At 41.3% G+C, this 62,160-nt stretch overlaps 3 protein-coding genes across 5 annotated transcripts in view; 1 reads left to right on the forward strand and 2 right to left on the reverse strand.

Annotated features, from left to right (window-relative positions):
- LOC109866779 (elastase-1-like) overlaps positions 1-3,881 on the forward strand; it is an 11,715-nt gene extending 7,834 nt beyond the window's left edge. The window contains exons 5-8 of the mRNA XM_020455644.2: positions 1,367-1,503; positions 2,750-2,892; positions 3,393-3,542; positions 3,765-3,881. Coding sequence (XP_020311233.2) covers positions 1,367-1,503; positions 2,750-2,892; positions 3,393-3,542; positions 3,765-3,776 — 442 coding nt within the window. The 3' untranslated portion in view covers positions 3,777-3,881. The remainder of the gene's footprint in view (positions 1-1,366; positions 1,504-2,749; positions 2,893-3,392; positions 3,543-3,764) is intronic.
- Positions 3,882-18,573: 14,692 nt separating this feature from the next.
- On the reverse strand, positions 18,574-59,258 carry LOC109899758 (glutaminase kidney isoform, mitochondrial-like). Of its 2 annotated transcripts, none has more exons than XM_031818674.1 (18): positions 58,762-59,258; positions 58,474-58,567; positions 49,325-49,446; positions 43,601-43,730; positions 37,653-37,732; positions 36,170-36,333; positions 35,876-35,934; positions 29,643-29,675; positions 29,392-29,450; positions 29,202-29,268; positions 28,759-28,809; positions 27,956-28,132; positions 24,600-24,731; positions 24,325-24,417; positions 23,906-23,967; positions 23,626-23,702; positions 23,389-23,452; positions 18,574-22,252 (listed from the first exon to the last, which is right to left on the reverse strand). In XM_031818674.1, exons 1-18 carry the CDS (start codon positions 58,971-58,973, stop codon positions 22,090-22,092), a joined length of 1,839 nt encoding a protein of 612 aa, XP_031674534.1. In that variant the 5' UTR covers positions 58,974-59,258; the 3' UTR covers positions 18,574-22,089. The 2 variants fall into 2 exon arrangements, with proteins under 2 accessions (XP_031674534.1, XP_031674171.1); XM_031818311.1 differs by having other exon boundaries at positions 58,474-58,573; positions 58,762-59,249.
- A 2,612-nt stretch (positions 59,259-61,870) lies between these two features.
- The window catches only part of LOC109879791 (retinol dehydrogenase 7-like), a 9,563-nt gene continuing 9,273 nt past the window's right edge, over positions 61,871-62,160 (reverse strand). For both annotated transcript variants that reach the window (XM_031819210.1, XM_031818988.1), the window contains exon 6: positions 61,871-62,160. This exon is cut by the window's right edge and continues 318 nt beyond it. The gene's annotated coding sequence lies outside the window, so the exon portion shown is untranslated.

Below are 62,160 nucleotides of genomic sequence, written 5' to 3' on the forward strand. Positions count from 1 at the left end.
TACCTGCCGCCTCTACACTCTAACCACTAGGCTACCTGCCTCTCTAACCACTAGACTACCTACCGGCTCTAACCACTAGACTACCTGCCTCTCTAACCACTAGGCTACCTGCCGCTCTAACTACTAGACTACCTGCCTCCTCTAACCACTAGGTTACCTGCCTCTCTGACCAATAGACTACCTGCCTCCTCTAACCACTAGGTTACCTGCCTCTCTGACCAATAGACTACCTGCCTCCTCTAACCACTAGGTTACCTGCCTCTCTGACCAATAGACTACCTGCCTCCTCTAACCACTAGGTTACCTGCCTCTCTGACCAATAGACTACCTGCCTCCTCTAACCACTAGGTTACCTGCCTCTCTTACCAATAGACTACCTGCCTCCTCTAACCACTAGGTTACCTGCCTCTCTGACCAATAAACTACCTGCCTCCTCTAACCACTAGATTACCTGCCGCTCTGACCACTAGACTACCTGCCTCCTCTAACCACTAGGTTACCTGCCGCTCTGACCACTAGACTACCTGCCTCCTCTAACCACTAGGTTACCTGCCGCTCTAACCACTAGGCTACCTGCCTCCTCTACACTCTAACCACTAGGTTACCTGCCGCTCTAACCACTAGGCTACCTGCCTCCTCTACACTCTAACTACTAGACTACCTGCCTCTCTAACCACTAGACTACCTGCCTCTCTAACCACTAGACTACCTGCCTCTCTAACCACTAGGCTACCTGCCTCTCTAACCACTAGACTACCTGCCTCCTCTAACCACTAGGCTACCTGCCTCCTCTAACCACTAGGCTACCTGCCGCCTCTACACTGTAACCACTAGACTACCTGCCTCTCTAACCACTAGGCTACCTGCCGCCTCTACACTCTAACCACTAGACTACCTACCAGCTCTAACCACTAGATTACCAGCCTCTCTAACCACTAGACTACCTACTGGCTCTAACCACTAGTATACCTGCCTCTCTAACCACTAGACTACCTGTCGCTCTAACCACTAGACTACCTGCCTCTCTAACCACTAGGCTACCTGCCGCCTCTACACTCTAACCACTAGGCTACCTGCCTCTCTAACCACTAGGCTACCTGCCGCCTCTACACTCTAACCACTAGGCTACCTGCCTCTCTAACCACTAGACTACCTACCGGCTCTAACCACTAGACTACCTGCCTCTCTAACCACTAGACTACCTACTGGCTCTAACCACTAGACTATCTTCCTAGTGGTTAACCCATGTTAGGGTTAAGGTGCATAAGTACAGAATAGAAAGTTTAGGAGGAAGTGCAGAAATCTGTGAGAAAGATTTATAACCTTCTGTTCCTCAGGTATGATACAGTGCTCTTCTATTCCTTAGAAATGACATCGCCCTGCTGCGTCTGTCCACTGAGGCTTCCCTGAACTCTGTTGTCCAGCTGGCTGCTCTTCCTCCATCTGGCCAGATCTTGCCCAACAACAACCCTTGCTACATCACCGGATGGGGACGCACCCAGAGTCAGTAGTAACCTACTATCGCAATGTAACAGCAAACACATTCAACATTCCATTGTCTTTACATACAGGTCTTTACATACAGGGGGGGGGGGGGGGGGGGTTATACTTGGTCTTAAGCATGTAAGTGACTAACTAAGCAGGTTAGTTTTTTTCGTCATGAATCTTGCTCTGGAGAGTGGTCACTAGCTGGAACAGAGTAATAAAATCTGATTTTAAAACTAATCCTAACCCCACTGATAACCCTAGTACCTAACCCTCGTTATATCTTGTGTGTTTTTGTTCTACCTTGTATTTTTTAGTATTTTATTGTTATTGATTATTGGATTATTGGGTTTTGAGATTGCAAGAAAGGCATTTATTTCACTGTACTTGTGAATGTGACATTAAAACTAGAAACTAACCCTAACTTTAAATTACGACCAAAAATACAATTTTTGTTTTTATGGATCTTTACAATAGCCAACTATTACTTTGCAGCTGGCCTATCTAATGGAAAAATCGCTCAGTTTGTCCTCCAGGACAAGACTCGTGACACTAAAAGTCAACTTGCTATATCTAATATGTCAACTGAGACGACAGATGGTTGGTTATATGTCATTATTTGGAAATGTTCTAATGAAACCATATTGAATTCCTGTTCCTCTTAAATGCATCCCCTGTTCCTCACTATCAGCTGAAGAGATATATAACAAAAATGGATAAATGTCACAATTTTTCACATATTCTAATAAAGCAGCCCTTTGTCTTCCCTGTAGCCGGCGGTTCTGTTATCTCCTCTAACGTGTCCCCCTTGTCTTCCCTGTAGCCGGTGGTTCTGTTATCTCCTCTAACGTGTCCCCTTGTCTTCCCTGTAGCCGGTGGTTCTGTTATCTCCTCTAACGTGTCCCCTTGTCTTCCCTGTAGCCGGTGGTTCTGTTATCTCCTCTAACGTGTCCCCTTGTCTTCCCTGTAGCCGGTGGTTCTGTTATCTCCTCAAACGTGTCCCCTTGTCTTCCCTGTAGCCGGTGGTTCTGTTATCTCCTCTAACGTGTCCCCTTGTCTTCCCTGTAGCCGGCGGTTCTGTTATCTCCTCTAACGTGTCCCCTTGTCTTCCCTGTAGCCGGTGGTTCTGTTATCTCCTCTAACGTGTCCCCTTGTCTTCCCTGTAGCCGGTGGTTCTGTTATCTCCTCTAACGTGTCCCCTTGTCTTCCCTGTAGCCGGTGGTTCTGTTATCTCCTCTAACGTGTCCCCTTGTCTTCCCTGTAGCCGGTGGTTCTCTGTCCAACAGCCTGAAGCAGGCTTGGCTGCCCAGCGTTGACCACCAGACCTGCTCCAGCTCTAGCTGGTGGGGATCTTCCGTCAAGACCACCATGGTCTGTGCCGGGGGCGGAGCCAACTCTGGTTGCCAGGTAAGACCAGTGTAATGGAGGGGGAGGCGGGGAAGACCGATCGGTTTGGGATTTGAACCCATGACTCTGCGTATGTCCTTCTAAAACTGTCAAAATTTACACAAAGAGGAATGAATATGATTTGTCTTGGTTTTACTGGATACTTTTGATTTACTTTATATTTGTTTATCATTGGAATTATATCATAATTTAGCTACATGTTTAGAAAATAAAAATAACCAGTGACTCTTTATGTTATACAATAATATGAGTAAGAATAACAAATTGGTAACTCAGTCCTGAGGAAGCTCTCTCTCTCTCTCTCTCTCTCTCTCTCTCTCTCTCTCTCTCTCTCTCTCTCTCAATTCAATTCAATTCAATTCAAGGGGCTTTATTGGCATGGGAAACATGTGTTAACATTGCCAAAGCAAGTGAGGTAGATAATATATAAAGTGAAATAAACAATAAAAATTAACAGTAAACATTACACATACTCTCTCTCTCTCTCTCCATCATTGTAGGGAGACTCTGGCGGCCCCCTGAACTGCCAGGTCAACGGTCAGTACTATGTCCACGGTGTGACCAGCTTCGTTTCCTCTTCTGGATGCAACGCCACCCGCAAGCCCACCGTCTTCACCCGTGTGTCTGCCTACATCAGCTGGATGAACGGGGTACGTCCTGTAGAGCTAGAGACAGGAGAAGAACATGACTTTACTTCTCTCCAAGCGTGTCTATGGCATTAATGTTATATTAGATGACAAGATGGATCACACATTGTTTTGTATATTTTATATTGTTCAATTTGTGTCGCAGTCTCTGTCACAATATTGAGGATTTTGGGGGGGGGGGGCAAATGTCTGAGTCTATTGTAATTGGTCTCCTTTCCTGTACAGATCATAGGTTGAAAGGGAACATGGTCTTCGAGCAGATAGAACCCAGATTCATCCCTGACCCTGCTCAACTACACCAACGTTCTGCTCTAAAAGTTCAATAAACTTCATTGACTTTGACCTTCTGTCATGTTTACTTTTTACTGTTCATGTCAAATCCACCCTGTCGTTATTTATTTCACAGAATTGTGTGCGTTATGAGTGTAATTTTAACGGGGTATTTTGTGACTACGCCAACTTTGTTTGAGAATGAGATGTATTTGGTATTGTTTATTTTATTAGGATCCTCATTAGCTGTTGCAAAAGCAGCAGCTACTCTTCCTGGGGTCCACATGAAACAACAACAACAACAACAACAACAACAACATAATACAGAACATCATTAGACAAGAACAGCTCAAGGACGGAACTACATACATTTTTTAAAGGCACACGTAGCCTACATATCAATGCATACACACAAACTATCTAGGTCAAATAGGGGAGAGGCGTTGTGCCACGAGGGGTTGCTTTATCTGTTTTTTGAAACCAGGTTTGCTGTTTATTTAAGCAATATGAGATGGAAGGGAGTTTAATGCAATAAGGGCTCTATATAATACTGTACGTTTTCTTGAATTCGTTCTGGATTTGGGGACTGTGAAAAGACCCCTGGTGGCATGTCTGATGTGGTAAGTGTGTGTGTCAGAGATGTGTGTAAGTTGACTATGCAAACAATTTGGGATTTAACACATTAATGTTTCTTATAAAAAGAAGACGTGATGCAGTCAGTCTCTCCTCAACCCTTAGCCAAGAGAGACTGGCATGAATAGTATTTATATCAGTCCTCTAATTACAATTAAGAGCAAAATGTGTCGCTCTGTTCTGGGCCAGCTGCAGCTTAACTAGGTCTTTCCTTGCAGCACTGGACCACACGACTGGACAATAATCAGGATAAGACAAAACTAGGGCCTGCAAAAGTGGAGTGCTGGAGTGCTGTGTCAAAAAAGCAGAGCATCTCTTTATTACAGACAGACCTCTCCCCATTTTTACAACCATTGAATCTATATGTTTTGACCATGACAGTTTACAATCTAAGGTAACGCCAAGTAATTTAGTCTCCTCAACTTGTTCATCAGCTACACCATTCATTACCAGATTCAGCTGAGGTCTAGAACTTAAGGAATGATTTGTACCAAATACAATGCTCTTAGTTTTAGAGATGTTCAGGACCAGTTTATTACTGGCCACCCATTCTAAATCAGACTGCAACTCTTTGTTAAGGGTTTCAGTGACTTCATTAGCTGTGGTTGCTGATGCGTATATGGTTGAATCATCAGCATACATGGAAATACATGCTTTGTTTAATGCCAGTGGAAGGTCATTGGTAAAAATAGAAAAGAGTAGAGGGCCTGGAGAGCTTCCCTGTGGTACACCACACTTTACATGTTTGACATTAGAGATGCTTCCATTAAAGAAAACCCTTTGAGTTCTATTAGATAGATAGCTCTGAATCCGCAATATGGCAGAGGTTGAAAAGCCATAGCACTTAAGTTTTTTCAACAACAGGTTATGGTCAATAATATCAAAGGCTGCACTGAAATCTAACAGGTACAGCTCCCACAATCTTCTTATTATCAATTTCTTTCAACCAATCATCTGTCATTTGTGTCAGTGCAGTACATGTTGAGTGCCCTTCTATATAAGCATGCTGAAAGTCTGCTGTCAATTTGTTTACAGAGAAATAACATTGTACATGTACATGGTCAAACAATTTTTTTCCCAACAGTTTGCTAAGAGCTGGCAGCAAGCTTGGGTCTGCTGTTAGAACCAGTAAAGTCCGCTTTACAACTCTCCCTCCACCACTCTTGGGTAGCGGAATTTGGCTTCCCTCCAGGCCTGAGGACAAAGACTTTCCACTAGGCTCAGATTAAAATGATGACAGATAGGAGTGGCTATAGAGTCAGCTACCATCCTCAGTAGCTTTCCATCTAAGTTGTCAATGCCAGGAGGTTTGTCATTATTGATCGTTAATCATTTTTCACCGCTCCCACACCTCGTTCATCACTCCCACATTGTGATGAATAAGCCATCTGATTCGATGAAAGATTTTTAATTAGTCTTTCTGCTCATAATTTCACTTAAAGTACTCTAAAGTTTTTTATATCATTCTTTATATTATTGATCTTGGCTTCATAATACAGTTTCTTCTTCTTTTCGTTCAGTTTAGTCACAGAATTTCTCAATTTGCAGTAAGTCAGACAGTCAGATGTGCAGCCAGACTTATTAGCCACTTCCTGTTGCCCCCCCATCTCTTTCAATCATACAGTTCTTCAATTCCTCATCAATCCATGGAGCCTCAACAGTTCTAACTGTCCGTTTCTTAACAGGTGCATGTTTATCTATAATTGGAAGAATCAGTTTCATAAATTTATCAAGTGCAGCGTCTGGATGCTCCTCATTAACACATCAGACAAACACATATTTTTAACATCATCCACATAAGAGTCACAGCAGAGTCTTTTGTATGATCTCTTATACACTATTTTAGGTCCAGCTGTTGGATCTTTGGCTTTCCTGGATATAGCCACTATATATTGTGATCACTGCATCCAATGGGTACGGATACAGCTTTAGAACCAAGTTCTACAGTATTAGTAAACATGTGATCAATACATGTGGATGATCTTGTCCCTGTAGTTTGAACAGGGTATGGTAGTAGGTACCAGGCACACTGGTTTGTGTCAAGAACTGCAACACTTTTGAGATTTTTCACACTCAACAGTTTCCTGTGTGTATCAAGAATGGTCCACCACCCAAACGGACATCCAGCAAACATGACACAACTGTTGGAAGCATTGAAGTCAACATGGGCCAGCATCTCTGTGGAGCGCAGTCGACACCTTGTAGAGTCCATGCCCCGACGAATGGAGGCTGTTCTGAAGAGGGGAGGTGCAAACTCCGTATTAGGAAAGTGTTCTTAATATTTTGCACACTCAGTGTACACTTGTGCTGACCATCCAGAAATGCCTTCTAGATCCTCTAAGTCCATTAGACAGACATCCCCATGTTTGGCCCAAGGCTGTCTGGTTCTGTCAATTCCCTCACACAATATTAATATACAGATCAAACAATATAAACGGAACATGTAAAGTGTTTGTCCCATGGTTCATGAGCTGAAATAAAAGATCCCAGAAATGTTCCATATGCACAAAAAGATTATTCTCAAAATGTTTGAGCACAAATTTGTTTACATCCCTGTTAGTGAGCATTTCTTCTTTGCCAAGATAATCCATCTAACTGACAGGTGTGGCATATCAAGAAGCTGATTAAACAGCATGATCATTACACAGGTGCACCTTGTGCTGGGGACAATAAAAGGCCATACTAAAATGTGCAGTTTTGTCACACAACACAATGCCACAGATGTCTCAAGTTTTGAGGGAGTGTGCAATTTGGCATACTGACTGCAGGAATTTTCACCAGAGCTATGGTGAATCTCTCTACCATAAGCCACCTCCAATGTCGTTTTAGAGAATTTGGCAGTACATCAAACTGGTCTAACCTGGGATGCTGTCTGAAAATGAGTTACTGACTGAACCGGTTGAACCCGTTGTACCTACTGTATGAGACAAGTTCAGAAAACAGTATTCTTGCACTCATGCACAATCGCTAAGCACTGTACTCATGCACAATCGCTAAGCACTGCACTCGTGCACAATCGCTAAGCACTGCACTCATGCACAGTCGCTAAGCACTGCACTCATGCACAATCGCTAAGCACTGCACTCATGCACAGTCGCTAAGCACTGCACTCATGCACAGTCGCTAAGCACTGCACTCATGCACAGTCGCTAAGCACTGCACTCATGCACAGTCGCTAAGCACTGCACTCATGCACAGTCGCTAAGCACTGCACTCATGCACAGTCGCTAAGCACTGCACTCATGCACAGTCGCTAAGCACTGCACTCATGCACAATCACTAAGCACTGCACTCATGCACAGTTGCTAAGCACTGCACTCATGCACAGTCGCTAAGCACTGCACTCATGCACAATCGCTAAGCACTGCACTCATGCACAATCGCTAAGCACTGCACTCATGCACAGTCGCTAAGCACTGCACTCATGCACAGTCGCTAAGCACTGCACTCATGCACAGTCGCTAAGCACGGCACTCATGCACAGTCGCTAAGCACTGCACTCATGCACAGTCGCTAAGCACTGCACTCATGCACAATCGCTAAGCACTGCACTCATGCACAATCGCTAAGCACTGCACTCATGCACAATCGCTAAGCACTGCACTCATGCACAGTCGCTAAGCACTGCACTCATGCACAGTCGCTAAGCACTGCACTCATGCACAGTCGCTAAGCACTGCACTCATGCACAGTCGCTAAGCACTGCACTCATGCACAGTCGCTAAGCACTTGAACATCAATGCGCTCCCATATAGATCATAATTCCATGAGTAGGCCGACTGTTCAGCCTAAGAAAGCATCAATAAACTTACATCAACAAAACACACCTCAATATTGTATCTTGCCTACGAAGAAGTAGCTTATAACCGCAATAATACCAAAATGGCTGACAATTACTCACTCATAACACATAACACATATATATATATATATATATATACATATATATTACTCACTCATAACACATATACTCACATATACTCAAGGCATATTTAGTTGAAATGGGAACTTAGCCCACACCATTGATGGTACGTAACTCAGCTATCTAGACGACTGAAGGAGGACTTCACTCAATACACACGATTGACATCAGGTAAAAACAGAGCTTAACCAATAATAATGAATGACGGAGGACATGGTATATTGTGACTAAACAGAGCTTAACCAATAATAATGTATGACGGAGGACATGGTATATTGTGAATAAACACACAGCTAAGGGCTGTTTTTTACACCATCTGTATCCATAGTAATGAATCACATGGCAATTACAATCTCCATTGTATAACTGCTTGTAATTAACGCATTTTGACAGAAAGTGGCTCTTTATCCACTGTCTTGCTTATACAGTTGAAGTTTACAAACACTTAGGTTGGAGTCATTAAAACTTGTTTTTCAAAGACTCCACAAACGTCTTGTTAACAAACTATAGTTTTGGCAAGTCGGTTAGGACATCTTCTGTGTGCATGACACAAGTAATTTTTCCAACAATTGTTTACAGATGGATTAATTCACTGTATCACAATTCCAGTGGATCAGAAGTTTACATACACTAAGTGGACTGTGCCTTTAAACAGCTTCGTAAATTCCAGAAAATGATGGATATGGCTTTAGAAGCTTCTGAAGGCTAACTGCCATCATTTGAGTCAATTGTGGTGTACCTGTGGATGTATTTCAAGGCCTACCTTCAAACTCAGCGCCTCTTTGCTTGACATCATGGGAAAATCAAAAGAAATCAGCCAAGACCTCAGAAAATAAATTGTAGACCACCACAAGTCTGGTTCATCCTTGGGAGCAATTTCAAAATGCCTGAAGGTACCATGTTCATCTGTACAAACAATGGTACGCAAGTATAAACACCATGGGACCACGCAGCCGTCATACCGCTCAGGAAGAAGACAGGTTCTGTCTCCTAGAGATGAACGTACTTTGGTGCAAAAAGTGCAAATCAATCCCAGTACAACAGCAAAGGAAGGTGAAGATGCTGGAGCAAACAGGTACAAAGTATCTATATCCACAGTAAAACGAGTCCTATATCAACATAACCTGAAAGGCCGCTCAGCAAGGAAGAAGCCACTGCTCCAAAACCGCCATAAAAAAGCCTATGGTTTGCAACTGCACATGGGGACAAAGATCGTACTTTTTGGAGAAATGTCCTCTGGTCTGACGAAACAAAAATAGAACTGTTTGGCCATAATGACCATCGTTATGTTTGGAGGAAAAGGGGGAGGCTTGCAAGCCGAAGAACAACATCCAAACCGTGAAGCACAAGGGTGGCAGTATCATGTTGTGGTGGTGCTTTGCTGCAGGAGCGACTGGTGCCCCTCACAAAATAGATGGCATCATGAGGTAGGAAAATGATGAGGATATATTAAAGCAAAATCTCAAGACATCAAGTTAAAGATTGATTGCAAATGTGTCTTCCAAATGGACAATGACCTGAAGCAGACTTCCAAAGTTGTGGCAAAATGGCTTAAGGACAACAAAGTCAAGGTATTGGAGTGGCCATCACAAAGCCCTGACCTCAATCCTATAGAATATTTGTCGGCAGAACTGAAAAAATTTGTGCGAGCAAGGAGGCCTACAAACCTGACTCAGTTACACCAGCTCTGTCAGGAGGAATGGGCCACAATTCACCCAACTTATTGTGGGAAGCTTGTGGACAGCTACCTGAAACGTTTGACCCAAGTTAAACAATTTAAAGGCAATGCTACCAAATACAGTATACCATAGCAGCTGTTCTGAGTGTACAGACTGTATACCCTAGCTGTACAGACAGTATACCATAGCTGTAGTAACTGTACAGACAGTATACCATAGCTGTAGTAACTGTACAGACAGTATACCATAGCTGTTCTACAAGACAGTATACCATAGCTGTTCTGACTGTACACACAGTATACCATAGCTGTTCTGACTGTACAGACAGTATACCATAGCTGTTGTAACTGTACAGACAGTTTACCATAGCTGTACAGACAGTATACCATAGCTGTAGTAACTGTACAGACAGTATACCATAGCTGTTCTACAAGACAGTATACCATAGCTGTTCTACAAGACAGTATACCATAGCTGTAGTAACTGTACAGACAGTATTCCATAGCTGTAGTAACTGTACAGACAGTATTCCATAGCTGTACAGACAGAATTCCATAGCTGTAGTAACTGTACAGACAGTATACCATAGCTGTTCTACAAGACAGTATACCATAGCTGTACAGACAGTATTCCATAGCTGTAGTAACTGTACAGACAGTATTCCATAGCTGTTCTACAAGACAGTATTCCATAGCTGTAGTAACTGTACAGACAGTATTCCATAGCTGTTCTACAAGACAGTATTCCATAGCTGTAGTAACTGTACAGACAGTATTCCATAGCTGTTCTACAAGACAGTATTCCATAGCTGTAGTAACTGTACAGACAGTATACCATAGCTGTTCTACAAGACAGTATTCCATAGCTGTAGTAACTGTACAGACAGTATACCATAGCTATTCTACAAGACAGTATACCATAGCTGTAGTAACTGTACAGACAGTATTCCATAGCTGTAGTAACTGTACAGACAGTATTCCATAGCTGTAGTAACTGTACAGACAGTATTCCATAGCTGTTCTACAAGACAGTATTCCATAGCTGTTCTACAAGACAGTATTCCATAGCTGTAGTAACTGTGCAGACAGTATTCCATAGCTGTTGTAACTGTACAGACAGTATTCCATAGCTGTTGTAACTGTACAGACAGTATACCAAAGGTGTTGTAATTATGGTGTGCACAGAACACAGTACTGGGTGTGTCCCGAATTACACCCTTTTCCCTATGTGGTGCAATATTATTGACCAGGGCGCCAAAGATGTGCACTCTATGAAGTAAGGTAACATTGTGGACAGAGAACGCCTATTCCCATACTCCTACAGTATAAATGTGAGAGCTATCTTCCTGCCCCCGTCACAGAAGGCCCTGTCACTCTACAGACAAGATACCCTTATTGATGGTTCTCACAGAGCTCCGTAAATTCTGTTCTCTGTATGTTATTTACTCTGAGACAAACAAAGGTATTCGTTAAGATTTCTTTCTTCCAGGTCAGAAATAGTCAATCATTTCAAGTGATCAAATTCTCAAGGAGGGTAGGACATTTAAAGGGAACTGTATAGTGTATCACTCATTCACTCACTCACATTAGTGATGTCGTAAAGGCCTTACCTCTTGTCTGTTGTGTGTGTCTCGTGCTTGCAGAGGAGCCCCAGACCAGATACCTAGAAGATGGAGCTGAGGAGAGAGAGAGAGAGAGTTGTGGGTGGTGAGGTGGCCAGACCCAACTCCTGGTAGGTAATAACATGGAGATTGGATCATTTCACTGAGGTCTATTAATATTCTAGTTTACATGAAGGTACTGGTACATATCGACAAGACACGTCTCCCAAAAGGAACTGAAATAAAGAAATAAAGAAATGTACAATTCAATTAAAGAAGTGTGAATATAACCCCAGTCATGCAAAATTAGATTGAAAATAAGTCATTTAGACATATTTTCCAGACGTAGACGTCAGGTGAATTCTAGGTGATAAATGAAAAAGTGAAAATACGTATTTTCTTTGTCATTAATTTTTTTTATAAATAAATAATTACATTTAATTATTTCAAATATTTTACATGTGATAAGGCCACACAGAAGAGGGCCAGAGATAATTACAGACACCTGTGATAATCTGAAGTACCCAAAAAAGAACTACCAGATGTCTTGTGACAGATTACATAAAATCCTTGAACGATATCAAATGTGAAGATATTTACATACACAGCACTGATTGGCTGATAGGATGGTCTAGCGTCCATCCCTTTACCCAGATCAAAAGTCATTGGTCTATTAAAATCAGATCCCATGTGTATGTCATAATTGGGGCCAATAGTTATATCCCACCTGAACAGGATGAAATTTCATGATTTTTTTCCAAACAGCTCTTACACAAAAAGGGCATTATCATACGTTTCACAATTTCAGAATGTTATTTTGATCACATAGTGTGAAAATATCCTCATAAAAACAGGATTAGCACTGATCATCATGCTTATTATTGCCAGATACAAATGTCAGAATCTCCTGAAAGAGCCACAAGATGGCGCTTTTAATGTTCTGGACTAAAAAGTCCTACCTTCTGTGAACAATTTGAAACGGAATCGAATTGATTCATAATGATTAATAAAAATTAATTCCGGATTTTAAAGGAAGCCATTTGAAGGTTTTATTAAAACTATCTGTCACGCCCTGGTCTTAGTATTTAGTGTTCTCTTTATTATTTTGGTTAGGCCAGGGTGTGACATGGGTGATTTATGTGGTTTGTTTTGTCGAGGGGTTTTGTAGTTTATGGGATTGTGTTTAGTTCAGCGCTGCCAGAGCCTTCCTCCTCTCCTGCGCTGCCGGAGTCTCCCGTCTGTCATGAGCCGCCAGAGTCTCCCGTCTGTCACCGCGCTGCATTTTGGTCCTCCTCTCTTTCACCAGAAAAAAACCGTAACAGCATCTGGGCTAAATCAATACATCTGGGCTAAATCAATACATCTGGGCTAAATCAATACATCTGGGCTAAATAAATCACAAGTAAAGAAGATGACTGACAAGCTTCGCAGTAATGATCAATTAGTGGATATAGCAACTATTGAATCTGAATCGGGTGAATTACTATAAGAACCAAAATTAATCAAACAAAGATTTTCCCATTTCTAATATTTTTTTTGTAAACCTCTGATTGTAAATCCATGCAAATTGAGGCATTTTTTAAAAAGATATCACTGCTCTCGATTGAGGAAGCCGGCTTGCTGGGAGCCAACATCTCTCTCTATGAACTCAAAAGGCCATTGATAACATGAATAAAGGCAAATCACCTGGTTGGGACGGTATTCCTCCTGAGGTCTACTGAACATTCTGAAACCAATTAGGTCCACTGTTAGTGTAAATGATTAACACAGCCGTTCACAAATGTTCATTTAGAAGGGATGTAAATACCCCACTAATTTAGCTTTTATTTTTAAAAATAAAAAGAGGTAAGGATGCCACCCAGTACTCTTACTTTCGCTCTCTATCTTTAATATTTAAACTATTTTCAAAAATTTTGTCGTCCCGTCTCGAAACGTACTTATCCAAACTGGTACATCTGGACCAAAGAGGGTTTGTTAAACAACTATTCTTCTCAGATAACCTCCATCGTCAATTACATATCTTACATGCTTCATCAGAAACCCAAGCTCCTTGGGCAGTTTTCTCTTGACGCAGAAAAGGCTTTTGATAGACAAGAATCTTCATATCTTTGGTCAGGTTTGGAACATATGGGACTGTATAAATATTAAACACACAAATGTTTTAAGTGAGAAGTATGCATTGGTCTGAAGCCCAAAAAGAAAGGAAATTCTCATGAGCACCCCAATTCCTACTGCACCCATGCTCTACCAAGATTTTCCAGCACCCCCAATTCCTACTGCACCCATGCTCTACCAAGGTTTTACAGCACCCCCAATTCCTACTGCACCCATGCTCTACCAAGGTTTTCCAGCAGCACAATGCCTATTCCACCCATGCTCTACCAAGGTTTTCCAGCACCACAATGCCTATTCCACCCATGCTCTACCAAGGTTTTCCAGCAGCACAATGCCTATTCCACCCATGCTCTACCAAGGTTTTCCAGCAGCACAATGCCTATTCCACCCATGCTCTACCAAGGTTTTCCAGCAGCACAATGCCTATTCCACCCATGCTCTACCAAGGTTTTCCAGCAGCACAATGCCTATTCCACCCATGCTCTACCAAGGTTTTCCAGCACACAGCTGTGACCTACTACAGTAGCTATATTGGTCTATTGTACTTCAAACTATGTGTTGGCAGGTTGCTTGGGATTCAAACCTTCTCAAACAGCCTCATTCATGCTCCTAGAGGAGGTGATTCCACAATAATGTGATTTGTACGCCGACGATATCTTAGTTTATCTAGACAATGTATTTGAATCCCTCCCAAAAGCTCTGAAGATCACAGACAAGATCATCTCCACACTGAGTGTACAAAACATTAAGAACACCTTCCTAATATTGAGTTGCACTGGTCAGTCTATGTCATGGAACGAGCAGGTGTTCTTAATGTTTTGTAAACGCAGTGTATATCTCAAGTGATAAAATAAATCTAACCAAATCTACCCTACTGCCGCTTAAGACCCCCCGAAGGAGGACTCCATCTCTACTTCTCATCTCTACCTTTCTTTCACATTTTAATATATTATATATTATATTTATATTATATTTCCTTCCTTAGATAAAACCATTGACAGAAACTTCAACAGATTAAATTCGACCTGAGTAGATGGACTAAAACCACAGTTACTTTAACCGTCCAAATATTTATTGTCAAAATGAATATATTGACACGGCTGAATTTCTGTAGTTCAATGCTTCCCTTGTCTCCCCTTTCTGGCTTTTGGGCTAAAATCCATAGTGTTTGGGCTAAAATCCATAGTGTTTGGGCTAAAATCCATAGTGTTTGGGCTAAAATCCATAGTGTTTGGGCTAAAATCCATAGTGTTTGGGCTAAAATCCATAGTGTTTGGGCTAAAATCCATAGTGTTTGGGCTAAAATCCTTAGTGTTTGGGCTAAAATCCATAGTGTTTGGGCTAAAATCCATAGTGTTTGGGCTAAAATCCATAGTGTTTGGGCTAAAATCCATAGTGTTTGGGCTAAAATCCTTAGTGTTTGGGCTAAAATCCTTAGTGTTTGGGCTAAAATCCTTAGTGTTTGGGCTAAAATCCATAGTGTTTGGGCTAAAATCCATAGTGTTTGGGCTAAAATCCATAGTGTTTGGGCTAAAATCCATAGTGTTTGGGCTAAAATCCATAGTGTTTGGGCTAAAATCCATAGTGTTTGGGCTAAAATCCATAGTGTTTGGGCTAAAATCCATAGTGTTTGGGCTAAAATCCATAGTGTTTGGGCTAAAATCCATAGTGTTTGGGCTAAAATCCATAGTGTTTGGGCTAAAATCCATAGTGTTTGGGCTAAAATCCATAGTGTTTGGGCTAAAATCCTTAGTGTTTGGGCTAAAATCCTTGTTTTGTTTTCCTGTTTATACTGAATATATGATTTATTATTAAACTCTGTAATTCTTACAGTTGTCTTCTCCTTCTGAGTGGCAACCTATGGGTACCGGTTTATCAACATATCATTGGAAATGGATAATGTACCTGTAATGGATAATGTGCCTGTAATGGATAATGTACCTGTAATGGATAATGGATAATGTACCTGTAATGGATAATGTACCTATAATGGATAATGTACCTGTAATGGATAATGTACCTGTAATGGATAATGGATAATGTACCTGTAATGGATAATGTACCTGTAATGGATAATGGATAATGTACCTGTAACCCCCGCCGCTGATAGTGTATACAGCGCTGAATACGTTGTTTTAAAGGTATGAAGTGTGGTTTCAAAATGTATATGGCATTGTAAGTGAGCCCGGATCAAATGAACAACCTTGCAAAGAGGGAAAGATGTAGGAGTGCCCGTAACAAACGTGAAATTGTATTTCCAGACAGTAGCATTTTGTCCCATGTTAAATAGATTTAGACATGATTCTTCTGCCCTCTGGCTGAGTATAGAGAAAATGATGGTGTCTCCTATTGACCTGGAATAAGTCGTCTTCACCGATACACCACGAAAACTACACTTTGATCCTATTATTGCGAACACAATTTCTATTTGGCGCAAAATTGAAAAACAATGTAACTGGGAATCAAAATGGTATGCCCATAATCCAATATTTCACAATAATTCCTTGCGATCCGGAGGGCGGCCTTTTGCATTAACCCTAAACCCTAATGGTCCAAATGCGGAATCCTTATCGATAACATGGACAGCAATGGTTTGCGAACATACCAAGATTTGAAAGACACATATACATTACCAGGCAAATATTTTGTTCAATACTTACAACTTAGTTCAGCTATGCTGGGAAACCCAAGTACAGAACCATCCAACTACAATGTTGTTGATCCATCCTTAGTTTTCTATCACAGCCAGTAAACTCTGTAACTGTTTTAAAGTCACAATTGGCCTCATGATGAAATCATGTTCCTCTCTGACAACTGAACGTATGTATCTTTGTAGTGACTGGGTGTATTGACACACCTTCCAAATTGTAATTAATAACTTCAACATATTCAAAGAGATATTCTATGTCTGCTTTTTATTTTTTATTTTTTTACCAATCTAGCAATAGGTGCCCTTTGCGAAGCACTGGAATACCTTCCTGGTCTTTGTGGTTGAATCTGTGTTTTAAATTAACTGCTCAACTGACGAGCAACCCTAGTTGTTAGAAGGATGGGAAGGGGTGGAAAACATGGTTTCCAGGAGTAGGGGGGTTGGGGGTAGAGACATGTTGGCTGGGTGGGGGTGGAGACATGTTGGCTGGGTGGGGGTGGAGACATGTTGGCTGGGTGGGGGTGGAGACATGTTGGCTGGGTGGGGGTGGAGACATGTTGGCTGGGTGGGGGTGGAGACATGTTGGCTGGGTGGGGGTGGAGACATGTTGGCTGGGCCCAGCCAAACTGAGAAATCGAGGGACAAGGGCCTTGGTCAGGGAGGTGACCAAGAAGCCGATTGTCACTCTGATTAGAGCTCCAGAATTCCTCTGTGGAGATGGGAGAACTTTCCAGAAGGACGACCATCTATGCAGCACTCTACCAATCAGACCTTTATGGTAGGGTGGCCAGACTACAGCCACTCCTCAGTTAAAGGCACATGACATCCCACTTGGAGTTTGCCAAAAGCCACCTAAAGACTCTCAGACCATGAGAAACAAGATTCTCTGGTCTGATGAAACTAAGATTGAACTCTTTGGCCTGAATGACAAGCGTCACGTCTGGAGGAAACCTGGCACCATCCCTACGGTGAAGCGTGGTGGTGGCAGCATCATGCTGTGGGGATGTTTTTCAGCGACAGGGACTGGGAGACTAGTCAGGATCGAGGGAAAGATGAACGGAGCAAAGTACAGAGAGGTCCTTGATGAAAACCTGCTCCAGAGCGCTCAGGACTTCAGACTGGGGCAAAGATTTACCTTCCATCAGGACAACGACCCTAAGCACACAGCAGAGACAACGCAGGAGTGGCTTCGGGACAAGTCTGTGAATGTCCTTGAGTGGCCCAGCCAGAGCACGGACTTGAACCCGATCGAACATCTCTGGAGAGACCTGAAAAAAAGCTGTGCAGCGACGCTCAACCTGACAGAGCTTGAGAGGATCTGCAGAGAGGAATGGGAGAAACTCCCCAAATACAGGTGTGCCATGCTTGTAGCGTCATACCCAAGAAGACTTAAGGCCGTAATCGCTGACAAAGGTGCTTCAACAAAGTACTGAGTAAAGGGTCTAAATACTTGTATACATTTTATATTTATATTTGATAAAATAAAAAAATATGGTTTAACTTCATCACAATACCCCATAATGACATCACAATACCCCATAATGACGTTGAAGTCATTATGGGGTATTGTGATGTCATTATGGGGTATTGGGTGTAGATTGCTGAGGGGAAAAAAACTATTTGATCCATTTCAGAATAAGGTTTGCAACAAAACAAAATGTGGAAAAAGTCAAGGGGTCTGAATACTTTCTGAGACACACTGTATATGATATGTACGGTAGATCAGGTAGGAACCATAGCTCCCATGGACACTGCTTTCCTTAGCAGATAAGTGCCAATATTATGTAAATAAGTACTCGTAGAATTAAAAAATATGCAGTATGATTCGTAAGCTTAAAACACAATGCTCAATACGTCACAATCCACCGACTGGCGCCTATAAACGCTTATACAGCGAACTGTAGTTCTTTTCCTTCTAGAGATCATGGATTGAGGTTGAGAACCGTCATACACAGCAGGGACTTCGATTTTCAGCTTTCTCATGTTTGTTCCAACACAATAAGACAAGACTTGGAAATGTGGCAATGAGACAAAAGACAATGGTGAACCGAGCTGGCCACTGGCCTGGTCACGTGGCCTCAGACTTCAACATCTCCATCTGCTAAATGTCCTACTGTATACGGAATGAAAATAGACGTCTGTATCAAAACACAAAGTCTGAGAGCATCTATTGAAAACAAATTTTATTGTCAACAACTATATTTTTCCCTACATAGGAAATCCCCTTATATATATAATTCCATAACATTACCCATGGGGGTGAAAACATGAAAATGTTTAATAGATAATCTCTTTCATATTGCATACATTTTAAATAACCAAGACATAAAAAAATGGTGATGAATTCAGGTGAAGAACAAGTTAAAACACACACAGTGCTAGAGAATACCCCCAATAAAATAATCAGGTATTAGGAAATACACTTTCTTATTTACGTTTGAGCAATACAGTATTTAGACAAAGTCCAATTCAATGTTTGCAGACGTGCTCGGTTTCACGTCAGAGACGTGCCTGTACGTCACCGTTTCTCTCATATCTTGGTTTCAACATTCCACATTTGTTGGTCCATGTATAACATCCATGGACAAACAGTTGATCTCTAATAAACTACAAATGGTATAAAGGTAAATAAAGTAAGTGACATACTTGTAGAATTAAGTAACTGAATATAATAAAACCCAGCTTACGCACCAATGTCCATTCTAGCACACCACTTAGAATGCATGCCCAAATAACATTGCTTCCCTCTAAGTTATATGTTAATAATTTATAAGTAACTTTGGAACTGAGCCCCAGGTACTCAATGAGGCCAAAGACATCAAATCAAATCGATTTATAAAGCCCTTCTTACATCAGCTGATATCTCAAAGTGCTGTACAGAAACCCAGCCTTAAAATCCCAAACAGCAAGCAATGCAGGTGTAGAAGCACGATGATGACTGAAACAACAGACACCATGATATCTGAACCCCTTCATTATTACTGAAACAACAGACACCATGATATCTGAACCCCTTCATCATTACTGAAACAGTCACCATGATATCTGAACCCCTTCATCATTACTGAAACAACAGACACCATGATATCTGAACCCCTCTTATCAATACTGAAACAACAGTCACCATGATATCTGAACCCCTTCATCATTACTGAAACAACAGACACCATGATATCTGAACCCCTCTTATCATTACTGAAACAACAGTCACCATGATATCTGAACCCCTTCATCATTACTGAAACAACAGACACCATGATATCTGAACCCCTCTTATCATTACTGAAACAACAGTCACCATGATATCTGAACCCCTTCATCATTACTGAAACAACAGACACCATGATATCTGAACCCCTTCATCATTACTGAAACAGACACCATGATATCTGAACCCCTTCATCATTACTGAAACAGACACCATGATATCTGAACCCCGTCATCATTACTGGGTCTTAGAAGTGTCTGTCTGTTGCGCCCTTGTAGCACAACCTCAGCTCATGTATCAACAACGTGCTAATCTTCACCGGTAAACCGCAAAGCCAAAAGGCGCTCTCTGATGCAGCATACACGTAAACACCAAGTGCACAGACGAGAACGACGAAGCTGTTTCTTGACAGGTCAGCTGTGTGTTGTTAATTGGCAAAAAGGCCCCCTCGCTAAAAAAAAACACTACCAAGGCAACTCGCCTCTTTATATGTAGCCTGGTCCCAGATGTGTGTGTGCTATCATGTCCACTCCTGGTCGTGCCAAACGTGTTATGTCTTGATGGCACACAGACTGGTAACCAGCAGTTTTCATTTTTTTTGGGGGGGGGACTAAAATAGCTTTTAGTCTTTGTCAAATTTGAGCCATTTCAATCCTTTTAGAAACTATCAGTCGAATAAAACTGGATAATTTTTGTGTAGTTTTAGTCATATTTTAATCAATGCATTTTCCACTAAATAACTCATATTTAGTCTTCTCCCTAACTTTGATCGTGTGCATATTCAGCCTTGTCCAACTAGGCTTACTAGTATAGTGTGTATACCCTGCTATAACGTAGCTGGCAAAATTGCTATTGTGGAAGTAACAATAGCCGTGATTGGATACAGGTTAACCAATTAACAGCTGTGGTTTTCTACCATCATAACCGCCTGACGGGGTTAAAATAACAGTGACTCGATTGAAAAAGGGGGAGAATCAGAGCTTTCCAACGAATACAGAATTATTGCTGTATTCCTGATATTCAGTAAATAGCAGTAGTATTTCCAATCGGGAAAAAAAGTAACTGCGACTTATTTGCGTACCGCGAGAGCGGCAACACTAATGAATCAGCAAATGGCAACGTATAGATTCGGATGTGATCAAAGTAAAAAATATCGAACATGATTGTTTCTTAACAGAATAGAGGTTAGTTACAATTTAGAAGTTCTCTGAGCATCAGTTCAAAAAAGAGACGATTGAAGCGACCGCCTGGGAGCTGTGTGTGTTGGAAAGACTGGTAGGGCTATAAACTCAAGTAGCCCAGGCGCATGACAGATGTTATCAGCCAATAAGAGAATTTAATTAAATATGCTGCAAAGGTATGCATGCTTCTGATTGGACAAAACAGATTAAAAGGGGCGTCACGTCAAATCTCGTTACATTTTCATCAACTCAAACAGAAAAACATTTGTCATAGTTATATTTTCGAGGGCACCTCGTCTCGTTATAGGCATAGTTTTAGTCAGGAAAAATAGAATGTCGACACATTTTTCGTGATAGAACACTGAACGTCCCGCTCATGATGTTGAACTTCTCCAACACTCAACTCACAGGTCTCCTGTACATGTCCAGCCTCACTCTCAGGTGTCCTCCTGTATATAAATCCAGCCTAGGAGAGGAGTAAATATTGCATACAAGATAGGGAGTCTGTCCCAAAGATATCTCCTTCCTCCCAAAGGGTGCATTTCACTGATTTGAAGAACAATGACTGGTATAAGAAATAAGGTGGAAACACCCACTAGCCCACGCCTCCACCAATCCAATGCTTTTAGATTTGTGGGAAGTAGTGAACAAGTGTACACTTCAGGAGAAAGTACAATTTATTGGGACACACCCAGGGACGTCAGAGAGACAAGTCCTGGTGGAAGGAGTAGCACTACACTCTTAGGGGAAAAAAAGGTTCCAAAAGGGTTCTTTTTGGTTCCAGGTTTAAAAATGTTTGGTTCCAAGTAGAACCCTTTTGGGTGCCATGTAGAACACTTGGTTTGAAAGGGTTCTACATGGAACCCCAAAAGAGTTCTACCTGGAACCAAAAAGGGTTCTTCAAAGGGTTCTCCAATAGGGATATCCGAAGAACCCTTTTAGGTTCTAGATATCTTTTTCTAAGCGTGTAGAGGGTTGCGTCCCTAATGGCATCCCTATTCCTCATACACACTACTAACCAAAACGAATGCACTAAAGGCCTATATAAAATAGAGTGCCACTTCGGACACTACCATTTGCAACTGAAAACTAAAATGAGTGTTTGTTATTGGACTTGGAGTCCCTCCATGTTTCAGTACGTTTTCTTCCGTTTGGGGCCTAATGATTTATCAAGTAGGAGTGCTGATCTAGGATCAGGTCCTCAATGTCTATAATTATCTGTTTCATTACACCAAAATTGATGGTAGATCAGCACTGCTAATGGTAGAGCCTGATCCCAACGGCCCCCCTGGTCACACCATGCCTTCAACAGTCTCTAGTTTAGGGGGGATGGGTATGATATCAGCCACTGGTAGTCTGTCCTGTTCCTGGCAAGCCACCTGGTACTCCTGTAAGACCTTCACCACGGCACCGTGGCCAAACTGCAGGGCATCGTCCAGGGGTATGCTGCTCCACCTGGAGGGAGGTGGAAGAGATGAGTCAGAACAATGTCAGATGTTACTCCACGCACTAACCTTCTGAGTAAAGATAACAGCCACAGAGGACAGAATGAGATAGAGAAATAAGGCATGAGGCTGGGGATATACAGTGAGTCTAGATATCACAGCAGCTAAGGGGTGTTGTTACTGTAGGTTGGAGGCTAAGTCAACAGAGACTGATATAGGTGGATGAATGAATGGAGGGGTGGAAGAAAAGAAGGGTGGATGAATGAACGGAGGGGTGGATGAATGAACAGAGGAGTGGATGAATGAACAGAGGGGTAGATGAATGAACAGAGGGGTGGAAGAATAGAGGGGTGGATGAATGACTGGAGGAGTGGATGAATGAACAGAGGGGTGGAAGAATAGAGGGGTGGATGAATGAATGGAGGAGTGGATGAATGAACAGAGGGGTGGATGAATGAACAGTGGGGTAGATGAATGAACAGAGGAGTGGATGAATGAACAGAGGGGCGGATGAATGAACAGAGGGGTGGATGAATGAACAGAGGGGTGGATGAATGAACAGAGGGGTGGATGAATGAACGGAGGGGTGGATGAATGAATAGAGGGGTGGATGAATGAACAGAGGGGTGGATGAATGAACAGAGGGGTGGATGAATGAACAGAGGGGTGGATGAATGAACAGAGGGGTGGATGAATGAATAGAGGGGTGGATGAATGAACAGAGGGGTGGATGAATGAACAGAGGGGTGGATGAATGAACAGAGGGGTGGATGAATGAACAGAGGGGTGGATGAATGAACAGAGGGGTGGATGAATGAACAGAGGGGTGGATGAATGAACAGAGGGGTGGATGAATGACTGGAGGAGTGGATGAATGAACAGAGGGGTGGAAGAATAGAGGGGTGGATGAATGAATGGAGGGGTGGATGAATGAATGGAGGAGTGGATGAATGAACAGAGGGGTGGATGAATGAACAGAGGGGTGGATGAATGAACAGAGGGGTGGATGAATGAACAGAGGGGTGGATGAATGAACAGAGGAGTGGATGAATGAACAGAGGAGTGGATGAATGAACAGAGGGGTGGATGAATGAACAGAGGGGTGGATGAATGAACAGAGGGGTGGAGGAATGAATGCTACAGTACCTATCTTTCACAAAGGGGTTCACTTTGCAGGTGTCTGTTAGGAACCGTACCACTTCTACATGACCTGAGGACAAAACACTATGTATCTTAGGCGTAACACACACGCAATGCCTTATGATACACTTCTAGTGCATTATAACACCTGCTAGAAGCTGACATAACAACTAGCTGTAACATCACTATGATGCATTATAAGACATAACACCAACTAGGAGCCACCAATGGATTGTAGCTCACCCTCTGCTGCAGCCACGTGTAGAGCTGTCCTAGAGTCATAGTCTTTCAGCTCCATGTCCATCGAGGACAGAGCAAACCTGAGAGGACAGGAAAGGAGACGAGTGATATTCTACATAACATTCCTCATTACCAGGACGTTTACTGTGAAGGACTGCTCGCGAGGAGAGAGTGCCATCTACAGCAGGTGACGAGTAGTAAAACAAACGATACAATGACTTTGCATTAATTTAATAACCAGGTTGGTCTCTACATATAGCCTCCTAGATGATGGTTATTTTACCTTCTGAGGGCTGACACATCTCCACTGTAGGCTGCAAACATCAAGTTCACCACAGACTTGTTCTACAGATATAGCAGGGATAAACACAACTTAGACTGGATGGGACACTGGCACACAGCTACATAACCATTCATAGGACACAGCTACATAACCATGCATAGGACACAGCTACATAACCATTCATAGGACACAGCTACATAACCATGCATAGGACACAGATACATAACCATGCATAGGACACAGCTACATAACCATGCATAGGACACAGCTACATAACCATGCATAGGACACAGCTACATAACCATGCATAGGACACATCATAACAAAAGTAAACTTAAACCTCACTTTATGTTTTAGCAAATATGATAAATTGTTGTTATGTTTACCTAATAACTCTCTTAAGTCACAAAATCCCTTACCCTATCATCCCCGTCCTGCCTTCGAGGGTCCTGTTTCTTGACAAAGTGTCTCAGGTTGTCATAGTTGTGGAAGTTAAACGAAGACACCAGCTCCTGAAAAACCAAAGCATGTCAAAAAGACAGTTCAGTCTCCGGTACAACATCGAGAGGCAGAAACATTATGTATGTGGTAACACTATTGAAGGGTACCTACATACAGACTTTATAACACATTCATAACCTGTACATAGGGAAATATTATTTATAACACCTGGAAATAAAGCTAGTAACGTTACCTGGCAGAAATGTATTCCTCGGACACTGTTTCCAACCTTGTCTAAAGGAGGTGACCAACACATCACCCCCATGACGTTAGGGACAACCAACAGAACCGCTCCAGACACCCCAGACTTTGCAGGCAAGCCCACCTGAGAAAAAAACATACAGGCACCATACATAGTTATGATAAAACATGTCAGTTTAAGCCTCCAACAAAAAAATGTTTTTAAAATTGTTTTAAGTGGCCTTAATTTGACCAATACATGTTTACAAGACTATACGTTACCAAGACTATACGTTACCAGGACTATACGTTACCAAGACTATACGTTACCAAGACTATACGTTACCAGGACTATACGTTACCAAGACTATACGTTACCAGGACTATACGTTACCAAGACTATACGTTACCAAGACTATACGTTACCAGGACTATATGTTACCAAGACTATACGTTACCAAGACTATACGTTACCAAGACTATACGTTACCAAGACTATACGTTACCAGGACTATACGTTACCAAGACTATACGTTAACAAGACCATACGTTACCAGGACTATACGTTACCAAGACTATACGTTACCAAGACTATACGTTACCAGGACTATACGTTACCAAGACTATACGTTACCAAGACTATACGTTACCAGGAATATACGTTACCAAGAATATACGTTACCAGGACTATACGTTACCAAGACTATACGTTACCAAGACTATACGTTACCAGGACTATACGTTACCAAGACGATACGTTACCAAGACTATACGTTACCAAGACTATACGTTACCAAGACTATACGTTACCAGGACTATACGTTACCAAGACTATACGTTACCAAGACTATACGTTACCAAGACTATACGTTACCAGGACTATACGTTACCAGGACTATACGTTACCAAAACTATACGTTACCAAAACTATAGTAGTAGTATACCTTTCCCTACTGTATCATAGGACTACTGTATAACTACTGTATGACTAATATATAACTACTATATAACTACTGTATAACTACTATATGACTACTGTGTAACTACTATATGACTACTGTATAACTACTGTATAACTACTATATAACTACTGTATAACTACTATATAACTACTATATGACTACTGTATAACTACTATATGACTACTGTATGACTACTGTATAACTACTATATAACTACTATATAACTACTGTATAACTACTATATAACTAGTGTATAACTAGTATATGACTACTATATAACTACGATATAACTACTATATAACTACTGTATAACTACTATATAACTACTGTATAACTACGATATAACTACTATATAACTACTGTATAACTACTATATAACTACTGTATAACTACTATATGACTACTATATAACTACTTTATAACTACTATATGACTACTGTATAACTACTATATGACTACTGTATAACTACTATATGACTACTGTATGACTACTGTATAACTACTATATAACTACTATATAACTACTGTATAACTACTATATAACTAGTGTATAACTACTATATGACTACTATATAACTACGATATAACTACTATATAACTACTGTATAACTACTATATAACTACTGTATAACTACTATATGACTACTATATAACTACTTTATAACTACTATATAACTACTGTATAACTACTATATGACTACTATATAACTACTTTATACGTTACCAAGACTATACGTTACCAGGATTATACGTTACCAAGACTATACGTTACCAAGACTATACGTTACCAGGACTATACGTTACCAAGACTATACGTTACCAAGACTATACGTTACCAAGACTATACGTTACCAAAACTATACGTTACCAAAACTATACGTTACCAGGACTATACGTTACCAAGACTATACGTTACCAAGACTATACGTTACCAAGACTATACGTTACCAGGACTATACGTTACCAAAACTATACGTTACCAAAACTATAGTAGTAGTATACCTTTCCCTACTGTATCATAGGACTACTGTATAACTACTGTATGACTAATATATAACTACTATATAACTACTGTATAACTACTATATGACTACTGTGTAACTACTATATGACTACTGTATAACTACTGTATAACTACTATATAACTAATGTATAACTACTATATAACTACTATATGACTACTGTATAACTACTATATGACTACTGTATAACTACTATATGACTACTGTATGACTACTATATGACTACTATATAACTACGATATAACTACTATATAACTACTGTATAACTACTATATAACTACTGTATAACTACTATATGACTACTATATAACTACTTTATAACTACTATATAACTACTGTATAACTACTATATGACTACTATATAACTACTTTATACGTTACCAGGACTATACGTTACCAAGACTATACGTTACCAGGACTATACGTTACCAGGACTATACGTTACCAAAACTATAGTAGTAGTATACCTTTCCCTACTGTATCATAGGACTACTGTATAACTACTGTATGACTAATATATAACTACTATATAACTACTGTATAACTACTATATGACTACTGTGTAACTACTATATGACTACTGTATAACTACTGTATAACTACTATATAACTACTGTATAACTACTATATAACTACTATATGACTACTGTATAACTACTATATGACTACTGTATAACTACTATATGACTACTGTATGACTACTGTATAACTACTATATAACTACTATATAACTACTGTATAACTACTATATAACTAGTGTATAACTACTATATGACTACTATATAACTACGATATAACTACTATATAACTACTGTATAACTACTATATAACTACTGTATAACTACTATATGACTACTATATAACTACTTTATAACTACTATATGACTACTATATGACTAATATATAACTACTATATAACTACTGTATAACTACTATATTACTACTATATGACTACTGTATAACTACTATATAACTACTGTGTAACTACTATATAACTACTGTATAACTACTATATGACTACTGTGTAACTACTATATGACTACTGTTTAACTACTGTATAACTACTATATAACTACTGTATAACTACTATATAACTACTGTATAACTACTATATGACTACTGTATAACTACTATATAACTACTATATGACTACTATATGACTACTATATGACTACTATATGACTACTGTATAACTAATATATAACTACTGTATAACTACTATATAACTACTGTATAACTACTATATAACTACTGTATAACTACTATATGACTACTGTATAACTACTATATAACTACTATATGACTACTATATGACTACTATATGACTACTGTGTAACTACTATATAACTAATATATAACTACTATACGACTACAGTTTGACTTACATGGAAGGCCATCTGTCCAGAGAAGTCGTACATGCCGCAGGAGTGCATGAGACTCAGGGTATTCCGTACGGCCTCGGCACTCAGCACCCGCTCGCCTGTGATTGGGCAGATGCCCCCATGGGCCAGCGTGGCAGCCATGACACTCCCAGACTCACAGGTCACCTCTATGGAACACAGCTGAAAGGAAATAATGTATTTACTCAAACATAGAGAGAGTGTCTACAGTGTCTGTGACTCCGGTGTCTGTGACTCGGTGTCTGTGTCTACAGTGTCTGTGACTCGGTGTCCGTGACTCAGTGCCCGTGACTCAGTGTCTGTGACTCCTCATACATACTGTATAGAGGTGATGCTCTATGACATTTTCCAGTAATATATCATCATGATGCATTAGTAGAAATATTCAACATATACACAGCATCACAGTATCACAGCATCACAGTATCACAGTATCACATTATCACAGTATCACAGCATCACAGTATCACAGCATCACAGTATCACAGCATCACAGCATCACAGCATCACAGTATCACAGCATCACAGTATCACAGCATCACATTATCACAGCATCACAGTATCACATTATCACAGCATCACAGCATCACAGTATCACATTACCACAGTATCACATTATCACAGCATCACAGTATCACATTATCACAGTATCACAGCATCACAGTATCACATTATCACAGCATCACATTATCACATTATCACAGCATCACAGTATCACATTATCACAGCATCACAGTATCACAGCATCACAGTGTGGTAAAGTGCTATCTTGAGGATGTATCATTTACCTGGAAGTAGAAGTCCAGTGCATCAATCATTTCTGCCCCACGAGGAAAACACTGCAGATGGAAACCAGTTTATAATATAATTTCTGCCCCACGAGGAAAACACTGCAGATGGAAACCAATTTATAATAGCAATAAGGCCCGATGGGCCAATAAGGCCCGATGGGGTGTGGTATATGGCGGCAAAAAGCTGTTCTTAGGCGTGCCTAAGTATATGTGCCAAAGCCAGGTTAATAAACCACTGACCAAGCTCCAAGCTAATTAGATTCAGATGTGTGTAATTAGGCTGATGTATTCACCAAACAGGATGATACTGGCCTTCAAACACCCACCCTCTCACTACAGTAACTACATGTGGAAAAAGTCAAGGGGTCTGAATACTTTCCAAATTTGTATTTTCATTCAAAGCTATTAAAACAAGTTCCACACTCTCTACCTTTACTGACCTTCTTCTCTTTGAGGTAATATCCAATTGCAAAATTTCTGTCGCCTGTTTCTTTTTCAGACTGGAACCTGAGAGACACAAGAGACCAAAAGAGTCCATGACAACATTACATCAATAATGCAACAAAGAGAAACTGTTTTAGACATGTTTTTCTTCTGGCAAATTTAAGACATTAGCAAAAAAAAACTAACGTGGCATTGCTGAACCCCACGTACTCTTGACCAGCCATCTTCTTGATGAAATCCATCACCTGAGGACAAAAGATGACTGATATTTAGTTATTCTCCCATGGCAAAGACAAGAGAAATGCTGGCGTGGGGTGGGGTGGCGTGGTATTGTGTCAAGATTGTATTGTGTGTTCTACTAAACGCTATTGTATATGTGTCAAGGTCAGGTGAGATGTACGGAATGACATGAATGATATGTACAGTATAGTACTTACATAGTCAAACTTCTCTGCCTTGTTTGAGCCAGGCTAGTGACACAGAGAAGGGGGGAGAACAGACATAAACAACATTCATGTACCGTAAAAGCAATGTAAAAGACACTCACATTAAAAGGCCTTTAGCTAAGTCAACCACAGGGTAGCAGTCTTCTTAAGAACTTTAGAATTACAGGAGGCTGAACAATTTACTATAGTATTAGGCTCTGTATCTGTCCTCGTGCTCCTAGACCTTAGTGCTGCTTTTGATACCATCGATCACCACGTTCTTTTTGAGAGATTGGAAACCCAAATTGGTCTACACGGACACGTTCTGGCCTGGTTTAGATCTTATCTGTCGGAAAGATATCAATTTGTCTCTGTGAATGGTTTGTCCTCTGACAAATCAACTGTAAATTTCGGTGTTCCTCAAGGTTCCGTTTTAGGACCACAATTGTTTTCACTATATATTCTACCTCTTGGGGATGTCATTCGAAAACATAATGTTAACTCTCACTGCTATGCGGATGACACACAGCTGTACATTTCAATGAAACATGGTGAAGCCCCAAAATTGCCCTCGCTAGAAGCATGTGTTTCAGACATAAGGAAGTGGATGGCTGCAAACGTTCTACTTTTAAACTCGGACAAAACAGAGATGCTTGTTCTAGGTCCCAAGAAACAAAGAGATCTTCTGTTGAATCTGACAATTAATCTTGATGGTCGTACAGTCGTCTCAAATAAAACTGTGAAGGACCTCGGCGTTACTCTGGAACCTGATCTCTCTTTTGACGAACATATCAAGACTGTTTCAAGGACAGCTTTTTTCCATCTACGCAAAAATCTGAAACTTTCTGTCAGAAAAATTAATCCATGCTTTTGTTACTTCTAGCTTAGACTACTGCAATGCTCTACTTTCCGGCTACCCGGATAAAGCACTAAATAAACTTCAGTTAATGCTAAATACGGCTGCTAGAATCCTGACTAGAACCAAAAAATGTTATCATATTACTCCAGTGCTAGCCTCCCTACACTGGCTTCCTGTTAAGGCAAGGGCTGATGTCAAGGTTTTACTGCTAACCTACAAAGCATTACATGGGCTTGCTCCTACTTATCTTTCTGATTTGGTCCTGTCCTACATACCTACACGTACGCTCCGGACACAAGAAGCAGGCCTCCTAATTGTCCCTAGAATTTCTAAGCAAACAGCTGGAGGCAGGGCTTTCTCCTATAGAGCTCCATTTTAATGGAATGGTCTGCCTACCCATGTGAGAGACGCAGACTCGGTCTCAACCTTTAAGTCTTTACTGAAGACTCATCTCTTCAGTAGGTAATATGATTGATTGAGTCTAGTCTGGCCCAGGAGTGAGAAGGTGAATAAAAAGGCTCTGGAGCAACGAACCGCCCTTGCTGTCTCTGCCTGGCCGGTTCCCCTCTCTCCACTGAGATTCTCTGCCTCTAACCCTATTACAGGGACTGAGTCACTGGCTTACTGGTGCTCTTTCATGCCGTCCCTAGGAGGGGTGCTGACGTGATCTGCCTGTCTGGGTTGGCGCCCCCCTTGGGTTGTGCCGTGGCGGAGATCTTTGTGGGCTATACTCGGCCTTGTCTCAGGATGGTAAGTTGGTGGTTGAAGATATCCCTCTAGTGGTCTGGGGGCTGTGCTTTGGCAAAGTGGGTGGGGTTATATCCTGCCTGTTTGGCCCTGTCCGGGTGTGTCCTCGGATGGGGCCACAGTGTCTCCTGACCCCTCCTATCTCAGCCTCCATTATTTATGCTGCAGTAGTTTATGTGTCGGGGGGCTAGGGTCAGTCTGTTATATCTGGAGTACTTCTCCTGTCTTATCCGGTGTCCTGTGTGAATTTAAGTATGCTCTCTCTAATTCTATCTATCTTTCTTTCTTTCTCTCTCTCGGAGGACCTGAGCCCTAGGACCATGCCCTAGGACTACATGGCATGATGACTACTTGCTGTCCCCAGTCCACCTGGCCGTGCTGCTGCTCCAGTTTCAACTGTTCTGCCTGCGGCTATGGAACCCTGACCTGTTCACCGGACGTGCTACCTGTCGCAGACCTGTTGTTTTCAACTCTCTAGAGACAGCAGGAGCGGTAGAGATACTCTCAATGATCGGATATGAAAAGCCAACTGACATTTACTCCTGAGGTGCTGACCTGTTGCACCCTCGACAACTACTGTGATTATTATTTATTATTATTATTTATGAACATTTGAATATCTTGGCCATGTTCTGTTAAAATCTCCACCCAGCACAACCAGAAGAGGACTGGCCACCCCACATAGCCTGGTTCCTCTCTAGGTTTCATCCTAGGTTTTGGCCTTTCTAGGGAGTTTTTCCTAGCCACTGTGCTTCTACACCTGCATTGCTTGCTGTTTGGGGTTTTAGGCTGGGTTTCTGTACAGCACTTTGATATATCAGCTGATGTAAGGGCTATATAAATAAATTTGATTTGATATTATTAATGATGTCCCAATAACCAGGACTTTAGGACACAGGAGGCTGTAAACTTTACTATAGTATTATTAATGATGTCCCGATAACCTACTAATATTGTACAAGGTGACAAAAGAAAGCAGTCAGTGTGTAGGGTATATAGCAGCTTGTAAAGTGGTAACGATTTTCAGGAAGTCTCAGCAGTTTACAGACACTTTCAACAGTACACCTGTTCCAAATCAACAGCACCTGGTCTGAAACAAGTACAAGTACATTATGAGTACAAGTACAAGTACATTATATATCACTGATCAAGCACTGATAGGGTGGATTTGCTTGTGAAATAACATTGTTTTACTGTATACAAATTCAATATGATTGCAGTGATGGCCCAAGTGACCCCAAATCTCATATGTCAATGCATTTCCTGTATTTGGGGCATAAATAAGATAGTTTACTTCACAAAGATGTATTACTCAGTAACATTTCCATTTCAGTATTTCGATTCAATTGAAGATGAACTCTGAACAGGTAAGCAGAAATCCAGACTTAAACCCTGCTGTTATTCCTTCAGGTTATCTCCGTCGTCAGGTTATCTCCGTCGTCAGGTAATCTCCGTCTTCAGGTTATCCCCGTCGTCAGGGTATCTCCGTCGACAGGTTATCTCCGTCGTCAGGTTATCTCCGTCTTCAGGTTATCTCCGCCGTCAGGTTATCTCCGTCGTCAGGTTATCTCCGTCGTCAGGTTATCTCCGTCTTCAGGTTATCTCCGTCTTCAGGGTATCGCCGTCTTCAGGTTATCTCCGTCTTCAGGGTATCGCCGTCTTCAGGTTATCTCTGTCATCAGGTTATCTCCGTCTTCAGGTAATCTCTGTCTTCAGGTTATCTCCGTCGTCAGGTTATCTCCGGTGTCAGGTTATCTCCGCCGTCAGGTTATCTCCGCCGTCAGGTTATCTCTGTTGTCAGGTTATCTCCGCCGTCAGGTTATCGCCGCCGTCAGGTTATCTCCGCCGTCAGGATATCTCCGTCGTCAGGTTATCTCCGTCGTCAGGCTATCTCCGTCTTCGGGTTATCTCCGTCGTCAGGTTATCTCTATCTTCAGGTTATCTCTGTCTTCAGGTAATCTCTGTCTTCAGGTTATCTCCGTCTTCAGGTTATCTCCGTCTTCAGGTTATCTAACTTCCACGTGGAGTCCCGTCCGTCTTTATATATAATACATCCTATCAGTTAACCTTGTCTGCTGTCTATCTGCCTTTCTCTCTGTCTGCCGGAGATAGCAACACACACATACACACACGCACGCACGCACGCACGCACGCACGCACGCACACACACACACACACACACACACACACACACACACACACACACACACACACACACACACACACACACACACACACACACACACACACACACACACACACACACACACACACACACACACACACACACACACACACATACACACACACACACACACACACACACACACACACACACACTTCTCCAAAGACCCACATTAATTGTCTAAACTGATGCTCCCACCCATCTCAGGCTCCCTCCCCCAGCATGGTGTGTGGATGAGAGGAGAGTCCCCCAGCATGGTGTGAGGATGAGAGGAGAGTACCACAGCATGGTGTGAGGATGAGAGGAGAGTACCCCAGCATGGTGTGAGGATGAGAGGAGAGTACCCCAGCATGGTGTGAGGATGAGAGGAGAGTACACCAGCATGGTGTGAGGATGAGAGGAGAGTACCCCAGCATGGTGTGAGGATGAGAGGAGAGTACCCCAGCATGGTGTGAGGATGAGAGGAGAGTACCCCAGCACGACTGACGACACGACAGACGACACTACTGACTACCCTGCTGACTACACTACTGACTACACTACAGACTACACTACTGACTACCCTGCTGACGACACTACTGATGACACTACTGACTACCCTGCTGACGACACTACTGACTACCCTGCTGACTACACTACTGACGACACTACTGATGACACTACTGACTACCCTGCTGATTACACTACTGACTACACTACTGACTACCCTGCTGACTACACTACTGACGACACTACTGACTACACTATTAACTACACTACTGACGACACTACAGACTACACTATTGACTACACTACTGACTACACTACTGACGACACTACTGATGACACTGCTGACTACACTACTGACTACACTACTGATGACACTACTGACGACACTACTGACGACACTATTGACTACACTACTGACGACACTACTGACGACACTATTGACTACACTACTGACGACACTACTGACGACACTATTGACTACACTACTGACGACACTATTGACTACACTACTGACAACACTACTGACGACACTACAGACTACACTACTGACAACACTACTGACGACACTACAGACTACACTACTGACGACACTACAGACTACACTACAGACTACACTACTGACTACCCTGCTGACGACACTACTGACTACACTACTGACTACCCTGCTGACGACACTACTGACGACACTACAGACTACACTACTGACGACACTACAGACTACATTACAGACTACACTACTGACTACCCTGCTGACGACACTACTGACTACACTACTGACTACCCTGCTGACGACACTACTGACAACACTACTGACGACACTACAGACTACACTACTGACGACACTACAGACTACACTACTGACGACACTACTGACGACACTATTGACTACACTACAGACTACACTACTGACAACACTACAGACTACACTATTGACTACACTACTGACAACACTATTGACGACACTACTGACTACACTATTGACTACACTACTGACGACACTATTGACTACACTACTGACAACACTACTGACGACACTACAGACAACACTACTGACGACACTACAGACTACACTATTGTACTATGTGACTACTATCTACAGCCATGCCAGATATACCCGGGTTCAAATACTATTTGACTGAGCTTGAACGTTACACAATGGGACCAATAGAAAAGACGACGAGCAGACTAGCATGTGTCAGGGGACAAAGCCAAATTAGGTCAGTGTTGGGTCCAAGGCTGGCAGGCAACCTGGATCTTAGTTCTGTGTTTGTATTTGTTTTACATGTCAAACATTGAACTGGTTTCAACCACGTGGATTCAGAAACCACTGAACCGTCAGTGGGGTTTCAGCCACGTGGATTCAGAAACCACTGAACCGTCAGTGGGGTTACAGCCACGTGGATTCAGAAACCACTGAACCGTCAGTGGGGTTACAGCCACGTGGATTCAGAAACCACTGAACCGTAAGTGGGGTTTCAGCCACGTGGATTCAGAAACCACTGAACCGTCAGTGGGGTTACAGCCACGTGGATTCAGAAACCACTGAACCGTCAGTGGGGTTACAGCCACGTGGATTCAGAAACCACTGAACCGTTAGTGGGGTTTCAGCAACGTGGATTCAGAAACCACTGAACCGTCAGTGGGGTTACAGCCACGTGGATTCAGAAACCACTGAACCGTCAGTGGGGTTTCAGCCACGTGGATTCAGAAACCACTGAACCGTCAGTGGGGTTTCAGCCACGTGGATTCAGAAACCACTGAACCGTCAGTGGGGTTTCAGCCACGTGGATTCAGAAACCACTGAACCGTCAGTGGGGTTACAGCCACGTGGATTCAGAAACCACTGACAGTGACGTATATCGTTGACATATCATTGAGGGTGGGATGTTTTAGGGGAAGATTCAGTCAGGCAGGATATACTCATAGCATGTATACGTGTGGTCTGTAGGCCGTCTGCCTAGTTACCTTGATAAGAGAGCTGATGACAATGGCTCCAGCATTCACCATGGGGTTGTGGGGTTTGTCTAGGCACACAAGTATCAGGGTTAAAACAGAATTAACACAGTATATTCATAGAAGTGGAATTTTGAGCGACAAGTCTTAAGACAAACGATATCACGTCCACTTGGTAGAAAGTAGAAGAACTATCTTGTCACTTTGAACTCACGTGGCCTTAACTTCTACTGAAATCAAATTGTATTCTTCCACCAAACTAACTAACACCCCTACAATATAGCAAGGGTTCCCCTTTATACCCACCTTCCTCATCCAGGTAGAGCTTGTTGAACTTGAGTCCGCTGGGCTCCATCCCCACATAGCGGTGTACCTTCTCTGTCCCAGCCTCGTGAATGGCCACAGCATACTCCAGAGGCTTCACACACGACTGGAGGCAGAAGGGCTGCTTGCTTTCTCCTACTGAGTGTCTGGAGGCAGGAGACAGGGAGGAGACAGGGAGGAGACAGGCAGGAGACAGGGAGGAGACAGGGAGGAGACAGGGAGGAGACAGGCAGGAGACAAGGAGGAGACAGGGAGGAGACAGGGAGGAGACAGGCAGGAGACAGGGAGGAGACAGGCAGGAGACAGGGAGGAGACAAGCAGGAGACAGGGAGGAGACAGGGAGGAGACAGGGAGGAGACAGGGGGGAGACAGGGGGGAGACAGGGAGGAGACAGGCAGGAGATAGGGAGGAGACAGGCAGGAGACAGGGAGGAGACAGGCAGGAGACAGGGAGGAGCCAGGGAGGAGACAGGGAGGAGACAGGGAGGAGACAGGCAGGAGACAAGGAGGAGACAGGGATGAGACAGGGAGGAGACAGGCAGGAGACAGGGAGGAGACAGGCAGGAGACAGGGAGGAGACAGGGAGGAGACATGCAGGAGACAGGGAGGAGATAGGGAGGAGACAGGCATGAGACAGGGAGGAGACAGGGAGGAGACAGGCAGGAGACAGGGAGGAGACAGGGAGGAGACAGGGAGGAGACAGGGAGGAGACAGGCAGGAGACAGGGAGGAGACAGGGAGGAGACAGGGAAGAGACAGGGAGGAGACAGGGAGGAGACAGGGAGGAGACAGGGGGGAGACAGGGAGGAGACAGGCAGGAGATAGGGAGGAGACAGGGAGGAGACAGGCAGGAGACAGGGAGGAGACAGGGAGGAGACAGGCAGAAGACAGGGAGGAGACAGGGAGGAGACAGGCAGGAGATGGGAGGAGAAAGGGAGGAGACAGGCAGGAGACAGGGAGGAGACAGGGAGGAGACAGGCAGGAGACAGGGAGGAGACAGGGAGGAGACAGGGAGGAGACAGGGAGGAGACAGGCAGGAGACAGGCAGGAGACAGGGAGGAGACAGGGAGGAGACAGGCAGGAGACAGGGAGGAGACAGGGAGGAGACAGGGAGGACACAGGGAGGAGACAGGGAGGAGACAGGGAGGAGACAGGGAGGAGACAGGGGAAGAAAGGGAAAGGAGAAGATGGGGGGGAGACAGGAAAAAAGAGAGGACAGGAGGAGAGAGGAAAACAGAGGAAGAGAAACCAGGGAAGAAAGAAGAAAGGGAGAGAAGGCCTAGTTGTCAGCATAAGTAACTATTTCACATTCAGTTATGTTTTTAAATCACTTTTAACCTGCCAGACATCCTCTGTCCATCTACAGTACACAGAGACACACCCCTAGAGATCAGGACTATTGTACATACCTCTGTCCATCTACAGTACACAGAGACACACCCCAGAGATCAGGACTATTGTACATACCTCTGTCCATCTACAGTACACAGAGACACACCCCAGAGATCAGGACTGAACTTGGCCAGGTGGGGAATGTAGACTGCTACCTGTAACCAGGAAGTACAGACAGACCATTAGAACAGGTGCATGTTTCCAGCTCCAACACAGTGCAGTAATATCTAGGAATGCAGTTAGCCCCGACCCCCCCATTTTTTTTTTTGAAAGAAATATCAGAACTAACTATGTCAGAGTCTGGAATAAAAACAGTGCCTTCGGAAAAGTATCAGACCGCTTGAATTTTTCCACATTTTGTTACGTTACATCCTTATTCTACATCCTTATTCGATTAAATATTTTATTTTCCTCAGCAATCTAAACACGATACCCCATAATGGCAAATGTATTACAAATAAATAACAGAAATACCTTATTTACATAAGTATTCAGATCCTTTGCTATGAGACTCAAAATTTCCATTGATCATCGTTGAGTTGTTTCTACAACTTGATTGTAGAACCCAATGGTCACTCAATGAACTCTAGAGTTCCTATGTGGAGATGAGAGAACCTTCCAGAAGGACAACCATCTATGCAGCACTCCACCAATCAGGCATTTATGGTACGGTGGCCAGACAGAAGCGACTCTTCAGTAAAAGGCACATGATAGCCCGCTTGGAGTTTGCCAAAAGGCACCTAAAGACTCTCAGATCATGAGAAACAAGATTATTTGGTCTGATGAAACTAAGATTGACCTGTTTGGCCTGAATGCCAAGTGTCACGACTGGAGGAAACCTGGCACCACCTCTATGGTGAAGCATGGTGGTGGCAGCATCTTGCTGTTGGGATGTTTCTCAGCGGAAGGGACTGGGAGACTAGTCAGGACCGAGTCAAAGATTAACGGAGCAAAGTACGGATAGATCCTTGATGAAAACCTGCTCCAGAGTGCTCGGGATCTCAGACCGGGGTGAAGGTTCACCTTCCATCAGGACAATGACCCTAAGCACACAGCCTAGACAACACAGGAGTGGCTTTGGGACAGGTCTGTGAATGTCCTTGAGTGGCCCCGCCAGAGCCCGGACTTGAATCCGATCGAACATCTCTGTAGAGACCTGAAAAAAACTGTGCAGCAACGCTCCCCATCCAACCTGACAGAGCTTGAGAGGATCTGCAGAGAGGAATGGGAGAAACTCCTCAAATTCAGGTGTGCCAAGCTTGTAGTGTCATACACAAGAAGACTTGAGGCTGTAATCACTGCCAAAGGTGCTTCAACAAAGTACTGAATTCTTATGTACTGAATACTTGTGTAAATGTGATTTCAGTTTATTTTTATAAATGTTAAAAAAAATCTTAAACCTGTTTTTGCTTTGTTATTATGGGGCATTGTGTGGAGATTGATGACGGGGAAAAAATGATTTAATCAATTTTAGAATAAGGCTGTATCGTAAATTTTTTGGGGGAAAATGTCAAGGGTTCTGAATACTTTCCGAATGCACTGTATATACATATACAGTATATATATATATACATATATATATATATATATATATGTGTGTGTGTATAGACAGTATGGACAGTATATGAATGGAAATGGTGTGTACAGCAGTGGTTATACAGTACCAGTCAAAAGTTTGGACACACCTACTCATTCAAGGGTTTTTACTATTTTCTACATTGTAGAATAATAGTGAAGACATCAAAACTATGAAATAACACATATTGAATCATGTCGTAACCAAAAAAAGTGTTAAACAAATCTAAATATATTTTAGACTTGAGATTCTTCAAAGTAGACACCCTTTGCCTTGATGACAGCTTTGCACCCTCTGTGCATTCTCTCAAACAGCTTCATGGGGTAGTCACATGGAATGCATTTCACTCTTGGCTCCACTCTGCTGGAGATAGAAGCTGTTTTTCAGTCTCTCTGTCTCCGCCTTCTAGATGATAGTGGGGTGAACTGGCCGTGGCTTGGGTGGCTGAGATCTTTGATGATCTTCTTGGCCTTCCTATGATGGGTGTTGTAGATGTCCGGAAGGGTAGGCAGTACGCCCCCAGTAATGCGTTGGACTGACTGCACCACCCTCTGGAGAGCCCTGCGGTTGAGTGCGGTGCAGTTGCTATATTGGGCGGTGATGCAGCCCAACAGAATGCTCTCGACGGTGCATCTATAGAAGTTCATGGTGTCTTAGGGGCCAAGACAAATTTATTCAGCCTCGTGAGTTTGAAGAGGTGCTCTTGCGCTGTCTTCACCACGCTGTCGGTGTGGAGGGACCATTTCTGTTCCTAAGTGATGTGCAGGTCGAGGAACTTGAAGCTTTTAACCCTGTCCATTTAGTTCAGTTACCTTCGCCTTCTTGGGTGCAAGAACAATGAAGGACATCTTGAAGCAAGTGGGGACAACAGACTGGGATAGTGAGAGATTGAATGTCCGTAAACACTCCAACCAGTCCAACAGCCTTGCAAGGGTTAACACGTCGGCCAAGAAGATCGGGAGCACACGGCCCTCGTGAGCGACGGGAGCCCACGTCGGCGGCTCTGTGTTGTTTTCCTCGAAGCGGATGAAAAAGGTGTTCAGCTTGTTTGGCAGTGAGGAGTCAGTGTCCACGATGTGGCATTCCCTTTATGATTCGTGATTGTCTGGAGTCCCTGCCACATGCTTCTTGTGTCTGAGCCGTTGAATTGCAACTCCACTTTGTCCCTGTACTGTTGTTCTGTCTCTTTGATTGCCTTACGGAGGTCGTAGCTGGTCTGTTTGTACACAGCCATGTTTCCAGTCACCTTGCCGTGGTTAAATGATGTGGTTCACGCTTTCAGTTTTGCTAGAATGCTGCCATCTATTCACGGTTTTCTGGTTTGGACAAGTTCTAATCATCACAGTAGGAACAACATCCTCTATCCACTTCCTGATAAACCCAGTCACTGAGTCAGTGTATACTGATGCGACCAGGAACATTTCCCAGTCCGCGTGAACAAAACAGTCTTGAAGCATAGATTCCAATTGGTCAGACCAACGTTGGACAGTCCTTACCACAGGTGCTTCTAGTATAAGTTTCTGCCTATAGGCAGGGAGGAGCAGCATGGAGGCGTAATCTAATTTGCCAGAGAGGGGGAGGGCAGTGTAGCCATCCCCAAAGGGAGAGTAACAATGGTCAAGTGTGTTCTCCCCGTGTGTAGCACAGGAGATGTGTTGTTTGAATTTCAGGAGTGTTTACCTCAGATTTCCTTTATTAGATGCCTAGTTACAATAAGTGCGGCCTTAGGATATGTGGTTGATGTCGGAAGTTTGCATACACTTAGGTTGAACTTATTACAACTCGTTTTTCAACCACACCACACATCTCTTGTTAACAAACTATAGTTTTGGCAAGTCGGTTAGGTCATCTACTTTGCATGACACAAGTAATTGTTCCAACAATAGTTTACAGTCAGATTATTTCACTTATAATTCACTGTATCATAATTCCAGTGGGTCAGAAGTTTACATACACTAAGTTGACTGTGCCTTTAAACAGCTTGGAAAATCCCAGAAAATTATGTCATGGCTTCTGAACTTCCTAATTTGAGTCAATTGGAGGTGTACCTGTGGATGTATGTCAAGGCCTACCTTCAAACGCAGTGCCTCTTTGCTTGACATCATGGGAAAATCAAAAGAAATCAGCCAAGACCTCAGAATTTTTTTTAGACCTCCACAAGTCTGGCTCATCCTTGGGAACAATTTCCAAACGCCTGAAGGTACCACATTTATCTGTACAAATAATAGTACGCAAGTATAAACACCATGGGACCACGCAGCCGTGATACTGCTCAGGAAGGAGACGTGTTCTGTCTCCTAGAGATGAACGTACTTTGGTGCGAAAAGTGCAAATCAATCCCAGAACAACAGCAAAGGACCTTGTGAAGATGCTGGAGGAAACAGGTACAAAAGTATCTATATCCACAGTAAAACGAGTCCTATATCAACATAACCTGAAAGGCCGCTCAGCAAGGAAGAAGCCACCGCTCCAAAACCGCCATAAAAAAGCCAGACTACGGTTTGCAACTGCACATGGGGACAAAGATGGTACTTTTTCGAGAAATGTCCTCTTGTCTGATGAAACAAAAATAAAACTGTTTGGCCATAATGACCATTGTTATGTTTGGAGGAAAAAGGGGGAAGCTTGCAAGACGAAGAACACCATCCCAACCGTGAAGCACAGGGGTGGCAGCATCATGTTGTGGGGGTGCTTTGCTGCAGGAGGGACTGGTGCACTTCACAAAATAGATGGCATCATAAGGAGGTAAAATTCTGTGGATATATTGAAGCAACATCTCAAGATATCAGTCAGGAAGTTAAAGCTTGGTCGCAAATGGGTTTTCCAAATGGACAATGACCACAAGCATTCTTCCAAAGTTGTGGCAAAATGGCTTAAGGACAACAAAGTCAAGGTATTGAAGTGGCCATCACAAAGCCCTGACCTCAACTCTATAGAACATTTGTGGGCAGAACTGAAAAAGCGTGTGAAAGAAAGGAGGCCTACAAACCTGACTCAGTTACACCAGCTCTGTCAGGAGGGATGGGCCACAATTCACCCAACTTATTGTGGGAAGCTTGTGGAAGGCTACCTGAAAGTTTGACCCAAGTTAAACAATTTAAAGGCAATGCTACCAAATACTGATTGAGTGTATGTAAACTTCTGACCCACTGGGAATGTGATGAAAGAAAATAAAAGCTGAAATAAATCACTCTCTACTGTTATTCTGACATTTCACATTCTTAAAATAAAGTGGTGATCCTAACTGACCTAAAACAGTGAATTCTTACTAGGATTAAATGTCAGGAATTGTGAAAAACTGAGTTTAAATGTATTTAAACATACATCTAAGATGTATTAAACTTCCGACTTCAACTGTATATGGCGGTGACAATAACCTAAGAAAAGGATCTCAGGAGGTAATGCAGTCAGGCGTTTGATGGTGAGGTATCCCAGATCGGGAGAACAAATGGACATAAGTTCCTGTACATTACCAGAATCGCACCCTGATCTGTTAATCATGACACATACCCTTCCCTGCAGCAATCACATTAAATCAGAAGCAGGTCATGAAGCCAACACTGTACATGTTAAACAGATACTACTGTACATGTTAAACAGATACTACTGTACACATTAAACAGATACTACTGTACATGTTAAACAGATACTACTGTACATGTTAAACAGATACTACTGTACATGTTATACTACTGTACATGTTAAACAGATACTACTGTACATGTTATACTACTGTACACATTAAACAGATACTACTGTACACGTTAAACAGATACTACTGTACATGTTATACTACTGTACATGTTAAACAGATACTACTGTACATGTTAAACAGATACTACTGTACATGTTAAACAGATACTACTGTACACGTTAAACAGATACTACTGTACATGTTAAACAGATACTACTGTACACGTTAAACAGATACTACTGTACATGTTAAACAGATACTACTGTACATGTTATACTACTGTACATGTTAAACAGATACTACTGTACATGTTAAACAGATACTACTGTACATGTTAAACAGATACTACTGTACACGTTAAACAGATACTACTGTACATGTTATACTACTGTACATGTTAAACAGATACTACTGTACATGTTATACTACTGTACATGTTAAACAGATACTACTGTACATGTTAAACAGATACTACTGTACATGTTATACTACTGTACATGTTAAACAGATACTACTGTACACGTTAAACAGATACTACTGTACACGTTAAACAGATACTACTGTACATGTTATACTACTGTACATGTTAAACAGATACTACTGTACACGTTAAACAGATACTACTGTACATGTTATACTACTGTACATGTTAAACAGATACTACTGTACATGTTATACTACTGTACACGTTAAACAGATACTACTGTACATGTTAAACAGATACTACTGTACACAGTAAACTAATATACTTACATGTCCGTCATGGTTTTTCTGGACGGTGTCGTAGATTTGATCTATCTTTGTTACAAAGGCATCAAACTCAGGGATGATGAACTTCTTTCTGAAGGCCTGAATCAGAAGCACTATGTTCCCACCAACACACCTGAGGATCGTTACAACAACAACATTTTAATTAGAACTGAAATAAGGAAATGAATACCCTTTGTCGGTGAACCAGAGCCCTAGAACATTAATTCTGAATTACACAGTGTTAGACTCAACTGTCTTTTCCCATTAAGGAGAGCGTTTCAACTATGGCAATGAATTGGAGTTAATAACTATGAAAGGATTCTCATTCAGAGTAAATTATTGTTGGTTCAGAAACCAGTGCTTCTCATAGTGTATATTTTAAAGGGTCTACTCCCAGCTAGCACATAACGTTCTGAGAACCATATGTTTATTAGAGTGTGGTTGTCCTGTGGTTATTTTGCATACAACCTTCCCACAACATTCTGGAAAATGTGCAGGATACACAGCTAGCACATAGGTGGGAATTTCAGTACTTCAGCATAACGTTATGAGAAACATATGATCCTTAGGTGGGAATTTCAGTACTTCAGCATAACGTTTCCTACAGGTTTCCTCTTGGTTCTAGTACAATATCAAATCAAATCAAATCAAATTTATTTATATAGCCCTTCGTACATCAGCTGATATCTCAAAGTGCTGTACAGAAACCCAGCCTAAAACCCCAAACAGCAAGCAATGCAGGTGTAGAAGCACGGTGGCTAGGAAAAACTCCCTAGAAAGGCCAATACCTAGGAAGAAACCTAGAGAGGAACCAGGCTATGTGGGGTGGCCAGTCCTCTTCTGGCTGTGCCGGGTGGAGATTATAACAGAACATGGCCAAGATGTTCAAATGTTCATAAATGACCAGCATGGTCGAATAATAATAAGGCAGAACAGTTGAAACTAGAGCAGCAGCACAGTCAGGTGGAAGTTGAAACTGGAGCAGCAGCATGGCCAGGTGGACTGGGGACAGCAAGGAGTCATCATGTCAGGTAGTCCTGGGGCATGGTCCTAGGGCTCAGGTCAGTTGAAACTGGAGCAGCAGCATGGCCAGGTGGACTGGGGACAGCAAGGAGTCATCATGTCAGGTAGTCCTGGGGCATGGTCCTAGGGCTCAGGTCCTCCGAGAGAGAGAAAGAAAGAGAGAAGGAGAGAATTAGAGAACGCACACTTAGATTCACACAGGACACCGAATAGGACAGGAGAAGTACTCCAGATATAACAAACTGACCCCAGCCCCCCGACACATAAACTACTGCAGCATAAATACTGGAGGCTGAGACAGGAGGGGTCAGGAGACACTGTTAATGTTAATAATGTTCTCATAACATTAAGAAAACGTTCCATAAAAACCACACAAGGAAACATTGGTAACGTTTAAAGAACGTTTTAAGAATGTTATTTAAGAACATGCATTCTGTTCTCAGCATCAACAAAACTCATTGTAAAACGTTCTCAGAACCTCCCTGGTAACCTAAAAATCGTTCAGTTTTACCGGAAACATATGGTTTCATTCCCAGAACCAGTCAGAAACCAAAAACGTACTTTCCCTCAACTTCCAAGGAGCCAAATGTGCTAGCTGAGTATTCTACACAGTAGGTTATTCATAAATAAAGGTTTGTGAAAAGTTAAAAGGCCTATCATATGTCTTTGTTGTGAGCAGAGAGATGGGTTGGGTTGTAGGACATAATAAGGCATTGATCAGCCTTTTAACAGGATACATGGATACATAATTAGCTGTGTGTGTCACGGACAATAACGTTCACATTCTCACATGGCTCAACTGAACCCTATTTTCCACAGCAATTCAAACCACTTTATCAGCACCAAGATTAGGAAACAAAAACAACAACAGTAGAAGAAGTAGAATAACGGTCATTCAACTGAAGTGTCACTCAGTACTGCCTCAAAGTACTGCCTCAAAGGAATCATCGGGAAAGATTACAGTATCTTTTCAAAGAACTGATAGCAGTTTCTTAAAGCGACAGTACACAATTCTAATTATAATCAAATAAGTAAGTTAATAAGTGACCATACACTAACTCCTGACTCCAGAGTTATAAATCAGAGTCATGGTGTGGCATGATAAAGACTAAACGTCTATCATTTTGGCTGTGTGTATGTGTGGGCATGCGTGTGTATGTGTGTCCCCAAGGTCCAAGCCAGCTGGCATCTATCAATCCGAGTCGTTGCCTGCCCTGTAGCCCACAACAAGACTACCCACCCACTGCCCTCACACAAATACATGCAGACAATACGTAGGCGAGTGCACCTGGTGAGAGCACACATGCTGTTGTCTCTACTCTTAAACATGACTTTGTCTTGAAGATTAAATGACAGAGAGAGAGAGAGGAGCTGTCTGTCTGTCTGTCTGTCTGTCTGTCTGTCTGTCTGTCTGTCTGTCTGTCTGTCTGTCTGTCTGTCTGTCTGTCTGTCTGTCTGTCTGTCTGTCTGTCTGTCTGTCTGTCTGTCTGTCTGTCTGTGTGTGTGTCTCTGTGTGTGTGTGTGTGTGTGTGTGTGTGTGTGTGTGTGTGTGTGTGTGTGTGTGTGTGTGTGTGTGTGTGTGTGTGTGTGTGACAGAGAGAAATACAGTATAATGTAGGCCTACAACAGACCCTGGATTAATCATGTGGAATGCTGAAGGGGTCAGGGTATTTATAGCCTGTCTCTACCATGGCACTTTGCAGTAAGAGGAGACACACACTGTGATGACAGTGTGTTAGAGAGGCAGAGAGGGGTAGAGAGGGGTGGAGAGGGATAGAGGGGTGGAGAGGGGTAGAGAGGGGTAGAGAGAGGTGGAGAGGGGTAGAGAGGGGTAGAGATAGGTAGAGAGGGGTAGAGAGAGGTGGAGAGGGGTAGAGAGGGGTGGAGAGGTGTAGAGGGGTAGAGAGAGGTGGAGAGGGGTAGAGAGGGGTAGAGAGAGGTGGAGAGGGGTAGAGGGGTGGAGAGGGGTAGAGAGAGTTGGAGAGGGGTAGAGAGGGGCAGAGAGGGGTAGAGAGGGGTGGAGAGGGGTAGACAGGGGTAGAGAGGGGTGGAGAGGGGTAGAGAGAGTTGGAGAGGGGTGGAGAGATGCAGAGAGGTGTAGAGAGAAGTAGAGAGATATAGGGGGTAGAGAGAGGGGTAGAGAGAGGTGGAGAGAGAGAGCGAGAGGTGGAGAGGGGAAGAGAGAGGTGGAGAGGGGAAGAGAGGGGTGGAGAGGGGGAGAGGGGTAGAGAGGGGTAAAGAGAGGTGGAGAGGGGTAGAGAGAGGTGGAGAGGTGTAGAGGGGTAGAGAGAGGTGGAGAGGGGTAGAGGGGTGGAGAGGGGTAGAGAGGGGTAGAGAGAGGTAGAGAGGGGTAGAAAGAGGTGGAGAGGGGTAGAGAACAAATGTTCTCATCCTCTCTCGTTTCCCTGCAGCAGAAAAGACTTAACAATTTATATACCTTTAAAAACATTAACATAGACATTACAGACTTACACACATACATAAATAACTACTTAAAGTATACATATGCCTTAACTAGGTTACATATGGCTTAACTAGGTTACATATGGCTTAACTAGGTTACATATGGCTTAACTAGGTTACATATGGCTTAACTAGGTTACATACGGCTTAACTAGGTTACATATGGCTTAACTAGGTTACATATGGCTTAACTAGGTTACATATGCCTTAACTAGGTTACATATGGCTTAACTAGGTTACATATGGCTTAACTAGGTTACATATGGCTTAACTAGGTTACATATGGCTTAACCAGGTTACATATGGTTACATACGGCTTAACTAGGTTACATATGGCTTAACTAGGTTACATATGCCTTAACTAGGTTACAAATGGCTTAACTAGGTTACATATGGCTTAACCAGGTTACATATGCCTTAACTTACACGCATACATACATTACTACATATACATAGAGTGCATTCAGAAAGTATTCAGACCTCTTCACTTTTCCCACATCTTGGTGCTTCTTGTCAAACTCCAAGCGGGCTGTTATGTGCCTTTTACTGAGGAGTGGCTTCTGTCTGGCCACTCTACCATAAAGGCCTGATTGGTGGAGTGCTACAGAGATGGTTGTCCTTCTGGAAGGTTCTCCCATCTCCACAGAGGAACTCTGGAGCTCTGTCAGAGTGACCTTCAGGTTCTGGGTAACCTCCCGGACCAAGGCACTTCTCCCCCGATTGCTCAGTTTGGCCGGGTGGCCAGCTCTAGGAAGAGTCTTGGTGGTTCCAAACATCTTCCATTTAAGAATGATGGAGGCCACTGTGTTCTGGGGACCTTCACTGCTGCAGAAATATTGGAGTAGCCTTCCCTAGATCTGTGCCTCGACACAATCCTGTCTCGGAGCTCTACGGACAATTCCTTCGTTCTCATGGCTTACTTTTTGCTCTGACATGCACTGTCAACTGTTGGACCTTATATAGACAGGTGTGTGCCTTTCCAAATCATGGAAAGGCACTCAATTCAATCAATTGAATTTACCACAGGTGGACTCCAATCAAGTTGTAGAAACATTTCAAGGATAATCAATGGAAACAGGATGCATCTGAGCTCAATTTCGAGTCTCATAGCAAAGGGTCTGAATATTTATGTAAATAAGGTATTTCTGTTTTTTTAATTTTTAATAAATTTGCAATAAATTCTAAAAACCTGTTTTCACTTTGTCATTATGGGGTATTATGATTGAAGAGGGCATGTTTTTATGTAATACATTTTAGAATAAGGCTGTAACGTAACAAGATGTGGAAAAAGTCAAGGGGTCTGAATACTTTACGAATGCAACAAGATATATGTTTGGAACATCAAACCGAAATAGAATTACAGTATATAATTATAATTATTTTATTTTTTTGTATTTTCTAATTTTGTTTGCTAATTTCCTTACATTTTAACTCTGCTTTGTTGGGAAAGGGCTTGTAAAAGTAAGCATTTCACAGTAAAGTCTACACCTGTTGTACTTGGCAAGAGTGACAAATACATTTTGATTTCGAATCACAAGAATTTAAGGGATACTTCAGGATTTTGGCAAAGAGAACTTTTATCTACTTCCTCAGTCAGATTAACTCATGGATATCGTGTTTATGTCTCTGTGTCAAGTATGAAGGAAGTTAGATGTAGTTTCGCGAGCCAATGCTAACCAGTGTTAGCGCAATGACTGGAAGTCTATGGGTATTTGCTAGCATAGCAGATACCATAGACTTCCCGCCATTATGCTAACTCTAGTTAGCAATTGCGCTAGTGCTAATTAGCAACTTCCTTCAACCTCACGCAGAGACATAAAAACGGTATCCATGAGATCATCAGACTCTGGCGAAGCAGATAAAGGGCCTCATTATTTAACTAACAAAGGTTAAATAAAATACAAATATTTTTAAAAGCCTAAATCCCAAAGTATCCCTTTAAGTATCATGATAATATCTTATTGTGAGTTCCCTGGCAATCCCCAGCCTTAGTAGAAAGGGTTAGAGAGTGGTTTCGAGATGTGGAGAGAGGAAGAGAGGGAGTGGCTCTAGAAGCAGGTCCCAAATCGCTCCGTACCCCCTCCCCTTTGACCCAAAACCTTTTGATCTTGCAGACCTGTAGATGTAAGCAATATGGAAGCTTTAACAATGCTACGCAATATACCTTGGGGTTAAGGGGTAGGGGTATGGAGAGATTTGGGAGCGGCTAGATCCAACTAGCCGACAAGATAGACGACTCACTTGTGGAAGAGTTCCCGGTCCATCATGACGTCATGAAAGGATTCCGTTACGGAGCGTTGCAGCTTGTCCATACAGTCCTTCAGTCGGGGGTCTGACGCATTAAGACCAGTTTTCTTCAGGGCCTGATCAAATCAAAATCAAACTTTATTTAAAGCGCATTTAAAATCGCAAGACACTTTTACAGTAAAATCAAATTCAATGATAAATAACATAGATAGGGTTCGATTAGGGAGAAAGGCATTATGGGATATTATGGCATCGGCAAAACATTTTTTTTTACTGGAAATAAAACAGCCACGCCAAGTTATTAATACTGTTATGAGAGACACTTGGATGTGAACTAATGTCACAGGAACTAACTTTAACTCATCTTGTAAACCACTGACAGAGATTGAGCCTCTCTGTAGTAACTATATAGACTCTGTAGTAACTACAGTGGGGCAAAAAAGTATTTAGTCAGCCACCAATTGTGCAAGTTCTCCCACTTAAAAAGATGAGAGAGGCCTGTAATTTTCATCATAGGTACACTTCAACTATGACAGACAAAATTAGAAAAAAAAATCACATTGTAGGATTTTTAATGAATTTATTTGCAAATTATGGTGGAAAATAAGTATTTGGTCAATAACAAAAGTTTATCTCAATACTTTGTTATATACCCTTTGTTGGCGATGACAGAGGTCAAACGTTTTCTGTAAGTCTTCACAAGGTTTTCACACACTGTTGCTGGTATTTTGGCCCATTCCTCCATGCATATCTCCTCTAGAGCAGTGATGTTTTGGGCTGTTGCTGGGCAACACGGACTTTCAACTCCCTCCAAAGATTTTCTATGGGGTTGAGATCTGGAGACTGGCTAGGCCACTCCAGGACCTTGAAATGCTCTTACGAAGCCACTCCTTCATTGCCCGGGCGGTGTGTTTGGGATCATTGTCACGCTGAAAGACCCAGCCATGTTTCATCTTCAATTTCCTTGCTGATGGAAGGAGGTTTTCACTCAAAATCTCACGATACATGGCCCCATTCATTCTTTCCTTTACACGGATCAGTCATCCTGGTCCCTTTGCAGAGAAACAGCCCCAAAGCATGATGTTTCCACCCCCATGCTTCACAGTAGGTATGGTGTTCTTTGGATGCAACTCAGCATTCTTTGTCCTCCAAACACGACGAGTTGAGTTTTTACCAAAAAGTAATATTTTGGTTTCATCTGACCATATGACATTCTCCCAATCTTCTTCTGGATCATCCAAATGCTCTCTAGCAAACTTCAGACGGGCCTGGACATGTACTAGCTTAAGCAGGGGGACACGTCTGGCACTGCAGGATTTGAGTCCCTGGCGGCGTAGTGTGTTACTGATGATAGGCTTTGTTACTTTGGTCCCAGCTCTCTGCAGGTCATTCACTAGGTCCCCCCGTGTGGTTCTGGGATTTTTGCTCACCGTTCTTGTGATAATTTTGACCCCATGGGTGAGATCTTGCATGGAACCCCAGATCGAGGGAGATTATCAGTGGTCTTGTCTGTCTTCCATTTCCTAATAATTGCTCCCACAGTTGATTTCTTCAAACCAAGCTGCTTACCTATTGCAGATTCAGTCTTCCCAGCCTGGTGCAGGTCTACAATTTTGTTTCTGGTGTCCTTTGACAGCTCTTTGGTCTTGGCCATAGTGGAGTTTGGAGTGTGACTGTTTGAGGTTGTGGACAGGTGTCTTTCATACTGATAACAAGTTCAAACAGGTGCCATTAATACAGGTAACGAGTGGAGGACAGAGGAGCCTCTTAAAGAAGAAGTTACAGGTCTGTGAGAGCCAGAAATCTTGCTTGTAGGTGACCAAATACTTATTTTCCACCATAATTTGCAAATAAATTCATTAAAAATCCTAAAATGTGATTTTCTGGATTTTTTTTCTCATTTTGTCTGTCATAGTTGAAGTGTACCTATGATGAACATTACAGGCCTCTCTCATCTTTTTAAGTGGGAGAACTTGCACAATTGGTGGCTGACTAAATACTTTTTTGCCCCACTGTATATAGGGTAATAGAGTCTCTGTAGTAACTATGTGGTCTCTGTAGTAACTATCTCTGTAGTAACTATGTAGTCTCTGTAGTAACTATGTAGTCTCTGTAGTAACTATGTAGTCTCTGTAGTAACTATATATAGTCTCTGTAGTAACTATGCAGGGTAATGTAGTCTCTGTAGTAACTATAAAGTATCTGTAGTAACTATCTAGTCTCTGTAGTAACTTTCTAGTCTCTGTAGTAACTATGTAGTAACTATATAGTCTCTGTAGTAACTATGCAGGGTAATCTAGTCTCTGTAGTAACTATATAGACTCTCTAGTAACTAGATAGTCTCTGTAGTAACTATCTAGTCTCTGTAGTAACTATCTAGTCTCTGTAGTAACTATCTAGTCTCTGTAGTAACAATATAGTCTCTGTAGTAACTATGCAGGGTAATCTAGTCTCTGTAGTAACTATGTAGTCTCTGTAGTAACTATATAGTCTCTGTAGTAACTATATAGTCTCTGTAGTAACAATCTAGTCTCTGTAGTAACTATGTAGTCTCTGTAGCAACTATGTAGTCTCTGTAGCAACTATGTAGTCTCTGTAGTAACTATATAGTCTCTGTAGTAACTATATAGTCTCTGAAGGAACTATATAGTCTCTGTAATAACTATACAGGGTAATCTTGTCTCTGTAGTAACTATCTAGTCTCTGTGGTAACTATGCAGGGTAATCTAGTCTCTGTAGTAACTATATAGTCTCTGTAGTAACTATATCGTCTCTGTAGTAACTATCTAGTCTCTGTAGTAACTATATAGTCGCTGTAGTAACTATGTAGTCGCTGTAGTAACTATCTAGTCTCTGTAGTAACTATATAGTCTCTGTAGTAACTATATAGTCTCTGTAATAACTATGTAGTCGCTGTAGTAACTATCTAGTCTCTGTAGTAACTATATAGTCTCTGTAGTAACTATATAGTCTCTGTAATAACTATGTAGTCTCTGTAGTAACTATCTAGTCTCTGTAGTAACTATCTAGTCTCTGTAGTAACTATATAGTCTCTGTGGTAACTATATAGTCTCTGTAGTAACTATTTAGTCTCTGTGGTAACTATATAGTCTCTGTAGTAACTATACAGGGTAATCGAGTCTCTGTAGTAACTATATAGTCTCTGTAGTAACTATACAGGGTAATCTAGTCTCTGTAGTAACTATATAGTCTCTGTAGTAACTATACAGGGTAGTCGAGTCTCTGTAGTAACTATATAGTCTCTGTAGTAACTATACAGGGTAATCTAGTCTCTGTAGTAACTAGGTAGTCTCTGTAGTAACTATCTAGTCTCTGTAGTAACTATCTAGTCTCTGTAGTAACTATATAGTCTCTGTGGTAACTATATAGTCTCTGTAGTAACTATTTAGTCTCTGTGGTAACTATCTAGTCTCTGTAGTAACTATATAGTTTCTGTAGTAACTATATAGTCTCTGTAGTAACTATACAGGGTAATCGAGTCTCTGTAGTAACTATATAGTCTCTGTAGTAACTATACATGGTAATCTAGTCTCTGTAGTAACTATATAGTCTCTGTAGTAACTATCTAGTCTCTTTAGTAACTATGTAGTCTCTGTGGTAACTATGTAGTCTCTGTAGTAACTATCTAGTCTCTGTAGTAACGATATAATCTCTGTAGTAACTATACAGGGTAATCTAGTCTCTGTAGTAACTATCTAGTCTCTGTAGTAACTATCTAGTCTCTGTAGTAACTATATAGTCTCTGTAGTAACTATATAGTCTATGTAGTAACTATACAGGGTAATCTAGTCTCTGTAGTAACTATCTAGTCTCTGTAGTAACTATGCAGGGTATTCTAGTCTCTGTAGTAACTATCTAGTCTCTGTAATAACTATACAGGGTAATCTAGTCTCTGTAGTAACTATCTAGTCTCTGTAGTAACTATCTAGTCTCTGTAGTAACTATATAGTCTCTGTAGTAACTATACAGGGTAATCTAGTCTCTGTAGTAACTATCTAGTCTCTGTAGTAACTATGCAGGGTATTCTAGTCTCTGTAGTAACTATCTAGTCTCTGTAGTAACTATCTAGTCTCTGTAGTAACTATATAGTCTCTGTAGTAACTGTCTAGTCTCTGTAGTAACTATGCAGGGTAATCTAGTCTCTGTAGTAACTATATAGGGTAATCTCTGTAGTAACTATATAGGGTAATCTCTGTAGTAACTATATAGGCTAATCTAGTCTATGTAGTAACTATACAGCCTCTGTAGTAACTTTCTAGTCTCTGTAGTAACTATGTAGGGTAATACAGTCGCTGTAGTAACTATGTAGGGTAATCTAATCTCTGTAGTAACTATACAGGGTAATATAGTCTGTGTAGTAACTATCTAGTCTCTGTAGTAACTATCTAGTCTCTGTAGTAACTATGTAGGGTAATATAGTCTCTGTAGTAACTATATAGTCTCTGTAGTAACTATATAGAGTAATCTAGTCTCTGTAGTAACTATATAGGGTAATATAGTCTGTGTAGTAACTATCTAGTCTCTGTAGTAACTATCTAGTCTCTGTAGTAACAATATAATCTCTGTAGTAACTATGTAGTCGCTGTAGTAACTCTATAGTCTCTGTAGTAACTATGCAGGGTAATCTAGTCTCTGTAGTAACTATATACTCTCTAGTAACTATATAGTCTCTGTAGTAACGATCTAGTCTCTGTTGTAACTATCTAGTCTCTGTAGTAACTATATAGTCTCTGTAGTAACTATGTCGTCTCTGTAGTAACTATCTAGTCTGTGTAGTAACTATCTAGTCTCTGTAGTAACTATCTAGTCTCTGTAGTAACTATGTAGGGTAATATAGTCTCTGTAGTAAGTATACAGGGTAATCTAGTCTCTGTAGTAACTATATAATCTCTGTAGTAACTATATCGTCTCTGTAGTAACTATCTAGTCTCTGTAGTAACTATATAGTCGCTGTAGTAACTATGTAGTCGCTGTAGTAACTATCTAGTCTCTGTAGTAACTATATAGTCTCTGTAGTAACTATATAGTCTCTGTAATAACTATGTAGTCTCTGTAGTAACTATCTAGTCTCTGTAGTAACTATCTAGTCTCTGTAGTAACTATATAGTCTCTGTGGTAACTATATAGTCTCTGTAGTAACTATTTAGTCTCTGTGGTAACTATATAGTCTCTGTAGTAACTATACAGGGTAATCGAGTCTCTGTAGTAACTATATAGTCTCTGTAGTAACTATACAGGGTAATCTAGTCTCTGTAGTAACTATATAGTCTCTGTAGTAAGTATACAGGGTAATCTAGTCTCTGTAGTAACTATATAATCTCTGTAGTAACTATATCGTCTCTGTAGTAACTATCTAGTCTCTGTAGTAACTATATAGTCGCTGTAGTAACTATGTAGTCGCTGTAGTAACTATCTAGTCTCTGTAGTAACTATATAGTCTCTGTAGTAACTATATAGTCTCTGTAATAACTATGTAGTCTCTGTAGTAACTATCTAGTCTCTGTAGTAACTATCTAGTCTCTGTAGTAACTATATAGTCTCTGTGGTAACTATATAGTCTCTGTAGTAACTATTTAGTCTCTGTGGTAACTATATAGTCTCTGTAGTAACTATACAGGGTAATCGAGTCTCTGTAGTAACTATATAGTCTCTGTAGTAACTATACAGGGTAATCTAGTCTCTGTAGTAACTATATAGTCTCTGTAGTAACTATACAGGGTAATCGAGTCTCTGTAGTAACTATATAGTCTCTGTAGTAACTATACAGGGTAATCTAGTCTCTGTAGTAACTAGGTAGTCTCTGTAGTAACTATCTAGTCTCTGTAGTAACTATCTAGTCTCTGTAGTAACTATATAGTCTCTGTGGTAACTATATAGTCTCTGTAGTAACTATTTAGTCTCTGTGGTAACTATCTAGTCTCTGTAGTAACTATATAGTTTCTGTAGTACCTATATAGTCTCTGTAGTAACTATACAGGGTAATCGAGTCTCTGTAGTAACTATATAGTCTCTGTAGTAACTATACATGGTAATCTAGTCTCTGTAGTAACTATATAGTCTCTCTAGTAACTATCTAGTCTCTTTAGTAACTATGTAGTCTCTGTGGTAACTATGTAGTCTCTGTAGTAACTATCTAGTCTCTGAAGTAACTATATCGTCTCTGTAGTAACGATATAATCTCTGTAGTAACTATACAGGGTAATCTAGTCTCTGTAGTAACTATCTAGTCTCTGTAGTAACTATCTAGTCTCTGTAGTAACTATCTAGTCTCTGTAGTACCTTATAGTCTCTGTAGTAACTATATAGTCTCTGTAGTAACTATACAGGGTAATCTAGTCTCTGTAGTAACTATCTAGTCTCTGTAGTAACTATGCAGGGTATTCTAGTCTCTGTAGTAACTATCTAGTCTCTGTAATAACTATACAGGGTAATCTAGTCTCTGTAGTAACTATCTAGTCTCTGTAGTAACTATCTAGTCTCTGTAGTAACTATCTAGTCTCTGTAGTAACTATATAGTCTCTGTAGTAACTATATAGTCTCTGTAGTAACTATACAGGGTAATCTAGTCTCTGTAGTAACTATCTAGTCTCTGTAGTAACTATGCAGGGTATTCTAGTCTCTGTAGTAACTATCTAGTCTCTGTAGTAACTATCTAGTCTCTGTAGTAACTATATAGTCTCTGTAGTAACTGTCTAGTCTCTGTAGTAACTATGCAGGGTAATCTAGTCTCTGTAGTAACTATATAGGGTAATCTCTGTAGTAACTATACAGGGTAATCTAGTCTCTGTAGTAACTATATAGGGTAATATAGTCTCTGTAGTAACTATATAGGGTAATCTCTGTAGTAACTATACAGCCTCTGTAGTAACTTTCTAGTCTCTGTAGTAACTATGTAGGGTAATACAGTCGCTGTAGTAACTATGTAGGGTAATCTAATCTCTGTAGTAACTATACAGGGTAATATAGTCTGTGTAGTAACTATCTAGTCTCTGTAGTAACTATCTAGTCTCTGTAGTAACTATGTAGGGTAATATAGTCTCTGTAGTAACTATATAGTCTCTGTAGTAACTATATAGAGTAATCTAGTCTCTGTAGTAACTATATAGGGTAATATAGTCTATGTAGTAACTATACAGCCTCTGTAGTAACTTTCTAGTCTCTGTAGTAACTATGTAGGGTAATACAGTCGCTGTAGTAACTATGTAGGGTAATCTCTGTAGTAACTATATAGGCTAATCTAGTCTATGTAGTAACTATACAGCCTCTGTAGTAACTTTCTAGTCTCTGTAGTAACTATGTAGGGTAATACAGTCGATGTACACCTCTGTAGTAACTATGTAGTCTCTGTAGTAACTCTATAGTCTCTGTAGTAACTATGCAGGGTAATCTAGTCTCTGCAGTAACTATATACTCTCTAGTAACTATATAGTCTCTGTAGTAACGATCTAGTCTCTGTTGTAACTATCTAGTCTCTGTAGTAACTATATAGTCTCTGTAGTAACTATGTCGTCTCTGTAGTAACTATCTAGTCTGTGTAGTAACTATCTAGTCTCTGTAGTAACTATGTAGGGTAATATAGTCTCTGTAGTAACTATACAGGGTAATCTAGTCTCTGTAGTAACTATATAGGGTAATATAGTCTCTGTAGTAACTATACAGGGTAATCTAGTCTCTGTAGTAACTATATAGGGTAATCTAGTCTCTGTAGTAACTATACAGGGTAATCTAGTCTCTGTAGTAACTATGTAGGGTAATATAGTCTGTGTAGTAACTATCTAGTCTCTGTAGTAACTATCTAGTCTCTGTAGTAACTATGTAGGGTAATATAGTCTCTGTAGTAACTATACAGGGTAATCTAGTCTCTGTAGTAACTATATAGGGTAATCTAGTCTCTGTAGTAACTATACAGGGTAATCTAGTCTCTGTAGTAACTATGCATGGTAATCTCTGTCGTAACTATGCAGGGTAATATAGTCTCTGTAGTAACTATGCAGGGTAATATAGTCTCTGTAGTAACTATACAGGGTAATCTAGTCTCTGTAGTAACTATATAGGGTAATCTAGTCTCTGTAGTAACTATACAGGGTAATCTAGTCTCTGTAGTAACTATATAGGGTAATCTCTGTAGTAACTATATAGGGTAATATAGTCTCTGTAGTAACTATGCAGAGTAATCTCTGTAGTAACTATACAGGGTCATCTAGTCTCTGTAGTAACTATATAGGGTGATATAGTCTCTGTAGTAACTATATAGGGTAATATAGTCTCTGTAGTAACTATATAGGGTAATCTCTGTAGTAACTATGCAGGGTAATATAGTCTCTGTAGTAACTATATAGGGTAATATAGTCTCTGTAGTAACTATATAGGGTAATCTAGTCTCTGTAGTAACTATATAGGGTCATCTCTGTAGTAACTATATAGGGTAATATAGTCTCTATATTAACTTTGCAGAGTAATCTCCGTAGTAACTATACAGGGTCATCTAGTCTCTGTAGTAACTATATAGGGTGATATAGTCTCTGTAGTAACTATATAGGGTCATCTCTGTAGTAACTATATAGGGTAATATAGTCTCTGTAGTAACTATATAGGGTAATATAGTCTCTGTAGTAACTATATAGGGTCATCTCTGTAGTAACTATATAGGGTAATATAGTCTCTGTAGTAACTATATAGGGTAATCTCTGTAGTAACTATACAGGGTAATCTTTTGACTGATGTGATTTTCACCAGACACATTCCTTCCAGTCCTCCATCGGGCCTGGAGGTATGGAGAGTATGTCATTACAATAACATAATTAAATACTGTTCCACGATACACCTCTGTGTGTATTCACCCTGCTGTTTCACACTATTTCTTGCAATAGTTGAATGTATCCTTTGTTTGAGTGACTAATAGTATTTAGAAAATGCAATAACATACAGATAATTAATTTGAAAAAGTGAAATGACTCAAACTAATTGTGCTGTCTTGAAATGTATTTGTTCTAAACTGAGAGAGAGTTTGTTGTCAAGGAGGGTTGTGTGAGAAAGGATATATATATTAGGCTACAGAGTAATCTATTTAGTTTATAATTGAATCTCCATTCTTGTACAGGTTAACTGATGTGTGCACTCACAGAGATAAAGTGTGAGACGGGGACTTGTTCCTGACCATCTGTGATGGTGTAGAAAAGCATATCTTCAACTCCTGAGAACAGACCCTTTACATCACTGCTCCTACAGCAACATAAGAGGACAGTTTACACAACACAGACACAAGCTAAACGTATTAAAATCATATTTATAGACTAATGGATGATTGATGAAAAAAAGGAGAAAAGCGTTGTTTTAAGAGATATAATTGCATGTCACACACACACACACACACATTATTGAATTGGACCAATATAGAAACACAAACTCACAGTTTGGGAAGCACGTGGTCCATATCTGAGGTTGTTCCAATGCGGTGCTGATCTGTTGAACTTGTGTTGAAACAGTGAATTTTAACGGTACGATGACAACCCGGTAATAAACAGTTATAACAACACTTTTTGATCACTTTTTTAGTGGCGTCTGTCACAAAGGTTTGCGCAGCTGCTGCGTTGGTCACCCGTAATATTTTCAAACAATGCATGGTTTACAACTTTATACACAAATAAGAGCAGACTAGGAGAATAACTGCCTTCGGGAAACCTTCTCGTTATTTTCGTTACTTTCCACTATTTCTCCGCAGTCTGATATAGTTCCGCTTTTGGCCAAATCCACAACAGTTATACAGATCAAATCCTGTTGTCACGTTCTAAACTTGTCGCGGTGAGAGCACAAGCAGCGAGCTCTGGCGACGACGTCTGAGTATTGTCAGGTCCGGCATTGGTCAGCACAGTGACCAATGAGAAATTACAACCAAGCACATTCTAGGAGATGATTAACACAAGGTCTGGCGGCAAAGATACAACGTATTCAAATACTCAAGCTGCAACCTGTAGACTACGTTTTGAAATACTTCGAGCAACTCAAGTGACGTATGTAGGGAGAAGTCATGACATAGGCTGGCGAGGAGTATACAGAGACATGTTCTGTGCAATTATTAAATGATGAATATAACAAAACAATCTTTCAAAATCATGAAATGGTCTCATTTTATTATTTGTTATTTGTGTTCATATAATGGACATCAGTTCTTTCAATAAGAACAGCCTTATTGAATATGAGGGTTATTATTATTATTAATATTATTATTGTTATTCAAATCAAATGTTATTTGTCACATGCGCCGAATACAACAGGTGTAGTAGACCTTACAGTGAAATGCCGAATACAACAGGTGTAGTAGAGCTTACAGTGAAATGCTGAATACAACAGGTGTATTAGAGCTTACAGTGAAATGCTGAATACAACAGGTGTAGTAGACCTTACAGTGAAATGCTGAATACAACAGGTGTATTAGAGCTTACAGTGAAATGCCGAATACAACAGGTGTAGTAGACCTTACAGTGAAATGCTGAATACAACAGGTGTATTAGAGCTTACAGTGAAATGCTGAATACAACAGGTGTAGTAGACCTTACAGTGAAATGCTGAATACAACTGGTGTAGACCTTACAGTGAAATGATGAATACAACAGGTGTAGTAGACCTTACAGTGAAATGATGAATACAACAGGTGTAGTAGACCTTACAGTGAAATGCTGAATACAACTGGTGTAGACCTTACAGTGAAATGCTGAATACAACTGGTGTAGTAGACCTTACAGTGAAATGCTGAATACAACAGGTGTAGTAGACCTTACAGTGAAATGATGAATACAACAGGTGTAGTAGACCTTACAGTGAAATGATGAATACAACAGGTGTAGTAGACCTTACAGTGAAATGCTGAATACAACAGTTGTAGTAGACCTTACAGTGAAATGCTGAATACAACAGGTGTAGTAGACCTTACAGGGAAATGATGAATACAACAGGTGTAGTAGACCTTACAGTGAAATGATGAATACAACAGGTGTAGTAGACCTTACAGAGAAATGCTGAATACAACAGGTGTAGTAGACCTTACAGTGAAATGATGAATACAACAGGTGTAGTAGACCTTACAGAGAAATGCTGAATACAACAGGTGTAGTAGACCTCACAGTGAAATGCTGAATACAACAGGTGTAGTAGACCTTACAGTGAAATGCTGAATACAACAGGTGTAGTAGACCTTACAGTGAAATGCTGAATACAACAGGTGTAGTAGACCTTACAGTGAAATGCTGAATACAACAGGTGTAGTAGACCTTACAGAGAAATGCTGAATACAACAGGTGTAGTAGACCTTACAGTGAAATGCTGAATACAACAGGTGTAGTAGACCTTACAGTGAAATGATGAATACAACAGGTGTTGTAGACCTCACAGTGAAATGCTGAATACAACAGGTGTAGTAGACCTTACAGTGAAATGCTGAATACAACAGGTGTAGTAGACCTTACAGTGAAATGCTGAATACAACAGGTGTAGTAGACCTTACAGTGAAATGCTGAATACAACAGGTGTAGTAGACCTTACAGTGAAATGCTGAATACAACAGGTGTAGTAGACCTTACAGTGAAATGCTGAATACAACAGGTGTAGTAGACCTCACAGTGAAATGCTGAATACAACAGGTGTTGTAGACCTTACAGTGAAATGCTGAATACAACAGGTGTTGTAGACCTCACAGTGAAATGCTAAATACAACAGGTGTAGTAGACCTTACAGTGAAATGCTGAATACAACAGGTGTAGTAGACCTCACAGTGAAATGCTGAATACAACAGGTGTAGTAGACCTTACAGTGAAATGCTGAATTCAACAGGTGTTGTACACCTCATAGTGAAATGCTGAATACAACAGGTGTAGTAGACCTCACAGTGAAATGCTGAATACAACAGGTGTAGTAGACCTTACAGTGAAATGCTGAATACAACAGGTGTAGTAGACCTTACAGTGAAATGCTGAATACAACAGGTGTAGTAGACCTTACAGTGAAATGCTGAATACAACAGGTGTAGTAGACCTCACAGTGAAATGCTGAATACAACAGGTGTTGTAGACCTTACAGTGAAATGCTGAATACAACAGGTGTTGTAGACCTCACAGTGAAATGCTGAATACAACAGGTGTAGTAGACCTTACAGTGAAATGCTGAATACAACAGGTGTTGTAGACCTCACAGTGAAATGCTGAATACAACAGGTGTAGTAGACCTTACAGTGAAATGCTGAATACAACAGGTGTAGTAGACCTTACAGTGAAATTATGAATACAACAGGTGTAGTAGACCTTACAGTGAAATGCTGAATACAACAGGTGTAGTAGACCTTACAGTGAAATGCTGAATACAACAGGTGTAGTAGACCTTACAGTGAAATGCTGAATACAACAGGTGTAGTAGACCTCACAGTGAAATGATGAGTACAACAACAGGTGTAGTAGACCTTACAGTGAAATGCTGAATACAACAGGTGTAGTAGACCTCACAGTGAAATGCTGAATACAACAGGTGTAGTAGACCTTACAGTGAAATGCTGAATACAACAGGTGTAGTAGATCTTACAGTGAAATGCTGAATATAACAGGTGTAGTAGACCTCACAGTGAAATGCTGAGTAAGAATATTGCTCAAAATGAAGCACCATAGATAATGGCGAAGAAAAGGCACAGTAGGTAATTATTCAAATATTCCATGTTTTCTCTCAAAACTATAGGACATCATCTAGCTTTAAAAACACAGACAGTATAAAGAAATACATTGAATTAACTTCTAAATGTGTAGGCTACTCTACGTTCTGTACATTTG

The sequence above is a fragment of the Oncorhynchus kisutch genome, linkage group LG1, assembly GCF_002021735.2.
Source record: "Oncorhynchus kisutch isolate 150728-3 linkage group LG1, Okis_V2, whole genome shotgun sequence".
In the NCBI taxonomy this organism is placed as follows: Eukaryota; Metazoa; Chordata; class Actinopteri; order Salmoniformes; family Salmonidae; genus Oncorhynchus; species Oncorhynchus kisutch.

Coding starts and splice junctions, on each gene's coding strand:
- LOC109899758 (XM_031818311.1), bottom strand. CDS start 58,973: ATGCATTGTTTGAAAATATTACGGGTGACCAACGCAGCAGCTGCGCAA. Junction 37,733..43,600: donor AGAAAAACCATGACGGACAT/GTAAGTATATTA, acceptor TCCTGGTTACAG/GTAGCAGTCTACATTCCCCA. Junction 24,418..24,599: donor GAGGAATACATTTCTGCCAG/GTAACGTTACTA, acceptor TTGGTTTTTCAG/GAGCTGGTGTCTTCGTTTAA.